We start from the raw sequence: 72,089 nt of genomic DNA, 5'->3' as shown, positions 1-72,089 counted from the left end.
ATTGGCGACTTCGCTGGGGAAGGAACTTTGTTTTAGTCATTTTGTTTGAGCTTGCATCATTGTTTACTTCATAGACTCAACGGCAACAATCGAACTGCTTTGCAAAGTAGAATGTTGTTGCTTTGATCCTTTACTGGGTTTTTTGTCTATGATCTTAACAATGGACTCATAAATGACTTGATGATCCTTTGTGATAGTCTTTAGTACCCTTTCAAAGTATCCCTCTGTTTATACCTTGCTTGTGTTTCTGATTTGGCCTGAAACAGTTGATTTTTGAGCATTTTATGACCCGGAAACCAAGAGAGACGAGAGTTTCTCCTTTCAGCGCAGGCACTGTGAAGGCAGTCTGCATTTCAACGCAGGTCCTGTGAAGGCTACCTGCGCTGAATGTCAAACTGACAGTGTTACACTTGCGCTGAACCAGTGTGGCCTTGTGCAGCTGGGGTTCCTTGCTGTCTTTTGCCCTGTTTTGATCTCTGTTTTTGCAGCCTTTAACCAGCATAGGTACCACATCTGTAATCCCTTTTCTTTGCTTGTATTCAGCCTCATTTTTGTACAAAAAGACTGTAAGTGTTTTTATGTGTTTGTGGCGTCATTTACAGTTTTCCTTTGCATGAGCAAAATAGTCATCCTGTAGCCTTGATTCAGATCTGATTGAGTGATTGATTGTGATCTTAGAAGAGAGTTCATTGGTTGTTTGCAGTTTGATCTATCGTTTGCTTTTGCTTATTGGTTTGAATTTGTCATTTTTAAGTGTCGAAACAAGTATTTCTTTCGAAAAATCGCAAAGTGATTGTAATCTCTTCTACCCTTGCTGATTTTGGAAAAAGTAAACTTGTTTATTTTCAGTCATTTAAAAGCAAATTCGAAGTTGTGCAAAAAGCTTTCTTTGTAGGCATTTATACTAAGAAAGTGAAAACAAACACCTGCATTGTCCATTTTGCATTTTGATAAGTTTGCATGTTGGATTTAGGAAGAGTGCATTAGAGTGTGTTGATTGCTCTTTGAGAAAAGATAGTCGCTCTCTTTTCCCTTAGTAGCTAGGATTTTCAAAGTTGAAAGATCATAAAGCTTGCTTATCATCTTAGATTGCATTTAGGAATTTGTACCAATACATCTCGTGGTGATCCTGAAAGACAAACTTAAAAAAATATCAACTTAAAATATATTGAATGAACCTAACAACGCTTTGCAACATAACGCTCACAGTAGAGGTCTAGGTAGAGACGTGTTCCGGCGTCGTTAAACGTAGTGACTGTCGATCTCTAAGAAGGTGGGTGATTCCTCCTGAGGGACGATTGCACTAATACGGACTTGTGCTCCCACGTACCGTCGCGTATATATTGGGAGACCCCTATAGGCATATATCCTTTATCCTTAGGAAGCCATGTCGGCCGCCCTACTAATCGCAATGTAGTGAACACAGCATTCACGAAGATCGACCACCCGTACCGTAAAACGTATTCTATGGTTTTGCGAAAAGTTTGGCACACCCTCTGCCTAGATCTCCAGAGCAGTTTCTTTCGGCCTTTTTCAGACTCTATAACAGAAAAAGTCTCGAAGGAGACTAGAGTCATCTTTAGCTTTTTCTCGACTCTTTAAAACTGAAAAAGCAAGTTGTGTCTAAAAGCGTCATTAAAAATTTATTTTAAACGGAACAATCACCCTTATTCCCGCGTTGATCTTTAGGTTGAAAAGATGGAGCACACCAACCAAGGAGTTCCCCTTGGAGGGAATCCTAGTCCCTTCTCCTCTTGGGGAGATGTTGGTGTGCCCCACATGGCCACATTGTCGCTTCCAGGATTGACAATTGGCCTACCTGTTTGGCTCTTTTCAACCAATGTCGTTTAGAATGCCACCATTCCTGAGCAGTCGAGTCAACAGTTAGATTAGACAAGAGTTGCCTCCCAGCCTTCTACTTCATCTTCCTCTCCTCCTTCCTCTTCGCTTGACGGAACTGGTCGGTCAAAGAACCGAGTTCCTAAGGAGAAAAAGGAGAAGAAGAAGAAAGAAAAGAAGCAGAAGGAGCCTAAGGCGACTGGGGGCAAACAATTGTCATCTAACAAAAATCCACACACCGCACTCGTAAGGCCTAAATTGCCATGCGTCATATGCAGGGGAGACCACTTCCATAGAGATTGTCCATGTATCCCTCGGATACTAAGAGACTGGTCCCCCCATCTGCACAATTCGGTAGCATCGACCTCTGATAGCCATGTCGATTGTTCACCGTCAACTAGTGGGAGTGAAGCTCCAGGACAGAGCGGGAAAGCTAAATTTCCCTGCAGACTGTGTGAAGGCGATCATGCCATCCACCGTTGTCCCTTCTTAGATGAGGCAAAAAGAGTTCTGGAAGATCGCCCGATATTACGAGCAAATCTTCCTCCTGGATATCAAAAACTCTTGCCATGTCCCTCGCTAGTTGAGAATCCGGTTGACCCGCCTAGGTGGTCAACCGAAGCACCTGTCATTGAAGATGAACCGTCTGGATCCATGCCTGATGAAAGTCAAAAGGTTGATACGGCAGTTGACCCGGTTTTGCCTTCAAAGGCTCCATCTTCGAATGACACCATCACAGAGGAGAATCAAGACGACACCGTCCAGATTCTCTTCATCAGCACTGACTCTGATGATCAAGGGGGCAATGCCACCATTCCTTCATCGCAGGAAGGAAGTTCATCAGAGCGCTATCCAGCCGTTCACTCGGTCCCACCACCAAGCAACCTGGTTGTGTCCTTTGATTGGAACCAACTAGGCAGACCCCGGTTGCCAGCCAGTGTACCATTCAGAATTATTTGTCAAATATACAGAATGGTAATGGCTGGCACTATCATTGATGAGGGGGCATCTGTGAGTATCCTTTCCTCTATTGCTTGGAAAGCGCTTGGTTCGCCTGCGCTTTTGCCTGAGATGAGAAATCTATCAGGCTTTGATAAAGGAACCAGTCGCCCTTTAGGAATCCTCCCCAATGTGCCAATAACAATGAAGGGGAAGATCGTTCAAATGAACGTGATGGTCGTTCAAGGACCCTTGGATTATAACCTACTCCTTGGACGAGACTATATATATTGCATAGGAGCAGTAGTCTCCTCACTCTTTAGAGTAATGTGTTTTCCACATGGAGGAAGAATGGTCAAGCTCGTGGACCAACTTTCGTTTCCTGGATCACACATCGCAAATAGTCGCTTACCATCCCTAAATGGTCTATTCATGCAAGAAGTGTCTCAACCCACGGTCCGTCCTCCTGATGAGCGCGAGTAATTCGAGAGGACATGACTGGAACCCAGGGGGCATGTGTCCTGGTCTGCTTCGGCAGAGAACTTTGGGTATAAGGTAGGATTTCCGCGAAAGAATATGACTAGTCCGTACCCCGTCCATGAAGGAAAGAGGGTTGTTCTAGAATAGGATTCTTTTGTCAAGGTACTTGGGAGAGACGGGACCCGTCTCCCATCTTTGTCTATTTCGGTAGGCATTGCCGAGGAAGTGTCTTATTTGACGAAACAATCTTTAGGTAACCTGAAAAAGGTAGGCCAAGGAGGGGTTTTATCTAACGAGACAATCTTTGGGTAACCAGAAAGAGGTAAGCCTCCCTCAATAACACCAACGTTTTGTCTTTGAGTAGTGTTCTTCTCTTGCAATCTTGCGAAAAATCTATTAAAAGTCAGGCTAACGAGAAGACAAGTATCGTATAGACCCGTTAAAATTAACGAGAAGACAAGTATCGTTAAACTGAACTAGCAAGATGACAAGTAGCTGTGAACACCCAAAGAAAAAACAGAAGTGAGAAGGAGGAGGAGCAACCTTGAAATCATATTTTATACCTGGGGGCATGCAAACCCTTTTGGAGTGCAAGAAAAGAGCGGCTATTTACCTGCTTTTTGGGTTAGCTATGTCGGAATCGGTTATTTATCTGTTTTTGGGGTTAGCCGTTTCCGAACTTGCATAACAGAAGGGTGCAGAGCAAAGCGTAGTGAGATGAAGCTCCATAAAAAATAGAGATCTCACAATGAGACAATCTTATCATATGACTGGTATTTCGAGCAGTTTTAGCAGCATAGTTCATGCTCGTTAAAAAATAAACATAAGCTTTCGAGCAGTTTTAGTAGCATAGTTCATGCTCGTTAAAAAATAAACATAAGCTTTCGAGCAGTTTTAGTAGCATAGTTCATGCTCGTTAAAAAATAAACATAAGCTTTCGAGCAGTTTTAGCAGCATAGTTCATGCTCGTTAAAAAATAAACATAAGCTTTGAGCAAGTTTAAGCTCGTTAAAAAATGAACTTCCCGGTAAATAACCATTAAGAATGTAACCTGATCAACCATAAAAAGACCTTGGTCGTGTTTTGTGCACCTTCACCTCCACCGTTCATTTGGCCAATCGTTTACCTCCATATGATCGTTTACCCATTTTGAGGAACAGCTGTGAAGAGTGATTTCACCTAGCCATCCTTGTGACACTGCCGTGATTGGAAAATTCCAACCTGTACCTGGAATCTGCTGCTATCCCTGTTCATCACTCATTCCTCAAAAGACGAGTCTTCTTTAAGATTTATTCAATTGACTCGTAAAATATGAAAAGATTGCCGAGTTTTGGCCTTCCAGCTCGTTAAAGGACAGGAAGAGCTATCCCTCCTCTAGATTTTAATCTTTTTGGACCTGAGGGATTATTGCACAAAAAGATCGAGCGCTTGTTTTGTTCGGCTCGTTAAAAGTACCGAAAACTCATCCCTTCTGTATTGTTTTATACTTTTTTGGACTTAAGGGATTAGATGACGAAAAAGGAATTTTGGAGTTGACTTTATGTACCTTTTCAGACTCTCTAAAAATGAAAAGGGCCGAGTTTTCCTTGTCGTTAGACTCGTTAAAATCATTAAATAGCGACAAACTTGTCTTTAGACGAGAACGAGTTTCCCTATCGCTAAGCTCGTTAAAACATAGCGATAGGCTTGCCCGAAGGGCAGGTTATAGAACAAGCATATGTTATCCTCCTCAAGCTTGACAAAAATAAAGAGGTACTGGTCAGAAATGACTGGGGAAAAATTGGGAAAAAATCGAGAAGTCTTTGATGGTAGCAGGTCGCTCTTGAACATGACACTTTTCCTCCGTATCACATCGGGTTGGGTTGTTTCATTCACCGGTCACATCACCATGGTCTTTGCCACACCATCCATATTTGGGGTAATGCTACCGATCCATCACATCAGTGTTGCCATATGTTCAAGAGAAGTCGTTCAGAAAGAGTCAACCAGGTCCCATCGACTGCCATACATTATCCTTCATCCATTCATGACTGCCACCCTGAATCATATATCACAGATTGTTTTCACCTCCACTAAAATCATTAGCTCCGTTCCATGTCACTGATGTGGGATTCATCAAGGCCCTCCTTTGACGGATCGCTTCTTGTCGACATCAGCTCATTATCCAAGAAGTTGATCTAGGAACAACCCCTTCAGTACTTTGAAGCTTGCATGCCTTAAGGGCAAGTTTCTCACTTCTGGCGACAGGTATACATCAATGACCTTCGACCAGAAGATTTTGCGTGGTGTTCGACGCCAAGTCCTTTATTCACACCACGTGAATTGTACTACAGTACCTTGAGGGTCATTATCATTATCGGTGACTCCTCTCGCGCTTGTTAACGGTTTACATCATTGACCGGTAATCAAGCAATGTCTTTCCATGTTCGACTTCAGTGCAATTCTCACATGGATCGACTTGTACTTAGAGTGAAGATCGAACGAGTTTGAAGACCCCGGATCTAGTTTCATCCATCCGGGCTGCGATAATATATTCAGGAAAATAAAGACATTTGTTATGTACATCATTGCAGCAGATGATCATCCTCCTCAAAGGATGATAGTTTCGCCAGAACTATCAGTCTACCATCAGACAATCGTCTGTTCTATGTACCAAAATGTATTTATAAAGCTGAGCATGGGAATGCCCACCTTAGCTAGATCATGAAAGCAAAATGAATCATAATGTATTGTATTGTATCTTATTACAGGTCTCCTCCCAGCAAATGGATGAACTTCGGAATCCCCTGGATAAAGCATTTCACCCGATAAACGGCCTCATACTTTAGGGGGCAACTGTTATAGACATTTTTGTGCCTTGCATCACTGAGCATGAAATGTCAATAATTAAGGGATCCAAAGTCCCTAAAACATGTTGTTCCTACCCCTAGAGGAACAAGGCCAGCAAACCACAGCAGTTTATAAAAGTTCTCCACCTGAAAACACTCAAAAACAAGCAATTTCTGGATCATGTCAACTTCTCCACTGAGCATCTACGCTGAATGTCAAGTGCTCCACTCTGTACTTGCGCTGAATGTTAACTGCAAAGAAGGCCACCTGCGCTAAGCGTACTTGGACAAGTGGCAGACTCATTCCTCAAGGTGTCAATGCCTAGGAAGCTTCCAAAATGACACTTGGATCAAGGAATTCGACTGGTGATGAGTAAAAGGTTCCAAATCTCCAAGTGGAAGTAAGAATCTCCAAGTGGACTCAAGAACTAAAGTGGGAGAGGACACTAGTTAGCTTCATGCAAGCCTCAAGCTGACTCATCCTTTCTCCAAAACTCCTATATATAGAGCTCTCTCATGAGGTCTAGGGAGGCTGGATTGTATTGCAAAGAATTGTTGTTGGATTGTGGTTGGATCATTGGGTGTTTATGCTTTTGAAAGGGGCTGAAGAAGGAATTCCTTGCTGCTGGGAAGGAGATGCTGGGTTGGAACCCTATGGGTTGTATCTCTTCCTGAACCTTGTTTATCAATCAATAAAGCTTCTTGGTTCTTTCCTATATGCTGATGTTTATTGTATGATTTGCATTAGTGTATTTGATTTACTTCTAATCCTGAATCATTTATGAATATGTATATTTGCCTTTGTATTGTGTCCTTCTCTTGTTGCATGTAGCTGCTCTCTTGTCACAGGTAGCTGTTCTCTTGTGATCTTGTGGGTGCAAAAGCGAGGAGGCAAGTAGCTGTGGACACACAAAGCGGAGAGGATCTAGATCGAGGGACAACCGAAAGATAACGGTAAGTCTACCAATCTCCTCTCTTTCATATTTCATAAAGGAAGAAACCGAAGTAGCTGCATTCGTTTGTTGCTAAGGCACTATCACGCCTTAGGTGGATAGGATCGTCCTGCATAGGCATTTTTCCCCACAACACTAGGTCCCTCATGGTGTATAAATGTTAAGGCCTCAGCCTTCATGAGGGACTTTTGGAAACCATTGCATATTTTGCACTATAGTGCTGTTAGCTCTACTTTGTTCTCTTGTAGCCATTTTGGGCATAACTCTTGACTTATGACTATTTTTTGATAATGAGAAGCAGTCCGATTTTATATCAACTCTGAGTTTTCTATAGGAGCCATAGCTCTCAAGGTTGGGCCCAACCTGAGAGCCTAGGGCTTCCTTTTTGTACTGTTACCTTTCCTTTATGCATCATTGTTCTCCTTTTATGCATTTGAAACGTATTTCTGTTGGGCAGATTTAGTTGTGTTGGTTAAATAGGTCACTGTTTATGAATAGAATTGCTTCAGATGTGTAAAATGGATTGGTAGGATAATAACAGGAAGAAGCTCCAAAAAATGGTTAACAACACTCTCTGTTTCGCCTCATCCTTATTGGATCAGGGGCTGGAACCGAAGAAACAGTGCTGCCCCAACAAAAACACTAGTTTTCTTGACCATGCAATCCTTAGTGTACTGTTTTCATTTGCAGAAGTTAGTTATGGGTTCATATCTCTGAAATGTTTCTTTGCGTGATTGATGTACATGGTTTTCTTTCCAAATAAAGCTGTTGTTCATTTGTTTTATTGACAGTCAAATTAGATTAGCTAGGACTTTGATTATTTGTAAGACGTTGTTGATTCGGTTAAAGGTACATTGTGTAGGGCATCTCTACCACTCTTTCATCTGCCTAAGCTTCATCAGAGCCAGCTGTTCCATCTCCTAGCTAGGTTCCTCGTCTCTCATCTGTCCTCTTGCCCACGTAACCCTACCTTTTTGTGCAATCATTGTTTCAGCCTTATTTGAGCCAATTTAGCCATCTACACCTTCTCACCACTCCATCCACCAGTCCCTGGGCCACTCCAGACCCCTATCCTACCTCCATATCCATTCATGCATCTTCCCTCACTCACCCATCCTCCAAAATCCAATTTCTTAAACATCCTGTAGAAATTTCTGAACATCCTGTAGAAATTCCTGAACATCCTGTAGAACCCCTGCAAACTTCCTGTAGAAGCTCACAAATGAGGTTTCTTGATAGCCAAACTTTGTGAAACTCTCTGGAAGGTTGTTAGGGACTCCTTAGACCCTCTCTGAACCTTCCCGGCCTCTTCCAAGCATTTCTCCTCCTTTATCCACCCCTACACAGTCAAAGAACAGTGAAAGCATATGCATGATGAAACTAACGACTTAATCAAAAATACAAAAAGATGTTTTCTTCAAATAGAGGTAGTCTAGACACATGTATTTTACCTTCATAGAAGTAATGGCATCTCTTCCAGTAGTTTGCATTCTCTCCTTTGCATCAGTAGGACTAGCTAGTAGAATTAGGGTTTGCTAGGGTTTGCGTTACTTTTTGGCTGTCAGTTCTTTTCGCAAGTAAATTAGCTTCCTTTGAGTTAGCTTTCGTCCATCAGTTAAAAAGATTCTTCTAAGAGCTCATAGAAGTTGGCTTATGTTAGAAAATTATATATTACGGAGCAATGGAACACATAAAATATTGCAGAAATATAAACACAGAAAATGCACAAAACAAGAGAGACACATATATACGTGGTTCACCCAGTTTGGGCTACGTCCACCCCAAACAGCCAGTCCTTCCTTTCTATTATCCAGCAAAATGAAGAGACACAACGTACAGCAAATCCGCTGTAATATCCTCTGTTTTCTCTCACAGTCTCACCTCTCTGTTTCTCGCTCACAGAATACACATCTATCTCACAGCCTCAAATACAATACCCTCATACAAAGAGAGGGGTTGCCTTCTAGGGAAAAAAAAACCCTAAACTAAACATAAGTTCTACCGTCAGATCATCTGCCTAATGAATGGCCCAGATTGACTAGAAATTACTATACTTTTACAAGGCAATTTTACAGCTGTTTTTAGCTTCGGGGGCGCCGCCCCCGAAACCCCCCACCAGGGGGGGGGGCTCCCAAAGGTCGCAGCCGTCCCCCCCTAGACCCCCCCTGCAGCGAATATTTTACGGGCGGCGTTGCCGCCCCCATTTCGAACTGGGGTCCTATGTGGCGATACCTTTGAATATAGAAAATAATCAGGCTCCACACCCAACAATCTCCCACTTGGAGACTGATTGTAGCAACTCCACCGCTGCTCCATTTGCTGGACAATGACTCCTCTTTGGACCTAGCTGTTTCTCATCTTCATCGTCATCCTTGAAGACCAACTGAAACTGAGCATATTCTCAGTTTCTCCCTGGTTACCACTTTTGTTAGCATATCTGCAGGATTCTGGCTAGTGTGTATCTTTTCCAGCTTCAACTCTCCATCTTCCAACACTGATCGTATGAAATGGTACTTGAGCTGTATGTGTTTAGTCCTGGAATGAAATGCTGAGTTCTTTGGAAGATGAATGGCACTTTGGCTATCACTGTATAACGTGCCCATATCATGCTCCTTACCCAATTCACCCATAAACCTTTGTAACCAAATCATTTCTTTACTAGCCTCTGTAGCAGCAACATACTCTGCTTCTATTGTTGAAAGTGCAACAACACTTTGGATTTTTGAAACCCAACTGACAGCTGTTCCTCCAACAGTAAATACATATCCTATAGTGCTCCTCCTGTTATCTCTGTCACCTGCCATATCTGCATCAACATATCCTTGTAGGGAGATGTTTGAACCACCAAAGCATAATGCTTGATTTGTGGTACCTTTCAAATATCTGAGAATCCATTTCACTGCCATCCAATGTTCCTTTCTTGGATTGTTCATGTACCTGCTTACAACTCCCACTGCATGTGCAATATCTGGCCTTGTGCAGACCATTGCATACATTAAGCTTCCAACTGCTGATGCATATGGAACTTTAGACATATAATCCATGTCTTCTTGAGTCTTTGGGCACATTTCCTTGCTAAGTTTGAAATGGCTAGCAAAAGATGTACTAACTGGTTTTGCATTGTGCATGTTAAATCTTTTCAACACCTTTTGTATGTACTCATTCTGAGTCAATGTTAATTTACGATTTTTCCTGTCTCTAGTTATTCTCATACGAAGGATTTGTTTTGCAGCTCCCAAATCCTTCATTGCAAATGAATTTGCCAATTTTCTTTTGAGCACATTTATTTCCTGCATGTTAGATCCTGCAACAAGCATGTCATCTACATACAGTAACAATATAATATAGCTGCCATAATTTTGCTTTTTCAAATAAACACAATGATCAGAGTGACATCTAGTATAACCTTGTTCAGACAAAAACTTGTCAAATTTTAGATACCACTGCCTTGGAGCCTGTTTTAAGCCATACAAGCTCTTCTTCAACCTGCACACTAGTTTCTCCTTCCCTTTCACCTCATATCCTTGTGGCTACTGCATATATATCTCTTCCTCCAAATCCCCATGGAGAAAGGCTGTCTTTACATCTAACTGCTCAAGATGCAAATCTTCAGCTGCTACAGGACTTAAAATAGTTCTGATTGAAGTCATTTTAACAACAGGAGAAAATATTTCATCAAAATCAATACCTTTCTTCTGTGCAAACCCCTTCACCACAAGTCTAGCTTTATACCTCTGTTTTCCTCCATCTTCTTCCTTTAGCCTGTAAACCCATTTATTCTTCAATGTAGTTTTTCCTACATGCAACCTAACTAAATCCCAAGTTTGATTATGCATTAAGGATTCCATCTCTTCTTCCATGGCTACCTCCCACTTCTTCCTGCTTTCAACCTGCATTGCTTCTTCATAACATTCGGGTTCACCGGAATCAGTCAACAATAAATAATATAATGAAGGAGAGTATCGTTCAGGGGGTCTACCTATCCTGGTAGATCTTCTAACACCACTTTCAGGTGTTTGGGGTGCTTGTTGTTGTTGTGATGGTTGCTGTTGTTGTGGTTGTTGATTATTATTATTTTCAGGCACCTATACTTTTTCAGTGATTTCATCAAGAACTGCGTATTCCTTGTTTTCCTTTTCCTGTTTCTTTTCCTGCAACTAATTCTTATACAAGACCTTTTCATTGAATATTACATCTCTGATCCTAATGATTTTGTGATTTTCGTAATCATATAAGCGATAACCAAAATCATTAACACCATATCCAATAAAGGTACATTTCTTTGACTTTGCCTCAAGCTTTGTTCTATTTTCTTTATCAATATGGACAAAGGCCTCACAACCAAAAGGCTTTAAAATAGAGTAGTTTACCTTTGTACTTGTCCATGCTTCCTCTGGAACGCCACCATCCAAGGAACTTGAAGGCCCTCTGTTTATCAGATAAACAGCAGTATCTACTGCATCTGCCCAAAACTGTAAAGGCAATCCTGCATGCAATCTCATGCACCTTGCACGCTCCATGATTGTTCTGTTCATCCTTTCTGACACACCATTTTCTTGTGGTTTTCTTGGAACTGTCTTCTCTCTGCGAATTCCATGCTCTGAACAGTACCTATCAAACTCTTTGCTGCAATATTCACCTCCATTGTCTGATCTAAGACACTTCAATTTCTTTCCTGTCTCAATCTCAACCAAAGCTTTCCATTTCTTGAAAGTATCAAATACATCAGATTTATTCTTAATAAAATAAATCCAAGTTTTTCTAGTTGCATCATCAATAAAAGTAACATAATAACGAGAGCCACCGAGCGATGATACCTCAGCAGGTCCCCATACATCTGTATGCACAAGCTCTAATTTTTCATTCTTCTTTTCTTTCCCAACTCTGAGAAATCTGACTCTCTTCTGTTTTCCATAGATGCAATTCTCATAGAAGTCCAAATCAACATTCTTCAAACCTGGCAACAAATTACTTGAGTGAAGAATCTTCATCCCCTTTTCACTCATGTGTCCGAGCCTATGATGCCATAATGTTGCATCTGCTCCTTTGGAAGTTAAAGCATTAACAGAGTTAGAAATACCATTGCCTAAATACAATGTACCAACCTTTTCACCTTTTGCTATTACCACGGCTCCTTTGGTGACCTTCCAAGCTTTATCTGTGAAAGTTGTCACACAACCTTCACCGCCTAACTGCCCTGTTGAAATCAGATTTTTCTTTAGATCTGGAACATGCCTTACCTCCTTTAGTAGCCATTGGTTTCCATTCTGCTGTTTTACAACAACCTTACCCATTCCAACGATTTTACAGGGTTTATCATCACCCAGACGAACTTGTCCAAAATCTCCTTGAACATAGTCATGAAAGTATTTCTTATCAGGTGTGGCATGGAATGAAGCCCCTGAATCTGCCACCCAGGAATCAGTAATATTTTCAAAAGAAAGAATCAGAGCATCTTGTAACACCTCACCTGTCACATTTGCTTCATGATTGTTTTCTTGCTGTGCATCTCCTTCTTTTCCCTTCCGAGATCTACAGTCTTTCTTTAGGTGTCCTTTCTTTCCACATTTCTAGCACACTATCCCCGATCTGGACTTGGATCTGCCTTTCCTTGATTTACTGCGATATCCTGAGCTCTTTCCTCTTTCCATTTTTCTTCCTCTAGACTCTGCACTCAAAGCATTTCCCGATGTCTCACCGGAGCTTTTCTGTCGCATTTCCTTGCTAAGGATAGCACCGACAACATCATCAAACTTTAAAGTACTAGATCCAGAAACAGAGTTACTAATGGCCATTACCAAACCATTCCAACTTTCTGGTAATGAGCACAAGAATAAAAGAGCTCTAACTTCATCATCAAAGTTTACCCCTACAGAACTTAACTGACTTGTAACTGTATTAAAATCATTTAAATGGTTTGCAACAGATCCACCTTCCGACATATTCATATGAAATAACCGTTTCATAAGAAATACCTTGTTTGAGGCCGAGGGTTTTTCATATAGTTTCGACAACGTCTGCATCAAACCCTCTGTCGTGGTTTCCTTCGAAATGTTGAAGGCGACTGGCGTAGCAAGGCACAACCGTATTGTTCCGAGTGCCTTTCTATCGAGAAGGTTCCATTCTTCGTCTTTCATACCCGTCGGCATCTTTGTTTTTCCGCCCAATGGTAGGTATAGATCTTTCTGATACAGATAATCTTCCATCTGCATCTTCTACAGCGAGAATTTTGGCCGTTAAATTTCTCGACCCTAAACTTACCATCTTCCGCCATTGCTCCCACTCGAACCAGGAACCCTTCTTTCCTGTGAGTTTATTAGCCAAATAGACCTTCGTCTCTGATACCAGTTGTTAGAAAATTATATATTACGGAGCAATGGAACACATAAAATATTGCAGAAATATAAACACAGAAAACGCACAAAACAAGAGAGACACATATATACGTGGTTCACCCAGTTTGGGCTACATCCACCCCGAACAGCCAGTCCTTCCTTTCTATTATCTAGCAAAATGAAGAGACACAACCTACAACAAATCCATTGTAATATCCTCTATTTTCTCTCACAGTCTCACCTCTCTGTTTCTCGCTCACAGAATACACATCTATCTCACAGCCTCAAATACAATACCCTCATACAAAGAGAGGGGTTGCCTTCTAGGGCAAAAAAAAAACCCTAAACTAAACATAAGTTCTACCGTCAGATCATCCGCCTAATGAACGGCCCAGATTGACTAGAATTTACTATACTTTTACAAGGCAATTTTACAGCTGTTTTTAGCTTCGGGGGCGCTGCCCCCGAAACTCCCCGCCAAGGGGGGGCTCCCAAAGGTCACAGCCGCCCCCCCTTGGACCCCCCCTGCAGCGAATATTTTATGGGTGGCGTTGCCGCCCCCATTTCGAACTGGGGTCCTATGTGGCGATACCTTTGAATATAGAAGACAATCAGGCTCCACACCCAACAGCTTAAGCCCCTAGCGGACTTGTTCCAGCTGACCAAGTGACAGCTGCGGCAAGAGCTAGTACTTTTGCATACAGCGCCGTCGCTTCCAAGTTTGTTACGAACTACAGGGTTGATAAAAGCAAAGAAGGGAGTCCCAGGAGTTGCAGCAGTATTGCTGCAATATTGGAGCCCACCATCTTTTTGGCAATGTTGCCGGGGATGCGTCAGAGTATTTGTGATTGCTGCTTTTCTTCTATTTTCCTGCTCTCGCCTTCTGCTCAATAGTTTATTTCATTTCCATTCTACAATTTCATTTCTGCAAAAGTAAAGTAGACACTTCCTGCTTTCATAGATTAGACTTTCAATTCTACATGCGTAACATAGAATTTAATTCTACAAGCGTAAAATGGAATTTCAATTTTGCAAGCGTAGTCTAGTATCTCTTTCTCGCAATTTGATTTCAGCAGAGTAGATTAGTCCTTTCCTGCTTTCATTTCAATTCCACATTTTCATTCCCGCAAGATAGATTCTAGTTAGTTGCAATTCCATCTGTTTTAGGTTTGCAGGTACAAGCATAGAAAAAGCAAAAACAACCAAAAATCCTTTCATGCCTCATAAGAACAGAGATAATACTGGAAAATTCCTACCCAACACCCCCACCACTTCACTGAGTCACCCTTCTCTCTTCTTTGGTGGCTGTGATCCAGAAGAACCTATAGGTGAACCTCCTGAGATATACGAAGATCCTATAATAGAAGAAGAGCAAGAAAGCATTCCTATTGAAACCATGGCTAACAATAGAAATGGTGGAAACGATGACGAGAGAATAGAAGGTACTTTCCCCATCCGAGAGACTAACAAGGACATGAAAATGAAGAACATAAGTCCCTCGGCCTTACCTCATTTCCACAGATTGACCACTGAAGACCCTGATACCTTCCTGTTTGAGTTTTTTGTCCTTTGTTGAACCTATGATTATACAGAAGATGAGCAAAAATTGAAACTCTTTCCCTCTACCCTCAAGGATGCAGCATTATGCTGGTTCATGGGGTTACCTGGAAATAGTATCACCACTTGGGCTCATATGCAGCAAACTTTCAATACCAAATACCGGGACTACTGTAGGTCCAAGGAAACCAAGGGAGAAATCTTTCGGCTGACCATGGGAAGCGATGAGTCTTTAGAAGATTACGAGGAAAGGTTCCAACTTAGCTATAAACGGGCCAGGTGCACACTTGACCCTGAATCCCTAAAGCTAGCTCTGCTCCGAGGAGTCCCTGAAGACCTTCTAGATAACCTTCACATGCTAGCTGGGGGAGACATCCGCCAACTGCCTTATGAGGACATAAAGACTGTGTTTAGAAACCACTCTAGGGCAACCCGAAAAAGAGGTAGGGGAAACCCACTTTCAGCTAGTGCCACCTTCTCCAAGCATGAGTTTGCTAACCAGATGGAAGACCTCAAGAGTGAGATGAGACAGACTATTGCCATGCAACTTGATACCTTCCGAATTCAGCAAAAGAAAGAGGAAGCTGAGAGGGCTTTGGCCATCTTCTATCCCAGGTGTACGAGGAAGCACCCGAAGAACGAGTGTCCATTGCACTCGGTAGAGGTATGTTTCATTTGTGAGGAGGACCACCCCACAAACCAATTCCCAGCCCTACTAGGATTTAAAGCCATATACCAAGGCACTGAGGCACCCACTGAACCTCTCTACTTCCTCAACCAAAGGAGGCCACATGGACCTAGACCTTACCAGCAGGGGATGCAAGGGACATCCCAAGCTTATTATAACCCCAACCAGTCTACTCACATGCCTTCATGGGGTCCCCCTGCTCATCCTGCCTGGTCTGCACCTACTCCATGGTCTTATCCCCCTCAATACCATGCTCAACCCACTGCTCATTCGTTTCACTCAAATGTCCAGCACAGCCTCAATGGAATGCACCTCAACCGGGGTGGAGGCCCCAGTACAACACTCCTCCCGCCATTCTGCCTCCACCACTGGCTCAACCACAACCATTACCTCCTACTCCTCCAAGACAACCCCAAATGCCTGCTCAACCGAACCCGAACCCCAACAACCGACAGGCCCAACAGGTATATACTGGGGAGACAACATGTCCTATCTATGCGGTGGAGATCCAGGAGATCAACCTGCGATCTGGGAAGACTCTTCCAGATCGCCAACCTCCTCCCCTAGAGGACGAGGAAGGCAAACAGGAAATTGAACCCAAAGCCATTCCACCCTTTCCTGAGAGACTAACAGTAACCACACAACCAAACCCGGAGGAGACTGAACTTCTAGGGGAACTGAAACAATTGTGTGCGAAAATACCACTTCTCTAGGCCATCAAAGATGTACCGATATACAACAAATTGGTTAAGGAAAAGTGTTTCAGGCACCCAGGCAGGCGAAAGAGAGATGCCTCAACTATCAATGTCATAGGACAACTGTCCGATCTTATGTTGGGGTAAGTAATCTGTCCAAAGTATTTGGATCCTGGGAGTCCTGTAGTTGATGTCCACATCAATGGCACCATTATCCCCCATACCTTGGTTGATCTATGGGCTGCCATTAATGTGATGACCAGGGACACCATGCTTAAACTCAACCTTTAGAGTTCCTTAAGGAAGACCTCGACAGTCTTGTAGTTGGCAGATCGCTCCACCGTGACTCCCGAAGGGATTGTGGAGGATGTCTTGGTCTCTGTTGACTCTTGGGAGTATCCTGCGGACTTCTTGGTCCTTCAGCCCAAGGCAAAGCTTACTGGATACCCCCTCATTTTGGGAAGGCCTTGGTTAGCGACTGCGGATGCTTACATAAGCTTCCGAGCAGGAAACATGACCATAAAAAATGGTCCTATGTCCAAGCAGCTAGTCCTATACCCTCCTGCCCAACCTCTGTTAGAGCATGACTTACCACTTTGGTTGGAAGAAGGAGACGAGGATGAGGTCTACTCTGCACCCTTGTGCACGATAGAAACCACTAGGGGAGGTCCTCAAACCGAGGATGATTTGATTGAGACGTTGATTCAAAATCCACCTCCCAGTGCTCTCTCCTTAGAAGAATTGGTGGAAGATACCCAAGCCAGCACCTTAGTGGACCTCTGTGTGACTGATCCAACCTCTCCCAGAGTTAAGAATGTGGAGTTTGGTCCCGAAAGAACTCTAAAGATCAGCTCCTCCCTATCTCCTTCCCAAGAGAAGGAGCTGCGTAGCTTACTAAACAATCACTTAGATGCTTTCGCTTGGAGCTATAAGAAGATGAAAGGAGTCCATCCTTCGGTCTATACCCATCACATCTATATCAAAGATGCTTGTAAACTAGTCAGGCAGTCCCAGAGGAGAATGAATCTAGCCCTTAAAGACATTGTCAAAGAAGAATTGCAAAAATTATTGGATGCAGGATTCATCTACCCTATCTCCGATAGTGAGTGGGTTTCACCTCTAGTGCTTGTGCCCAAGAAGAACAGGAAGTGGAGAATCTGTGTAGATTACTGAGAACTTAATAAAGCCACCAAGAAAGACCATTTCCCTTTTCCTTTCATAGATCAAGTGTTGGATGGACTGGCAGGAAAGAAGTTTTTCTCTTTCCTAGATGGGTTCAGCGGGTATAATCAGATCCAAATCAGCCCGGAGGACCAGGATAAGACCACCTTCACTTGTCCATGGGGTACCTTTGCCTACCAAGCCCTTCCCTTTGGGCTATGCAATGCCCCTGCCACTTTCCAGAGAGCTGTATTGAGCATCTTTGCCGAGTTGGTTCATGATTCGGTGGAAATCTATATGGACGACTTTACTCCTTATGGGTCCTACTTCCAAGAAGCATTGACTAATCTGGGAAAAGTTTTAAGCAAATGCATCGAGATGAACCTGTCCCTCAGCCCTGAAAAATGTGAATTCCTGATGACTGAAGGGACTATGTTAGGTCATACCATTTCTCGCCAAGGATTACAGGTGGATCCTAACAAAATTTCTCTCATCAAAAAGGTTCCACCTCCTTAGAAGGTAAGAGATGTTCAGAGTTTCTTAGGCTTAGAGGGATATTATAGAAGATTCATTAAAGACTTCAGTAAGCTAGCCTCGCCATTGTTTGGCCTCTTAGCAAAAGATGTTGAGTTTAAATGGACTGACGACTGTCAGAGGGCTCTGAATGAATTAAAGGATAAGTTGGTGTCCACCCCGATCTTAAGAGGTCCAAATTGGGCCCTACCTTTCCACATCCACACTGATGCCTCGAACAAAGCCATAGGGGCAGCCTTAGGACAAGTCGAGGAAAAACTTCCATATGCCATATACTTTGTCAGCAAAAACTTATCCAAGGCAGAATTGAATTATACTGTAACTGAGAAGGAGTTCCTGGCCGTGGTCCATTCCCTGAACAAGTTCCGACACTACATCACTGGCTATCAAACATTTGTACATACTGATCATGCTGCAATTAGATATTTAATGAATAAACCTGATGTGAATGCTCGTATTATTAGATGGTTACTTTTGTTGCAACAGTTTGATTTGACCATCGTTGACAAACCAGGTAAAGAAAATGTTGTTGCTGACTTCTTGTCTAGATTGGATTTACCTGCAGGTGAAGAAGGAACAGTGGATGACCAGATGCTAAATGAACATCTGTTTGTTATCTCAGTACTCTCTCCCTAGTTTGCTGATATAGCAAACTACCTGGTCTCAGCACAGTTTCCTCCGCATCTATCCTCAAAGGAGAAGAGAAAAATCGTGAGGAAGAGTGCCTCATTCACTTGGATCGGGGGCAACCTATTCAAACTTGGCCCCGATCAGATCTTAAGGCATTGTGTAAGGGAGGAGGAAGTCTTTGACATCCTCCTAACCTGTCACGATGGGTTGTGTGGAGGACATTTTGGAGCCAAGAGGACTGCCTTCAAAATTCTACAGGCAGGCTACTATTGGCCCACTCTTCATCAAGATGTCAGAAGATATATCAGCCAATGTGACCGATGCCAAAGGATGGGGAAACCGACTCCAAGGGATGAAATGCCTCTCCAACCTCAAGTGACTCTTGAGCCATTTGAGAAGTGGGGTATGGATTTTGTGGGTCCTATCAACCCTCCTTCAAGGCAAAGGTCTTACATCATTGTGTGCATAGACTATCTGACAAAGTGGGCGGGAACCAAGGCAATCAAAGCAGCAACAGAAGAAAAGGTGTTGGAATTTTTAAGAGAAAACATCTTCTACAAATTTGGCTACCCAAGAGAGTTAGTCACCGATTAAGGAAGCCAGTTCACCTCCAACTTAATTGAAGACTTGCTCGCTCATCACAAGATCAAGCATCAGACTTCCACCCCATATCATCCTCAAGAAAATGGGCAAGTGGAAGTCACCAATAGAGCATTAGAAGGGATTTTGACTAAGGTGGTGAGCAGCAGAAAAAAGGATTGGGCAGATCGCCTGGTTGAGGCCACTTGGGCCTACAACACCACTTGGAAGACCACAACCAGTTTCACACCTTATGAGCTAGTCTATGGGAAGAGAGCTTTGCTGTTAATCAAGTTTGAGTACAACACATTGAGGATGGCAGCTTGGCTGGACCTAGATCTTAGCCATGCTCAACAAGAAAGGTTATTGCAGCTGAATGGGTTAGATGAACACCGAATGCAGGCCCTCCTCCACTCAGAAGTGGTTCAGCTTTAGAGGAAGATATGGCATGACCGACACCTCAATGACAAACAATTCCAGCTGGGAGATTGGGCGCTGTTGTATGATTCCAGACATAAGGATTTCAAGGGGAAGCTGAGGACAAGATGGTTAGGACCATATGTAGTGGAGAAGTGTAATGACAATGGTTCTGTCCTTATCCGAACCATTGATGAAGAAGCCCTCCCCATGCTCGTCAATGGGCATCGACTAAAGATCTATTGGAAACCTCTTTCGAGGCAAGAGTTCATCAAAACTGTGGAAAAATCAGTGCTGGTCATAGAGAAGGGTTCTGCCTCTGTTTTGGGCACACCCTGAGCATCATTATACATATATATAAAAAAAAAAAAGGAAAAGAAAAATGTAATAAAAAGGATCCTTGGGTGAAAACCTTTCTGAGGTGCCCAAGGCAGATGGTAGGGGTGAAAACCTCATTGAGGCGCCCCTGCTGTCTCTCTGAAAAAGAATTGGAATAAAAAGATCCTTGGGTGAAAACCTCTCTGAGGCGCCCAAGGCAGATAGTAGGGGTGAAAACCTCATTGAGGTGCCCCTACTGTCTCTTCAAAAAGAAAAAAAGAAAAAGAGAGGAAAAGAACAAAGAAGAAGGAAGAAATAGAAAAAAAAAACAAGTTTAATCTCTGGAAATTGTTGCAGGTTGCAGGAACACAATGCAAAAAGGAGGCCTCTCAACTCAAGGACAAGGGTCCCTACCAAGCTAAAAGGCAACCTCACATAGACCCCCTCCATGAACACTTATTTTTTCCAAGGTCTGGACACAATCTGGTCATGGTTCAGCCTTCTACAGGAAGCTACAGGACTTTCTACAGGAAGTTCTGTATTTCTACAGGAAACATCCTGTAGAGCCTTTGGGCAGGCCAGGACCAATTATGAAGAAGAATTTTAAGCTTGAAGCCCATTGAGGAGGCATGAAACCACTCTTTGCTTCCATCCTCCACTTGTTTCACCTCCTTTCACCACCTTTGCTGCCATATGGTCGAATATACCTGCACAGTCATACCAGAACTTTGTTTCCTCAGATAATTTTTTTTTTTTAAGGAGGAAATAAAGCGTGCAGAGGCTTGCACGCTTTACCTGTCAAGGCAATCTCAGGACCCTGCACTTATGAACGTGACTCGATGATCTCGGCATGCACCCCAGGAGGAGAAATAACTACAAGATGTCCTACAGGAATCCTGTAGCAGCTGATCCGGCTAAAGCACATACCATGGAGACACCAGCAGCTCATGAAGCCGGTGCATGCAGCATACACCACCAGGAAATCGGGTCTCAAGGTCTCATAGCCAGCAGCAGCCAATGAAGAGGAGCTCCAGCACCCATACACGAAGCAGCAGCAAGCAAATCTAGCATTCCTTGTCCCGAAGACTGAAAAAAACCCACGTCCACGGCCGCACAGGTAAGTGCCTAACCTTATTTCATCAAATTACATAAGCTATACTCTAAATGTACATGACTCTGAGAATGAATGGATTGAACAAGTCGGGTAACCATTCAACTGGCCACCACAACCAGTCCAACGGCCTTGTAGGATCCGAATGGGCTTGGTTATGTCGAAAAGACGGGCAAGTGACACGTGGGAAGCGTCCACTCGGAGAGAAGCGGCAGTGTAACAGGAATGGTGGCGGTGAATGCAGAGGGAAGAATTCGGTGGTCAGGGACATGCCGAGGAATGATGGTTGTGACGTCGGCCAACGGATCGACTGGGACAGCTCACCCCCGCGCCATGAATTCCGCAGCAATTCAAAATCGGCCGACTGAATCACTTATGATGCACTGCAGTCATTTACTCACAACCGTTTTGCAGTCGAGTACGCGTCCTCAATCCTCTGCAAGTTGTTAGCCCAAGTTCTCGGCCTGTTCCAACGTCCTGTTGCTGCTCAGAAAGTCCAAAATCACTGTAACGTTCTCCAGAAGCCGTGCATGATTTCTACAGGAAGTTGCGCTACAGGGAGCCCGACATTACGGAGAAGCTTGGACTATTCACGTTGAGGGTGGCAATTCTTAGTGAGGTAGGCCTGAACATAACTTTCCCATGCAAATAATTCAAAAGGTGGTGAATTCAACGTGTTGAGAGGGTAGGGAAAATGTGAATAAAGTATATCTATGAATTCAAAAGCCGTTTTCTTATCGCTGCATGAAATTGTCTTCGTAGTCTGCATGCGAGATTTTCTCCAGGGTTTTGAATTAAAATCCCTCCTGTAGAAAAAATTGAGACCCTGTCAAGGCTCACCGATGGAAAATTGTGAATTTTATATGACTATGTGCATAACGGAGATGTAGCTCTGCGCTCTGTATAGCAAAATCTCGAAGCTCTCCTTCTGTACACGAGCAGGCAAGTTCAGAACAACAAAAACAGTTTTTTACCATGCCGGGAGGGTTCATTAGAAAAGAGTGTTCGGACTCCAAGAAATTACGGGAAACCCTTGAGGTGGTGGACTTGTTTTCCTGTGCACATTGGATGTCATTCTGTGACAAGCTGCAAGGTCACGATGACGAAATTACAAAAGAATTCCTAAGGTCCTTGAAGCCGAAGTCAAAGACATTGGCAGTTGTCAACTTCAGAGATTGACCTTCAAACTCACTCCATAGCTCATTAGCAGAGTAACTGATCTACCGATGGGGGTACCCTGGGATAAGGAGGAGAGAAAATTGGGTCAGAAAGCTAAAAAAGAGTTCTTCTTGCCAGAGGAACAATTTTCAGAGGACAAGAATGAAGTTCGAAGAACTAGCCTACAACCGTTTTGGAGTGAAGTCAACCTCCAAATTATGAAGTATATTACATGTGAGGGGCGATTTAGCATCGTGTATGGCTATCATTTCCCGTTGCTCACAGAACTCAGGCACCAAATGGACCTACCCTCCGAACAAAAATTGAGCATTCCTTACTTCCTCCTGCAATCCATGATTGAGTGTGCCACCAAACTAAGAGAAGGGACACCAGACCAGCTAGCCCATCATGGGATTATCAAGCTCCTCGTGGAAGATGCACTCCACACTTACACTGTCCCTCTCTCTTGGGAAATTTTTCGGAATATGTCTAAAGATGATGACATCTGAATTTTGGCCGAGGAGCTCACTTCCTCCAGCAGCGAGGAGAAGGAGCACACTCAGGCATAGAAGAAAACTAAAGGACAAGAAACCCCAGGCAAAACACCAAAGAAAGAATAGAGAGGAACGCAAGAAAAAGGCCAAACTGCCAAGACAGGGGGTGGTAAAATTACACCAACACCCAGGGAGAAGAGACTACAGAGCAGGGTAGAAAGGACTGAGAAAGTCCAAGCTAGTGAGGGCATCCCTAAGGCAGCCTCAGCCAAGCTAAAGGAAAAAGCACCCTCAGCCATGCAGGCTAAAACGGTGCCATCCGCTTCTACAGGAAACCAGAAGGCTATTTCTACAGGAAGTTTAAAAACAGCTTCTACAGGAAGCCAGAAACCAACCACTACATGAATTTCTACAAGAAGTCCGAAAAAAAGACAGCAGAAGGAGAAATTGGCCGAAATTTTAGCTAGGGAGGCAGCAGCTGTGCTGGCCACCATAGGTACCTCTCCCAAGCCAAAGGAAAAACGAAAGAGGGAGATTCCTTTGTATTTTAAAGCAAGGAGTGTGAGAATTAAGACTGGCAGACCCCAGCCTCCATCAAAAGAGCCGATCACAATTGTGGATACCCCTACCACACCAAGGGATAGGTCCCCCTCCAAGACATCCATTACTTATGAGTGGGGAAGCCCGAAAACATCCTCATGGAGGGAAAGGATGGAGAAATTGAACCCGGAAGCCTCTCTATAGGATGCCGAAGCGGTTCTACAGGAAACTTTGGCTAGGCTGAAGGAAACTGAGCAGATGGAGGAAAGAGCAGCTAAGTCACCACAGGAGGAGGAGCAGACCGAGGTCATTGTTGAACCAAGCCCCCAGCCCAGCCTGGGCTCTTATTATAACTTCTTGGAGGCCGGCAAAATTATTCCTCAAAAATTCACAGTGTCACTGTTTCTAGCACTAGAGGAAGAAAGAGTACGAACCCACACTTGGATGAGGATCGCTAAATCCAAGGGGGTAGCAGATATAGGGCCTCTAGAGGAAAGGCTCAAGGAAACACAAATGGAGTTGGCAAGAGTACGGCATGTGGAAAGCTCCCAACAGGCCAAGTTAAGAGAAGAGAATGAGCTGCTTAGACAACAGCTACAGCTACAGGGACAGAGGAGAGAAGAGGACACAACAGCCAAGGACACCACAACAGAAACTCAAGAAGAAGAAGGAATGCAAGCTGATCTTGAGGACACAAACTGACAACTACAGGAAAGGGAATTGTAGGCAGGCATAGAGATACAATCTCTAAAACAACACATGCAAGAAAAGGAGGCACAACTGGCCTGCATGGCCAGTTGGGCAATGGACGCTCTGCAATGTAGGCAGCCAGCCAAACCCTATGGCCTATACCTAACGGATCGGTGGCTCCAATTCCAAATTAACACATTGGCACAGAGGGGTATCTCCCAAATCTAAAACCCCCAGTAGCTCATGGATTTATGTAACAGCAGTTCATTAGAAGACAAGGCCAAGCTATCAGAGTTCTACCTTCATAATTTGGCCCTTCCAAATGTAACCTCATGGGACCCCAACATAGCAGTAGGGGATATGCAGCTGATGGCAATGACCTCATGGTTAAACCACAAAGAAAAGAGAGGGGCAGAGGTTAGAAATGTCATGAACTGAGAACTACATGAACCACTGCTGATTCGAGCAGAGCCAGGGGACCCCACAGCATTGATATCAGCCCACCAGCACCTAGCAACCAACTCTCAGGCTTTATTAGAGTACATGGATCGGCAGGCTCAAGCCATAGCGCACTTCGAGGATATAAAGCGATTATTAGGGGACAATTGTGCTCATGCATGCACCCGTAGGTGGAACACATTGTCCCACAGCCTCAAAATCAGGGAATATCACACTCCAACTAGAATGAGGGAGGCCTTGGCACAAGTGCCTCTCTACAAGAAGTCTATGCAGAACCTCCAAGCCAGCTGGATTGGCCTCAAGCTAAGTCCACCTTTGCTTTTGGGATGGTTAGAAGGAAGCACAGAAGAAGAAGAGAATAAGCAGTGAGAAGAGGTGGAAAGGAAGGTCGGATTCCATGACATTGAGGACGATACTACTTCAGAAGCCTGGGATGTGAGGGTGGCGATTAAAGCAATGAAAGACTAGGAGCTGGACTAGTTTCTCAGAGGATGAGCAACCCTTTTAGCAAGGGGGTGATGATGAGCCCCAAATTTGGTAACTTGCTGGGCTCATTTGGCCTAATTATCCTTATTCAATCCTTCATTTTTTATAGCTTATGCATTATTTTTCAGTATGTTTATGTCATTTGTACGAATAAGGGTAGTCACTCTTCCTAGGTGGCTAACACGTGCTCATATCAGGTTTTTTTGACACATGTTGGAGCAAACCGAGCAATCATGGGCTAGAAGACAGCCAAGCTTGGGGTGAGGATTCGTAGGGGGGGTTGTCTATGGCATTAAATAGCCTTCCTCGGGATCTTCACCCCCAACTCCAAGCTCCAAAGGCCACCAAAACTAGATCTAGAAGGCAGCCAAGCAGATTTTGGAAGGAGCTGTCTACTCACAGTTTGGGCAGCCAAGTCCCATAGATTTACGAGGCCAGCTAGGGCCCTCATGGTGTATAAATGTTAAGGCCTCAGCCTTCGTGAGGGACTTTTGGAAACCATTGCATATTTTTCACTACAGTGTTGTTAGCTCTAATTTGTTCTCTTGTAGCCATTTTGGGCATAACTCTTGACTTATGACTATTTTTTGATAATGAGAAGCAGTCTGATTTTATATCAACTCTGAGTTTTCTATAGGAGCCATAGCTCTCAGGGTTGGGCCCAACATGAGAGCCTAGGGCTTCCTTTTTGTACTGTTACCTTTCCTTTATGCATCATTGTTCTCCTTTTATGCATTTGAAACATATTTCTGTTGGGTAGATTTAGTTGTGTTGGTTAAATAGGTCACTGTTTATGAATAGAATTGCTTCAAATGTGTAAAATGGATTGATAGCATAATAACAGGAAGAAGCTCCAAAAAAGGTTCAACAACACTCTCTGTTTCACCTCATCCTTATTGGATCTGGGGCTGGAACTGAAGAAACAGTGCTGCCCCAACAAAAACACTAGTTTGCTTGACCATGCAATCCTTAGTGTACTGTTTTCATTTGCAGAATTTAGTTATGGGTTCAGATCTCTGAAATGTTTCTTTGCATGATTGATGTACATGGTTTTATTTCCAAATGAAGCTGTTGTTCATTCGTTTTATTGACAGTCAGATTAGATTAGCTAGGACTTTGATTATTCATAAGACGTTGTTGATTCGGTTAAAGTTACATTGTGCAGGGAATCTCTACCACTCTCTCATCTGCCTAAGCTTCATTAGAGCTAGCTGTTCCATCTCCTAGCTAGGTTCCTCATCTCTCATCTGTCCTCTTGCCCACGTAACCCTACCTTTTTTTGCAATCATTGTTTCAGCCTTCTTTGAGCCAATTTAGCCATCTACACCTTCTCACCACTCCATCCACCAGTCCCTGGGCCCATCCAGACCCCTATCCTACCTCCATATCTATTCATGCATCTTCCCTCACTCACCCATCCTCCAAAATCCAATTTCTTAAACATCCTGTAGAAATTTCTGAACATCCTGTAGAAATTCCTGAACATCCTATAGAACCCCTGCAGACTTCCTGTAGAAGCTCACAAATGAGATTTCTTGATAGCCAAACTTTGTGAAACTCTCTGGAAGGTTGTTAGGGACTCCTTAGAACCTCTCTGAACCTTCCCAGCCTCTTCCAAGCATTTCTCCTCCTTGATCCACCCCTGCACAGTCAAAGAACAGTGAAAGCATATGCATGATGAAACTGACAACTTAATCAAAAATACAAAAAGATGTTTTCTTCAAATAGAGGTAGTCTAGACACATGTATTTTACCTTCATAGAAGTAATGGCATCTCTTCCAGTAGTTTGCATTCTCTCCTTTGCATCAGTAGGACTAGCTGGTAGAATTAGGGTTTGCAAGGGTTTGCGTTACTTTTTGGTTGTCAGTTCTTTCCGCAAGTAGATTAGCTTCCTTTGAGTTAGCTTTCGTCCATCAGTTAAAAAGCTTCTTCTAAGAGCTCATAGAAGTTGGCTTAAGCCCCTAGTAGACTTGTGCCAGCTGACCAAGTGACAGCTGCGGCAAGAGCTAGTACTTGTGCATACAGCACCATCACTTCCAAGTTTGTTACGAACTACCGGGTTGATAAAAGTAAAGAAGGGAGTCCCAGGAGTTGCAGCATTATTGCTGCAATACTAGAGCCCACGATAAGGTCTGCACCTTTATGAGGCAACTTCATTATCCTTTGGATGAACATGTCGGTTATTGGAATGGGCTGCCCAAGCCACAGACACCCATCGTGTACCAGTGCGAGGAGCTGGCGCACACAAACCTAATTGATAACTGAGTGATGATAGTGGGACACTAAGAGCATATTCAACAGCCCCGCCTGCTCAACACTACGAACCCACTTCATGGGCTCCAACTACGTAATCCTCATTTCTTCATAATATACTGTTGGGCATGGAATCCCCCCAAGGCATGTTTTGAGGCTCAAAGCCCAAGTTTTGACCGAATCTTGTTGTAAAACTCCACGAGTTGCGGGCGTGGGGCATGAAAGTATGATAGAGTCACAGGGTTGTCTACCCTAGTTTTGTAATATAATATCGGCTGGATAGACCTACCCATGGTCTGCAGACCATGGGATTGTATAAATAGAGCGAGGCTCTAAGTGTAAAAGAGGTAGAGAAAACAAGTCTAAGTGACTGAGTCGTAAGTTGAAGTGTGTCTTTGGGTCATAGAGTAAGAGAAGGCTCTGCAACTAAGTGCATAGAGGCCTAGTAGTCTGCAGTTGAGTATGCAGGGCGAGTCGAGTTTGTAACCAAGGAAGGAACTAATAAAGAGACGTTTTGTCATAATTATGTGTATCTATTCTTGGGTTAATGCATGTTTGTTATTATTTTCAAAGATACTGTTTATTTACTGCGCGCACTTATATGAATGGTTTATGTTGTTAAGTATAACTTAAAGCATGCAAGTAGGCTAAGATAATTAACTCACATTGGAATACCAGTAAGGTCTTGGGTAATAACGTAGAGCGCAACATTCAGCCCTGGGCAGGCCTATGCAAAGACAGTATATCAGGTTGCGAGGTATGGGAAAGTGCGCGAAGAAACCTATGTCTAGGGTCAAACTGCGGACCAGTTGAACTCATCAGACATCTCCAAGGTGCAGAAACCTAGTTCTAGCACCCTCCCATACTACCTCGGGTGAGACCTCAGTCCGCGCTCCATGGACTATTGCCAAAAGGGCTAGTAGTACCGGGATTTTTTTGGCTAACTTAACTCTGAACCTGGGTCAGGCCCCAATAAGCCAACAAATGGTTCCATTTCTGGGACTGGGATCTGCATAGAGATTTCTAATGTCATATCACTAGAATCCGACAAAGAAAGGAATTGAAGAGTGGTTGGAGAGAAAGATTCACGAGTTCGCGTGCAAGAAAACTAGAATCCACAATTATCAAAGGAAGAGTGGTTATATTGCTACTTATATACAGAAATCCATGAAATTTTCTTTGCATCCTTCCCCTCTGAGTTGTACGAGTGGATTGCGAAGCTAGCAGATAGTCAGGGAAGGTGTAAGCTCGACAAACCTATTGTGTGGACTCCAGAGTTGGTGCGTAGACTAGAAGCATTAGAAGATAAGATCGCACATGTTGTGGATCACTGGCTTGATCGAATTATAGGAGGATTTATCACCGAGTTCATGGTAGATACTTCAGTCAGCTATAGCAAGGTGGAACGATGCTTCCTCAAAGGACCGCAAGGTAAGTACATTAAATCTTTTAACACTTGGATTAAAATGCTATTATGTGAAAAGAGGGTTACGCGAATAAATTGATGTTTGGGGCTATGTGAAGTGGGAGGATCTACAGAAATGAAGGTAGCACAGAACTGGAACTAGCCCCTTGATTTCACCTCCACGAGAAAGCGAGGAAGTGCTCGCGAAGGTTTCACCAAGAAGTGTGATCAGTTTGATAAAGCACAAATTCCACGCATACCACCCCCACCTACACCACCACCAGTTTCACCATATTCACCCCTGTCTCCATCCACACCACCTTCGCCACCACCACAGTTCAGTATGGCAAGCGTGATAAAGTTGCCGGTGTCCAAAGGAGTAGGGAATGAATACCCGAACGAGTTTTGGTTCGTGGTAAGGGCTGTATGGGAAGCACAGGGAATCACAGATGAAAATATAAAGAAAGCAACATTGGTCAGCGCTCTGAAGGATCGTGCACTGACTTGGTACATTAAGCATTCCAATGATAATCCGAATGCAGGAATCACAGATATCCAAGCTGCGCTAAACAAGGAATTCAACAGGCCAAAATTAGAGAAACAAATGATCATTAGATTTAAAGAAATTGTGATGCTTCTAGGAGAGAACCCCTAGGAGCTGGATCAGAGACTGAAGTGTACAATTCATGAAGCCAATATGACCTTGACAGATGGGCAACACCGCGCATGGTTTGTAGCATTGCTAACACTGCATCTAAGGAACGTGTTGTCACAGTAGTAGCTAACCACTCAGGGAGACCTTGGAGATTGCAATGAGACTGCATGAGAGCCCAATACAAGATCCTAACCTGGGAGTTCAACAAATCCACACACAGTTGAAAAACTTGTGCCTTGAGATGCAAAGTTTGAAACAAGACAGGACGACTCACCCAGAAGCGCATGAGGAGGTATGGTGTGTAAAGTGCAAAGGCCAGGGACATGACAAGGACCATTGTCCAGTCTTCGCGAACTACTTGGCAGGAGCAAAACCAATGCCATTAAGACCAGAGGCACAAGCAGGACTGAGTGTGGCACTTGCATTATGGTGTGCGATTTGTCAGATAGGAGGGAAGCATGCTACAAATAGCTACCATCTATTACAGAAGTATATGCAGAATTCCCAGAAGTTGTTTTGTAATTTCTACAGGTCAGTAGGCCACGATGAGCGCACCTGTAGAAGTTATGAAATGATGATGGATCAAACTCCTACCTATAGAGTTCGGACCAAAACATGGGCCCTCGATCAAAATACAGGGATGGCGAGCACTGGATTTTAGGGGCGCGGACGAGGTCGAGGTGGAATGGGACCAGGAAGAGGTTGTAGCCAGCTGATATGTTACAATTGCGGAGGGCCAAGGCATTATGCCCGCGATTGTACAAATTTGATGAGATCATCATGCTTATATTGTACCTAGATTGATCATGAGATGGAGGACTGTCCCATGCTGATAGTAAGGTTGCGCGATAAAGGAGCACTCCAACCTCGCCCGAATTAGAACCTGCAAATGAAGAGGTCTGAGCCACGTGAGGAAGACACATATGTAAATATCATGCTCCGAAGTGGTATCACGATAGGAGAAGATAAAGGCAAGTAGCTCAAAGAGAGTGCATGGGTTTGCAAGGCTCCAACAAAGGAACAAGAATTTGATTTAGAGTGCGCTAAAGAGACATTCATGGAAGCTAAGAAGAACTTCGCGGATGCCTCCACTTCAAGAAGTAAAGAAAAACTGGAACCGGAAATGGACCCATCAGTGCTCACTACATTTTTGGAGACATGCATGAAGCTACTGCGTGATAGCAAAGCTATGAAGGGAATACAAGAACTCATCACTAGATGTGTTGGAACCATGCCAGGAGAACCCTGCATGGTATGGAAGCTCAGGAAGCACACAATGCGAACAGGGAGAGAGATGAGATTGACCACGTAGATCGGGGAATATGAAATGGATCAAGTGATTTTCTATCTAGGATCGGATGCGGACGTCCTGCCAAAGCAAACATGGGAGCGCATGGGCAAGCCTGCGCTGCAATGGTCTCCTATTCAATTGCGAATGGCAAACCAGCAAAAGATCCTACCTATGGGAAGATTGCAGGGAATAACAGTAGATATCGAAGGTGTGAACACTCTTGCAGATTTTGAAGTGATAAAGATTATTGATGACAACAATCCCTATCCTGCACTACTGGGAATAGATTGGGTCACTAACATGAATGGAGTGATAATTATAAAGAAGCGCAAGATGATTTTTGAGAAAATGTCACTGCGCGTAGTGGTACCTTTAGACCCTGCAGAAGGATTGCGGTACACAGATCCAGTGCACGACTGTGATAGAAATGATGATCTAGACTGTATCTACAAGATAACCACGAGGGAGTAGGACTGGGTGAATCCAACAGCGGATGGCAGACTCTCGTGGGAGCGCAAAAGCTCCTGCACATCATATTTGGACAAGGAAATAAAATGATGGCAGAACTGGTTACACGAGGTAACCACGCTCAACTGTAACATGGTGATAAGGTCATTGCACTGCGCAGCAACGGAAACAAGAGACCTACCTACATATGATGGGTTAAGCGAGGTAGAGGAGTTCCTGAGTCAATTTGAAAAATAAGTGTCGAAACAATAGCGGTTCGATGCTTTGAAATCAGTATTGTGCTCTACGCCCGCAAGGTGGTGGGGTATGCACCAACAGAATTTTGAGGACTGGCGTGAATGCAGAAGGATGATTCACCTATGATTTGGGAGCCCTTAGATGTGGATAAAAGCCAAGTATGCCGGAAAAAATGGCCTGCGCGCCCACCTTTCCAGATGGATACACGCATATGGTGCACTGCACGAAGGCACATTGTTTGCAATGTAGGAAACACGATCAGCAAGCAGGAGCGAGCAAGACAATGGCCCGAACAACCCTTTCGTTTAGGACCAGGAGGTATGATAAGACCAAGTGTGCAGAAGATTATCCATGTGGAAGCCTTTGACAAAGTGTGCGAAGTACTGAACAGGGTCCACAATGTGAAATGAACTGACTGGGACCTGCGTGTACCAGCGGTTCTATGGGCATATAGGACCATGTGCAAGAACCTGACCACGCAAGCACTGCTAAGGCTAGAATATGAGACGAATGTTGTAAGCCCTCTAGTACTTGAAAAGACTAATCTAGCACTGGTAGGGATGGCATTTCGCGAAACCTTGGAAGCCGAAATCCAACAGGGAAACCTTAGACTCAAAGAACTTGAAGAAGAAAGGGTACGATTAAGAAAGAAAAGCGCTCTGGTGGATGTGGAAGTCAAGAAGCTGGAGGATGAGATAAAGGAAGATTTTCTCACCGAAAAAACTAGGGTGGTAAGGAAAGGTACGTACGATCATGTTGACAAGTTTTAGAACTATCGTCGTGAATTGATTAGTTTGATTCCTTGGCTTGGACTGCATATTACTAAGCATAGTGACCAGGGTAGCGCGTTGCAAATGGTGAACTGCACGATGCCGACCGTAACAATAAAAGGTGGGGATTCTCCAGGAACCATGACAAAGGATAGGATGGAACTCTACACGGGTGGTGCGGCCACCTGACTACCTGAAGGAAATACAGTCTTAGCACTCCAAGTAGTTGAAAGGAAGCATGGGACTATAAACTACTCTGCCTAGAAGCTACACGAGGTTAGAGCTACACGCAAAAAAAAAAGTCACAAGGTCCGTGACCACACACGGGGGGTTGCACTACCACGCGGTTTGGTCAAAAAGGGATCATTGAATTCACTATTCATGATGGGATGCTCAACTTGAGGCCAAATGGAGCGGGAAGCAGGCATTTAAGACACAATTTATGGGCAAGATTTGGGAAAATTTGCCGCCAAGAAAGCATTAATGAATCGAAATTGGGGGGAATGGTCGAATTCAAATTCAAAAAGAATTATAAAATACAAAGGGCTCCCTAACAAATAACACTTAGCCATTTTCGAATTGAGTGATTGAGCAGAGCCCTGAGTGTTGTGAGCTGAGTGTTGATTGAGCCCATGAATTCGTGAGTAAAAGATTGTAGCACAGATACAATGGCAACAGCTAAGGACATCATAGAGATAGCAGAAGTGATCGCTGAGGAGGCCGCGCAGGCCCTAACTATGGGGGATTTTCCAAAAGGTGTTGGGATTGTGGTAGAAATCCCAAAATCACCGCACACGCAAAGGCCCAAGAAGGACAAACAAGCAATGGCTCTTGTACACGTGTCCCTGCGGAACCTGCTGCGTAGCAAACTGTCGATGGAGGAGAAGGGGAAAGCTGTCACTATAGAAACAGACGAAGAAGAAGAATATTTGCAGGAGCTTATCATCACAAAAGAAGAAGATGAAGCCATGGAGGTGGATACTCAGCCTACGCACTCTGTGACAAAACTACTCACCTATGTTCCCCCATGAAAAGGGAAGGCCAAAGTGCCCAAGGACTTGGACAAGACCAAGAACTTGCTCTAGACGCTGCTCCTCCTAGATGGCATTATGTTTGAAGGCATGCACCTGGGCATGTGCCGAGCATGAAATTCGAAGATTGGGACCTCACTGACCACGAGAATTTCCCTCACCTTGAGACCAAAAACCTCATGAAGCAGAACACCGCGGGGGTGGTGATAGCATTAGAGCCGCAGAAGTGGTTGTGCAAAGTGGAAAAGGCCAGGCTGCTGAACCTACTCTGGGTGCCGCATTTCCACCGCACCCAAATAACCATTTTCATCATCAAGCAGCTACTCTGCCTGGTGCATGATGGGTGTTTATGGTTGGAGGAGCCCATCCACATCACGGCAGACTTGATTCATCACATCTCCCAGCTTCCATATAAAGGAGAGGACCCCGCGGCCATATCGGAAGGGAAGGGCAATGATTTTTCCATCATGGAGGCCATGAAGAAGAAGTACAAGCTGAAAAATAAGAAGAGGGGCTACGCCATCTCTAACATCAAGGACAAAGTAGTACGTGTGGCAACCCAAATCCTCACAGGAAAAGTTATGCGCAAGTGTCGCGCAGATGAGGTACCTGCGCCACTAGTCACACTGGTCGAGCAGTGCATGGAGGGGGTCCATTTTAATTGGTACGAATTCCTCTGCACGAAATTTTTAGAGAATCACCGCAAAGCCCAGGAACATGGAAAAATTTTCCACTATGCATGGCTATTGCCGTCCATAGTGCTCGTAGCTAGGGAATTGCCGGAGGATAGTTAATATCCCATAATTGACATAGATTTGCCAAAGGTCGTAAAGTACGCTTCACTCTGGGCTGCGAAGGATGCTAAAAGGATACGCGACCACAAGATCTTCCAGGTGCTCATGGAGATGAACATCCAAATGTGGATCAACCATAAGCCACGGTTGTCATCCACGGTTTACAATAGTCTGCAAAGTTTTGCAGAATTTAAGGCATACATGCATAACATATATATCAGGGCATGCAAGGACCTAACTAAATAGTGGACAAAGCTACCCTTTGTAGCCACTGATGATGCCATTATCAATGTCCTAGAGGCATGGCCGCCGGAATGGTGCGCCCCAGACATTGCAGAAATCGAGAAGTTGGTAGTGCAAAAGAAGAAAGACAATGTCAAGCTACGCATCACACAGTTGGCCGAAAAAAAAAGGAAGGAAACAGTAGCAGTAGGAGTGTGGGCAGTGTGGGATGTGGCACAGAAAGAAATCGAGTAGGAAAAGGTCATAGCAGCCGCAGGACAGGCAGCAGCCGTGAAGGCGAGCAAGGGCCAAAAAATGCCTTCATAAGGGCAAGAAGCAGAGGAAGTAGAAATAGAAGGAGGAGGCACGGACCCATGAACCATGTCCACATAGCTAAAGTGCCAATACCTAGCAGAGCGGGCAGGGTCACGGAAGAAGGTCAAGGCCTCGAAATTGTCCATTGACCCGATCACCCTAACTGAGGGTGATCTGCATGACATCAGTGAGACAGTCTGCGATGTCACCAATGAGGCTCTCCAAGATTTCATGCAAGAGAACCATATTGTGTTAGGGGCCCTCAGAGCACAGTTGTAGGAATTACAGGCGTGCCCCCCTTTGGTTGGTACCCTTTCGACCAAGCTCGCAGTCATATCCACGGTAGCAGAGCAGATGTTGCACGCATGGATGACAAACACAATAGTGATACCAAAAGGGGCACTAGTGACATCAAATGAGGTCGACAGGCCTTTGGTTAGCACACTGAAAGGTCTTGGTGTTAATCTAACTACCCTTCCACACGAGACATTATATGTGTTTCAGGATGGGATAACTGCCAAGCTGTGAACTAGGGAGATCCGCACACTCCAAGTCCTTAGTGAGCAAAAGATAAGTATGGAACAACTAAGCTTGTTGCGCAACAAATTGGTGTTGCAAAATCACCAATTGGTGCAGGTGATAGATGACGCTTGCCGAAGCGTCCCGGAGCTAGCCATCCCAAAAGATATACTAGTGGCCCCAATAAGCCAACATATATCTTGGTCATATATTTATGAGTCACTAAATGCGGGAAATTTTCATGGTCCACGAGGTCCCAGTCCTCCATTTTCGATACTGGAATGTGCCCTAATCTAGGACCTTCAAATTCGACTTGCTCGGGTAGCAAGGGAGTCAACACCAAAAACTTTCTGGAATCTGGGTCCTTGGTCACTTTAGTTTTTTCCTTCCGCGGAGGGATATACTTAGGAAGCCTTGAGATAAGCTTGATGTCCTTTACATCTACCTCTTCGACACCTTGGTACTCTTCTTCTTCTAAATCCACAACTTGCTCCAGCTGTTTTTCTTTTTTCTCCTTCTGCCACACCTCTAGATTCTTCCTTGGAGACATTCTCACTGGCACCAACTTCTTCTGCTTCTCCTTTGCAACTAGTTGCTTCTCTCTTGTAGCTGGTTGCTTCTCTCTTGTAGTTGGTTGCTTCTCTTTTGTGGTGGGTTGTTTCTCTTTTACGGTGGACTATTGTGGCCTAGGCGACCTCGACGTGGTAGGCACAGGGGTGGAATCTTCAATACTTGAAATCTAAGGTCTAGACGAGTCAGAAAAAAAAACTTCAGAACTCATGACTTCGGCGGGGTTGATGGCAATCATCTACTGTAGAATGGCCTACTGGTTCCACGCAAGTAAGGCAACAAATGTTGGGCTTGCCACAAAATCCTCCCTGAATGGACGACTCAAAATTTGGACAGAAAATAACCCAGACAAGTCTCAGAATGCAAAGTGTTCTTCGTTGGTCCAACATGCAAGATTATAGGGAGTTTTAAATTCAAATCCGACCGTTCTCCCCAAATTCTGATAATAAATGCCCCTTTGGTGGCATCTCTTCAAAGATTTTCACCCTAAATAGTGCCTACCCGCTCCTCTTAACTGATGTTTGGCCATCAAATCATGAATAGTAACCTCAACAGATATATTTTGACCCATCTATCACACCCCATGTCATTCGTCACGTAGCCTTTATACCATGTTCATCACCTTGTCGCGTAGCCTTTCTACCATTTTCATCACCTTATCGAGCAATTACAACTGCTTAGATTACTGAGACTGTCCTGCTGCCATATAGTCATCGTGCAGGGGCAGGATAACTTGTGTATAGATTTAGCTAACTTCTGTTCACTTTTCCCCAGAATGGTTTCCCATTTAGCTTCTCGATCTAAACTATGCCACCATCCGTGATCTCCCTAATAAAATGCAGCCCCAACCAGTGCATTTGAAATTTTCCTAGAAACTTTGTGAACTTGCTATCATATAACAACACAAAATCATCCACCTTGAACGTGCACAACTTAATGTGTCGATCATGCCATGCTTTCTCGCGTTCCTTTTGTACTTGCTGATGAAATCCTACAAGGAAGCGGTCTTCTTCTAAATCCATGATCTGCGCGAGCCATTCTTCCAAGGTCTTGTGGTCCTCCATCTCATTTAAGGCTACAATTATTAAGCTAGGCACAATATACTCCATCGACATGACTGCTTCAATTCCATAGACCAGCCTGAATGGTGTTTTTCTTGTCAATTTCTTGCAGGTCATCCTATAAGCCCATAACACAGCAGGTATGCACATGTCCCAGTCATTCCTCTATGCATTGCATACCTTTGTCAATGCATGCTCCAAGATCTTATTAAAAGCTTCCATCGTGTCATTCGCTTATGGGTGATAGGGCATGCTTTTCTGATGATATACCTGAAATTATTCCAACATCGCGCTAATCGTTTCATTCAAAAAATGTGTACCTCTATCACTCATCAAAATCTTTGGGCATCCAAACCTTGTTAAGACATACTCAAAGAGAAACTTCATAGCAGTGGCAGCTGTACAATCCCTCACTAGTTGCGCTTCCAGCCATTTGGTTAAATACTCTGTCACAATATAATATACTACGCGCTCGTCTTCTTTCCTGGTGGTTGTATGGGACATATAAAATCAATGGCCGATTTCTCAAATACCTGCTACAAAACTTGGGGATTTAAAGGTAATTTATCCCTTCGTGAAGTTTTACCCGTCCTTTGGTAGCCATCGCATGCCTTGCAATATGCCTTAAACTCCTTGTGTAACGTTGGCCACCATAACCTAGCACACAAGATCTTCTTTAACGTTGCTTTCCCTGCATAGTGACCTCTTGCCACCCCACCATGAACATCAGCTAGGATACTAGCGTGTTCAAATTCTAGAACATACCTATGCATTATCTCATTCGACACCATCTCATACAAATGACCCAAAATTACTGAAAAATCTGCAGCGCGGACTACTAACTCCTTTTGTTGAGCGGAATAGCCTTTCGAAGTTGTTCCCAGCGTTAAAAACTGAGGTCGGAAAAATGGTCATCCGTGACGCACACCGCAAAGAGTTGCACATCCGATAGTCCTTCCCCCAAACTACTTGGTTCCTCACCTATTTCAATCCTTGGCAGATGGTTCAGGCCTGCATTCAACCTTCCAAGCTTCAAAATCACCTCAAAGTCATATTCCTGGAATAATAGCAACCATCGGCATATCTTCCCCCCCAACACAGGCTTATTGACCAGGTACTTTAGCGTGGAGTGATCAATATACATATTAAAGTTTTCACCCAACAAATAATGCCTGAATTTCTTCAGCACATAGACAATTGCCAACCCCTCACGCTCTGTAGTGGAGTAATTCTTCTCAACTTTGGATAACTTTCTGCTTGCGAAATCTATCGGGTGATCAATCTGTCCCTCTCCTGCTTGTGTTAATACTGCTCCTAGCGTAATGCAGGAAGCATCAACATGCACATGAAACTCCTTTTTCCAATCGGGAAACACCAAGATAGGCGTTGTCACCATTTTCTCCTTCAAGACATCCAAGCTGCGCTGACAGTCTTCATCCCAGCAAAACATTGCGTCCTTCTTTAACAACTTTTCCATCGGCGCAGTTATCTGGGCATACGCCTTGATGAACTTCCTATAGTACCCAGTGTGTCCTAATGTCGCACACAGCTATTTCACGTTCCGAGGGGGTTCCAAATTCACAATGACAGTGATCTTCGCAAGGTCCACCATCAATCCCTGCTTACATACAACGTTAATGAGAAAAATCCCAAAAGGCACATAGAATATACACTTCTTCAAGTTTAGAATGATCTGATATCTTTGACACGTATCCATCATTAGTCGTAGACTCGCAACATATCATTTTACCAACCCAAACATAGTCCAGTCATCAAAATATACTTCTAGGAAGTTATCAATAAATTCTTTAAACATCGTGATCACTACTCCACTCTATCATTCTTCAATCCGAATGGCATGACCATATATTGGAAGCAACCCCACTCCATCGCGAAGGTTGTTTTTCTTCGATCCTCCGACATGACCTTTATTTGATGATAATCTGAAAATCCATCAATGAATGAATACACTTCCTGTCCGCCAACATTCTCTAATACTTCATTAGTAAATGGTGTCAGAAATGGGTCATGCACACAGACATCATTTAACTTCCGCAGATCTACACATGTGGATTTTTCCCTTCTTTTTCTTTTCTTAGACCACCATTGGGCTTACCTAATCAGATTCTTCTATAGGCTCAATTATTCCAACTTCCAGGATCTTATCCAGCTCTAGGCACACCTTTTCCTTATACTTTGGAATCAATCGATAAGATCATTGCTTAATAGTATTCACATCTGGTTTCAACGTAATCTTCATAACGCCTAAATCTCTGACAATCCCTTTAAAATATGAAAGCTTTGTGGGGAATAAATCCTGGCACTCACGCAGCAGCTCAGCTACGTTATCAACCGTATCTTCGTCCCAATAATCTCCAATCTTCACAAACTTAGGTTCTTCTTCAGATCCAATGTTTACCTGTTGAGTTTTCAAAGGTTCTAATATATCTGGGTCTGCCACCTTCAATCCTTCAACTACACGCTGCCCTTCAGATTTAGGAATGGTAATATTCTACGGATCATCCTCTTCTTTAGCAGTCACATTATAGCATTCTAGCGCATGGCGCAGATGTATACTCCAATCTGGCTGGGTCCATTCAACCGGTTCCTTCAATGTTATGAATATAGCTTCTTTTATTTCTTGTAGCGCTTCATCAATGATATCAAACCCATCCTCGAAGCTGAACATTAATATAACACTCTCCCTTAAAACATCCCATTTAGTTGTTCCACAGTGAAGCTCCGTCTCAAAATACCAGTTCATTGGGATTGTATCTAGTGTATGACATAATATATGCACCCATTCTAGTTGTGGTTTTGTTCCCCATGCCTTAGTCCATCGTGCTAAATGATCGTGCAGATCATCCTTCCCATTATATTTTTCTGTCATTCTAGTATTAGCATAGCCAAACCTTAACTTCATCATTCTATGGTATTCTCTCCATCCAACAAATCTTTCCTTGTGCGTACCCCACCAACAGGCAGGCGTAGCATGCAACGCCAATTCCAGTGCTTGGAACTGATGCTCTTCTGATACTTCCCATTCAAATTCATATAAAAACAATTCCACATCAGTCAACCCATTATAATGCGGAAGGTTTCTTACCTTAGTCGAAACACACCTTAGCGACTTGGTCATCATATTGCAGCAGAGCATAGATACTTCATGCAACCTATTGTGTTATTCCCAGTTCCTCATTTGAATATGAGGCGTAGGAGCTATCCCTGTCCCACAAAATTCGTCCATCGGCTATAAGATTGATCCAATCCTCATCACACATTGTTATCTTGTATATCTGATCGAGATCATCATTACTTTCTATATAGTCGCGCACAGTTTCAGTGTAACACATTCCTTTTGCAGGGTCTAATGGCACTACGACCCTGAGTGACTTTTTCTCAAATGAAATATTTTTCTTCTTCAAGTTGATTACTCCGTTCATATCAATAGCCCAGTCAATTCCTAACAACGTGGGGTATGGGTTACTATCATCCACTATCTCAATGACCTCAAAGTCAGCCAGTGCACTCGCTCCCTCAATATCCACCATTACACCATATTTGCACCCCATTGGAATAATCTTCTGCTGATTTTCCATGCACAACTGAATAGGAAAACACTTCAATGCAAGCCTCCCCATCCTCTCCCATGTTTTCTTAGGAAATACATTCGCATCAGACCCCAGATCCAAGATTACCTGGTCCATTTCGTATTCACCTATCTACGCGGTTAACCTCATCTCACACCCCATTCCTGCCTTATGCTGACCAATCTTTCTAACTGTGTGATGCTCCGTAGGAGCCTTTTCCTTATTAGTGCACTTTTCTATTAAGTGTTGCAACCCCTCGACTTATTTTTTATCACACAGAAGCTTAATACAAGTCTTCAGGAAGGTAGCTAGGATTAAAGGATCTACTTCTTGAGTCGCATTAGTCTCAAGCATTTTCTCTTGACTTCTTGAGGTGGAGACCTCAGGGAAGTTCTTATTTGCTTCGAAGAATGTTTCTTTAGCATGATTCAAATCAAAATCAACTTCCTTCTTAGCAACCTTGCGTACCCATCCCTCTTCCTCAAGCTGCTTACCCTTATCTGTGCCAGTTTTTATACCACTTCTCAATATAATATTTATATTATGATCCTCTTCGCAGGGCTCAGCCCTCATCATTTGAATTTTCTGTGTAGGTTGTTGGGGCTGTGCCTTCTTTTCTTGCATATTTTCCATAAGGACTAGAAATTCATTTATGACATGATCAATCTGTCGACAATACTAACATGAGGGATGCATGGGATTTGGACAATTGCGCACAAAGTGCCCTGCTTCACCACAATTATAGAAAATTACTTACCCACGCCCTCGCCCTTACCCTCACCCAACACCTCTTCCTCTTCCTCAGCCTTGGAATCCCCCCATATGTTGCTCCCACGCCTTGATCCCGAGGCCAAATTTCTTCTTGCATTATATAGGTAGGGGTTCTATCCATCATCAACTCATAACTTCTATAATGGCACTCATCATGCCCTGTGGACTTACAAAATTTGAAAAATAATTGTTGAGGGGTTAGTACAAACTTCTGCAATGGATGGAAGTTACTCATACCATGTTGTCTTATAACCTGACAAATAGCATACCATAGCACAACTCCCATGCTCCTCCCAACATTGCTCTCTAGTTTCAGGGTAACATGCCCCCCCCCTATGATATAGTTCCTAAAGATCGGGCAATGATCCTTATCATTTCCATGGATTTTACATTTTAGACACCAGATCTCAGTGTGCACCTCCGACTTCCCTTCCCTTCCCTTTTTCAAGCTCTACAACTCCAAGTGTAGTCTCTCCAACTACAAATGAATCTATTGCACCCCAAGGTTCTTATCCTGAATAGATGATGCGTGTAGCCTCATCGCGATTTCCAAGGCTTCTGCTTGCATTGCTATCTTCTGCTGTGACAGAGGTATTCTTAAATGTGACAAAAGTGATGCTATAACTAATCACGATGATGAGTATCTGAGATTTTCATATTAACCTGCTTGATCTGACACTTCAACCTCTGATCAAAGTCCCAAGGAATCTCATCAAATTTCATTCGGATCTCCTTAAATTCAATTACTAATTGCGCCTCTGACTTAGGCTGACTGAACTCCTTGTTCAAAGCTAGCTCGGTATCTACCAATGACACGTTGGGGTTATCGGTGCAATGCTTGATATGCCATGTCAATACGCAGTCTTGTAAGGTTGTAACCAACTTCTCTTTCTTAATATTGTCATCAGTAATCTGCTGCGATGTCCACACAACTCTTGCAACAAACCAAAATTGTTCTAGATCTTCATCGCCCATCCCTTTAAAAATTGGCATCTTCATCGTGTTCACCATGTTGAATGGTGGAAGTGGAGGTGGAGGAGGTGAAGGCGTAGGTGTATGAGGTGGAGGTGGAGACAGAGGTGGAGTGGATGGATGAGATATCCTTAGAATACCTTGAGTTATTAACTAAACAACACTTCATGACATAGTCAGCACCGCCCCTTTGTCGTCTCTTGAAGGGGGTTCAATGAGCAGACTATATTATGGGCTAGATCCTTCTTTTATTCTAAATAATCTCCCACATCGCTTATGTATAACCCTCTTTTCACATAACAACATTTTAATCAAAGTGTTTAGTGAGTTCAAATACTTACCTCGCAGTCCTTTAAAGATCATTCGCTCTGCTTCACTATAGTTGATATTCCTGTCAATTGCGAAATAAGTCACAAAACTTACCAATGTGCGGTCAACCCAGTGATCCACCACCCGCACAATATTGCTTCCTGATGCTTATAGGCATCATACCAATTTAGGAGTCCACACTATAGGGCATTTAAGTCTCCACATCCCTTGACTGTCAGCTTATTTGGACAACCACTTGTAAAGTTCTTCAAGGAAGAAACAGAAGAACGTGTCGGTCTCGTCCATGTACAAAAATCTCTACAACCACTGCTCCTTGGATAATTTAGGACTCCTTTTCTCTTGAGCATCGAACGTGTGTGATTTCCAATCAACCCACTTATCAAGCTCTTTATTCATCGGAAACCATTTACCACACATCTCTTAGACATATTTCGGTCTTGACAACAGAATCAGTTGTTGATTTAAGGGGGCTTGACCCAGGTTTAGAGTTGTTTGCGCCAACCAACAAAACCCTCAACTGTTGGCCCTTTCGACAACAACCTATGTGATGCAGGTTGTAGTCTCACCCAAAGCCATATTGGGTGATGCTAGAACCATGTTTTTGCATCCAAGGATATGTGATAAGCAATTTCTAAGTCTGTACAAATTCATATCTGCCTTCGCATAGGTAGGTTTATTCCTAGGGCTCGTCACTATAACTAAGTTAAAATGGCTTCTAGACCTTCGTGAAGGTCTATGATCAGTCTTTGCGGACCTTAACCAGGCGACCCATCTATTTTCACGCATTAATAAACAACCCTAGATCCGAGTTCACATAGATCTATCCAATTCGTCAGAAAACATAGAAAAATTAACTATTATATTCGTGAAACAAGATAACTACTTAAATTATGAATTAATAAGATAGATCTAGTGACTTTGCACAAAATTCATTCATTATTTCATAAAACATATCATTAAGCGACAGAATATAACATAAATAGATTGAACAAAATTGCACAGTAATTCTCCAAAATCAGTCTTTATTGATCTTCAGTGTTCAGATTACAGACTCTTCTACCCTGCGCACTCAACTACAAGGGTCCACACACTCATCTGCAGACTTACCAAGGCCTCCTATGCTCTCAGCTACAGGAGCCTTCCCCTTCTCGCCTAAGTACAAGAAGCAGAGCGTTCCTGCCTTAGGACTTTCCCAAACAGTTCCTATCTTGATTCTTCGCTATCTTATTCTTTCTTCTAAACTTGTTATGACTCGAATATATAGACTTTTCAATGCAATACCATGGTCCATGGACCATTGGTGAGTCTCAAAACCGACTTGACTATCTATCCAAACAAGGGGCTAAGACCCCTTTGACACCTATCTATCTGCGCACTTCGAACCCACATATCGCGAAGACTTTACACCTTTTATAGCAACATATACAAAATTTGGGTTAACTAACCCCAAAACTAACCCTAAGGACCCCATCCCAACACATATTGGTGACACGACTCCAGCATTTGGTAGCATTTGACTCAACATAGGATCAAAGGTCATGGTCACAATAGGATATAATTGGATGAGAGACAAATGTATTCCCAAAACCCAATAAGGCAAGTGATGAAGTGAGGATAACCCAAACTCGACGCGCGATATAGACAACTGTCTTGTTCAAGAGATACATGTTGTCTTTATACAAAATGAAAGATATATGTTTACTTCCATTTTCTCCACTATTTCTAGTGAGTACCTCATTATTTTTAATCTCAAGCCTAAATAGGATACCATATTCTTGTCGTATAAGTTCATCCTTTGGATGAATCCATCCTAGTATTTATAACGAGCCCTAGGAAGGAGTATCTCGGTCTCGTCATGGTGACTAGTCCTTTGTCATTTTAGTTTTACAAGTCTGACAGAGGGGTAACTTAACATATCTTTCATGTTTAGAGAGTTTGAAAAAGAGGCGGAAAAGAAAACTCCATATGTCCCTTTTCATAGATATTCTCTTAAGTCCGAAAAGGTAGAAAACAATATCCAAGATAACCTCTTAGCCATGTTTCACTAAGGTATTCCTTTTTCGTAGCTAGTCTATCTCAGTCTGGGAAAGGGTTAAACTTATACTGAGTAGATGTATTTTCATTTACTTTAACGAGCTTGAAAAGACAAGTGCTCGACGATATTTTCATATATTTGGATTTTGAAAAGAGCTAAAAGAGGACTCCACCTAGAGGAATGAGTGGTATAAAAGGATAGCAACTAGTTCCAATCATGAAGGAACTTCTCAAAACATGTAAAGGTCAAGAGGCTTGCTAATAAGACCACTCATCACAGAGGTTCCTCAGGTAAGGGTAAAGCAACCAAGTGAAAGTGTATGATTGGCCAAAGAGATGGTGATGATGGAATGAAGAAACCAAGGCTCATCTATCAAAAATAGGCTGATAAAAATGGAAATCATGAGAGGTAGGATGAGAATGGTTTAATTTTACACAAGATTGAAATGGAGACAAACTATGCTTGAGATTGGTTTCATTTTTACACAAGCTTGAAATAAAGAAAACTATGCTTGGATTTGGTTTCATTTTTACACAGGCTTGAAATAGAGAAAAACTATGCTTGAGATTGGTTTGCATGCCCCTAGAATAATGATTGAATTCAACATATATGCCCCCCAAGCTTCATTTCATTCACCTAAGTGGACTATTGCTTACTAACAGGTGGATGCAACGAAGGTTCACTTACAAGATCAAGTGAAGGACTCGACTGAGAATTTACAAGATCTAATCAAAGACTTGAATTGGAAGGGGATTTGTTTCATTTTTCAACGAGCTTGACACATGAAAAGAACCATGATCATGAAACCTTGTTTCATTTTTTAATGAGATTGACACAAGTAAAGGAACTCTGCTCTGACAACCTTGATTCATTTTTTAAGGAGCTTGACACAAGACAAAGAAATCTACTCTGACAACCTTGATTCATTTTTTAAGGAGCTTGACACAAGAAAAGGAACTGTGCTCCATGACACCTTGATCATGGATCATAAGAGGCGATGGCTTCCAAGAGGTTCTCATCAGATGGGAGAACAACACTCTGGAATGGATACCTATGAAGGGATCTAATGGAAATATCAGGCTCCAGTGCCCCCAATACATGATGCACTATATCACTGATTAGATCATCAGTAGATGCGGGCATGGAACAAGTGGCCACATAATTAACCTGTGGCCAACATGATATCACCTACATACAAGGACCATTTAGGGAGGATGGTTGATTGGAAGTCAAATTATGACCAATGAATGAAAGATGATCAATGGTCACAATACTTCCTTCATGTGGGAAACACATTACTTGAAAGAGAGAAGAGACAAGAGCTCTTGTGACATAAACATAGTCACGAGTGACGAGTAAATTTTTCCTCCTTGATATAGATGATATTTCCTCCCAAAGTAATAGGAAACTTAGAAAGGATCCCTAATGGTTAACTAGTTCCTCTGTTAAAAGCCAACAAATTCTGGGTAACAGGCATAAGCTACAGAGAACCTAAAGCTTGCCAAGTAGTTGAGTACAGAATACTAATAAATGTGCCTTCATCTATGATTGTGCCAAGTACGATATATTATAAGCTTGTACTTTGATCTAAAAGGGAACATAAGAAGGAAGATGATATCCTGCTAGTCGACTCTAATCAAAGGAAGTGACCATACTACTTGGAGGGGGTGCCATGGGAATGGGAGAACCACCCCCTTGCATTATGGGAATGGGACAATTTCCCCCTATACCATGGGAATGAGAATATTTCCCACCAATTCATTAGAATTTGAAGAAACAAAAAGAACCTAAGTGGTATGAAGTTCACTCTCTATGGGAAAGGTACGATCAACTGAAGGTGGAATTGAATCAACCAATTGTTGGCGGGAATGGGCTCATAGAATTCACATTCAAAGAGAGTGGGATTTACCAGAGATGAATTATAATCAATCACTTGATCAACTAGTGGAGGATCAGGGGAAATATTTCAATAACCAGTCGGAAGATGAGGCTGAGAAGTTGTAAGGTTTTCCAACACTTTTGAGGCTTCATCCATACAAGGAAAAAGGTGAATAGGATGATTTCCTTCACATAACCTACAAGGAAATTTGACTTTACTCTTTCTCCCATGGTCCTTGCTATCACCAGTTGAGGGTTTATCACCAACATGATCTCCAGATATGATATTATTCTATTAGGGTACGATCGATAATGAAATAAATAGAGTCATTTCAATGTATGAATCCTGGCTGATGACAAAGGTTGGTGTGGGCTTGTGGAACACACTTTTAATACCTTGGGGATACCAACACAATCTCTAAGAAGGTGGCCACCCTTACAAATCATGTAAGGGAATTCACTTTGTGGGGCAGATTGGAAGGTTTTTCCATATTAGTTGCATCCATAACAATGACTGCTTGGTTGTCCCCTTGCTTATTTTTCTTCTTCTTAATATTCCTTTTCTTCTTCTTCTTATCCACCTAGTTACTAAATTGGAGGCTTTCACGAGACGAAGAGGAAGAATAGGAAGAAGACCAAACAAGCACAGAAGGAAAAGAGTCAACTTTAGGATCAACTGCAGGTTGATATTTTTCAAGTGGAGGAGAACCCAGTTGAGAAGCAGTTTAGACATTCAGGACCATAGGGATCGAAAATAACCAAATTTGCAAACCAATGGTAAATCCAGGAAGGGACAATGTTACCATATAAGGAGCACTAATATTTCCAAAAGAAGGAAAAGGAATAGGATTCTCGTAAAATAGGTTTCCTTGATTGGTGGACTCAGGGACTTTTTCCATTAGTATCAACCTAATATCTACTAAGGAGTATTTCCACAGGAAGGATGTTATTTTGTAGTCATTTAATTTTATAACTTAACAAAAAAAATCAAAAAAGGGTAACTAGCCATAACGGTTTACCAAGAAACCATGAATTGCAATATACACCTTGGAGAACCAAGGACTTAACATACGACAACCAATATCCCCAAATGTTGTGATCAGTGTATCATGGTATACAAGGCAATAGAATCAGTTACCTATGGATGGATAGCAACCTATAGGGGACTCCCAAAATATACTCGACGGTACGTGGCAGTGTAGTCCATAGTAGTCCTATCTAATGCGTAACCATTCGATGAGAGTGTTCCCATATACTTACCATGTGTGGAGCGTCTTCTACATACCTAAAATTACTAGAGAATGGTCCTATACACTTCTATTCGTGGAACATGATTTCACCCCTGTAATGCAACATTGGAAAACAACGACAACTCCTACATTTAATGACATTGGAACACATCTCTAGCCTAGACCTCTAGATGTTTTCCTTAATGTTCCAAATGCTCCTTTGGTTAATTGAGATAAATTTTAGAGCTGATCTTGATGATGTTTCGGTTTCAATGCTCAAAAATCTATGTCATCTAAACAAACCTATCATGCAAATATGTTGGGATGGGGTTCCCTGGGTCAGTTTTGGGGTTGAAAACCCAAGTTTTGATGTAATTTTTGTAAAAGATGTAAAGACTTTGTGACTTTTGGATGTGGAGCACATAGGTGATTAGGAGTAAAAGTGGTTTTAGCCCCTTGGTTATGTAAATATGAGTCAGCTTTGAGATCCACCCATGGTTCGTGGACGATGGGATTGTATAAATAGGCATGTCTTAGAGAGTCTAAGGAAAATTATGTATGTAATGGATCAATAGAAGATAGTGCCGAGAAGTGGATCAAATAGGAGAGAAAGGTTCTACAACTGAGTGCGTAGAGGACTAGATAGAGTCTATAGCTGAGTGCGTAGAACCCTGCAGCCGAGTGCACAGGGTAGTTTTGACTTTGTAAATCCTAACTGAAGATCAATAAAGAAGATTATTGAAGAATTGATGTGTTTATATGTTTATTTATAATTGCAATATATGTTGTGGATGAATAATGTGTTTATGAAATATTGATCTAATGATGCGCGAATCTATGGAATAAGTCTTAATAATTGTACGCACTATATGCTAAGTACTTTCACGAAGATTGTGATACATTCTACTGTGTTTATTAAAATACTTATGTAGGTCTGCGTGAGCTCAGATCTAAGGTTACTTTCTGATGCACATAAGTGAATGATTCGACTATTAAGGGTCCACAAAGACCAATCATAGACCTTCAAGAAGGTCTAGAGACTATTTAAAGGGAATTGCAGTATCGATCCCTAGGGGCTCATAGATCTGCGCAAAGGTAGATCTAGGGCACTAAAAGACATCACATTGATCTTTGGATGCAGAAACTTGGTTCCAGCATCCCCCCATACTACTTCAGGTGACACTGCAGCCTACACTATGCAGGTTGCTTCTGAAAGGGCCAGTAGTGTAGGGTTTTGTTGGTTGGCATAACTAAATCTGAACCTGGGTCAGGACCCCCTAAGCCAACAACTAGTTCCGACATTGTCGCGACTAGGATCTGCTTGAAGGAGATATGTGATGTTACATCACTGGAATCCAACCAAGAAGGAAATTGAAAAGTGGTTGGATAGAAAAATTCACGAATTTTCGGCATGGGAAAACAGGAATCCGCGCCTGTCAAAGGAGTAGTGGTTGGATAGATATTTGTATACGAAAATACATGAAATTTTCTTTTGCACCTTCCCGTTCGAATTATACGAGTGGTTAACTAAGTTGGCAGACGGGCAAGGATGGTGGAAACTTGACAGTCCAATAGTGTGGACCCAAGAATTGGTAAATGATTAGAAGCCTCTGAAGACAAAATCATGCAGGTTGTTGATCACTGGCTTGATCGAATTATAGGAGGATTCCTTATAGAATTCACGATTGATACCTCAATCAACTACAGTGAAGCAGAGCGACAATTTTTCAAGGGGTCACGAGGTAAGTATCTAAGATATTTGAATACTTAGATTAAGATGATGTTATGTGAAAAACATGTTATGCCACTACCTTGATGTTTGGAGCTACACGAAGTCGGAAACTCTTCAGAGGTCGAGAAAGAACAGGTCCTGAATATAGCCCGTTGATTGGACCTCCTTCAAGCGATGACGAGGGAGCTGTACAGGCCTCACCGCAAAGTGTTGTCCAGCTGATAAGGTAGGGTTTTCCACAAACACATCATCCATCCACTCCACCTCCACCTCCACCTCCACCGCATACACCTTCGCCCACACCTCCACCACCACCGTCGTTCAACATGTCGAACACAATGAAGTTGCAAATTTTCAAAGGTGTCGGGAGTGACGATATACATCAGTTCTGGTTTGGTGCAAATGTTGTGTGGACAATGCATCAAATTACTGATGAAAACATAAATAAGTCACAATTAGTTACTTCTTTGCAGGATCACGCGTTGACGTGGTATATTAAGTATTGTTCTGATCATCTTGTGGCAACGCTAGTAGAGACTAAGGCTGCTTTAAACAAAGAGTTTAGTAAGCCTAAATCTGACTCACAATCAGTAGTTGGATTTAAGGAGATCACGATGAGGGTTGATGAGACACCTTGGGAGTTAGATCAAAGGCTGAAGTGTGTGATCCGCGAAGCTCACATGGAGCTCACAGATGGTCGGCATCGCGAGTGGTTTGTAGCCTCACTTCTACCCTACCTGAGGATTGATTTTTCGCAACAGAAGATAGGAACTTAGGTGGAATCCCTGGAATTTGTGATGAGTTTGCATATGCAATGCCTATGCAGGATGTGACCTTGGGGGTACAACAAATCCGTTCTCAGTTACAAAGCTTATGCTTAGAATTGCAGAGGTTGAAGAAAGATAAGGAGGCTAAGCCAGAGGTTTGCATTGAAGTATAGTGTTTGAAATGTAAGAGCCAGGGGCATGATAAAGACCATTGTCCCGTATTTGCGAACTATATCACAGGAGGGGAGCCAATTCCCCTGAGGCCAGAAGCTCCAGCAGGATCGAGCATGGGGGATGTGCTATGGTGTGCTATTTGTCAAGTAGATGGAAAACACACAACGGATAATTGTCATTTGCTTCAAAATTTCGTTCAAACACCACAACAGTTGTTTTGTGACTTCTGCAAATCAGTGGGCCATGATGAGCGCCACTGTCGCAGCTATGAGCTGATGATGGAAAGAACACCTACCTACAGAATTCAAGCAGAAACGTGGCCTCCAGAGCAAGGTTCTGGAGGAGCGCATGGAGGATATTAGGGACAAGGATGAGGCCGAGGAGGAGGAGGGCCTGGTAGATCTTAGGGTGAGGTTATTTGTTACAACTGCGAAACACCAGGGCACTACGCGTGGAAATGTTAGAATCAGACACGATCGTCATGTCAATATTGCAGCTAGTTTGACTACAATATAGAGGAATGCCAGGTGTTGATAGCTAAGATGCAGGAGAAAAAGGTGCAGCCTCAGCAACATACGTAGAACTTATAGATGATGAGAGCTGAGCCCTGGGAGGAGGACTAGATTGTTAACATAGTGCTGAAAAGCGGGATAACAATTTCTTGTGATAAAGGAAAAAAACCTAAAGAGGATGAATGGGTCTACAAGGACCCAAAAAAAGAAGTTGGTTTTGATTTGGCACGTGCTAAAGAAACTCTTATGGAAGCCAAGAAACACTTCGCTAAGGCCTCTACCTCAGGAAGCCAGAACAAAGTATCAGAAACCAGCGCTCCTGTAGAGATTGATCCCTCTGTGCTTACCACATTCTTAGAGACCTGCATGGAACTGTTGTGTGATAGAAAAGTTGTGAAAGGCTTGTGGGAGTTAATAAACAAATGCGCCAGAAAAGAAAATGCCCCTGATGAACACCGCGTAGTTAGAAAAATTGGAAAACATAAGGCAAGAACAGGGCACGAGATGAGGCTCACCACGCAGATAGGAGATTATGAGATGGACCAGGTTATCTTGGATCTGAGGTCGGATGTGAACATTTTTCCAAAAAAAACCTAGGAGAGAATGGGGACACCCGTGCTACAGTGGTCTCCGATCCAGCTTAAAATGGAAAACCAGCAGAAGATCATCCCAATGGGACGAATACATGAAGTAACAGTGGATATAGAAGGTGCGAATGCACTGACTGATTTTGAAGTAATAGAGATTGTTGATGACAGTAATCCATACCCCACGCTCCTTGGAATTGACTGGGCCATTGATATGAATGGATTCATCAACTTGAAGAAGAGGACAATGTCATTTGAAAAGAAATCGCTTCGAGTTGTAATGTCATTGGACCCTGCAGAAGGGGCGCGCTACACTGAAATAGTCCGCGATTATGAAGAAAGTGAGGATGACTTAGATCAAATCTACAAAATAACAACATGAGATCAAGACTGGATCAATCCAATAGTATATGGATGGATTGTGTGGGACATGGAGAGTTCCTGCACCTTTGATTCAGATGAAGATTGGGAGCAATGGCAGAATCAACTACATGAAGTATACACACTGTGCTACAACACAATGACTAAATCACTGCGAGGTGTTTCGTCGGAGGTAAGGAATTTACCTTATTATGATGGTTTAACTAACGTGGATAAATATTTGTATGCGTTTGAGCGTGAAGTCCCTGAGCATCGCCACTTTCAAGTGTTAGACTTGGCACTACGCGATATGCCCGCACAATGGTGGGGTATGCACAAGGATAGCTTTGATGGATGGCGGGTTTATAGAAGAATGATGAGGTTGGGGTTTGGTTGACCTAACCTTCAATTGACTGAGAAATATTATGGGAGGGATGATCTACATGATCACCTAAAGAAGTGGACTAAAACGTATGGAACAAAGCTGCAGCCAGAGTGGGTACGCTTGTTTTGCCATACTTTAGACACAATCCCCATGAACTGGTACTTGGAGATAGAGCTCCGCCATGGCACCGCAAAGTGGGATATATTGAGGGAAGGATTCTTAATGAACTTCATTTTTGAAGATGGGTTTGAGAGCATTGACGAAGCTCTACAGAAGATTAATGCAGTGATCTTCAGAATACCGCAAGAGCCTCTAGAATGTGTCCAACCATATTGGAGTGCCCAGCTGCGCCATGCGCTAGAATGTTATAATGTGACTGCTAATGAGGAGGATGAAGACACAAGAAATATTAATATTCTAGAGGGTGAAGGGCATCACAAAGTCGAGGGCCCACAAATAGACAACCCAGACATCATCGCGCCATTGAAAACTAAGAAAGTGAACATTGGGACTAAAGCAGAACTAAAGTTTGCAAAAATTGGGAATTTTTTGGATGACACTACTATGGATAAGGCTACTTAGTTACTCCGAGAATATCAATATATGTTCCCTACTAAGTTTTCAAACTTTAAGGGCATAATAGGAGACTTGGGTGTTATGAAAATCACAACTTTGAAGCCCGACGTGAAGCCTGTTAAGAAGAGGTCGTATCACCTGAATCCTAAGTACAAGGAAAAGGTTCGCTTAGATTTGGATAAGATGTTGGAAGTAGGCATCATAGAGCTAGTGGAAGAGTCTAATTGGGTAAGCCCAATGGTGGTTCAGGAGAAGAAGCAGAAGGGTGAGATAAGGATTTTCGTAGATCTGAGAAAGCTCAATGATGCCTGTGTCCATGATCCATTTCCGACACCGTTTATTGATGAGGTATTAGACAATGTTGGAGGGTAGGAAGCCTACTTGTTCATAGATGGGTTTTTGGGGTACCATCAGATTAAGATTGCGCCTGAGGATAGGAGCAAAATGAACTTTGTGACGGAGTGGGGTTGTTTTCAATACATCGTGATTCCTTTTGGACTCAAGAATGCACCTGCGATATTCTCTCACATAGTCATTGTGGAATTAAAGGACTTTATTCATAAGTTCTTGGAAGTGTACTTTGATGACTGGATAGTGTTCGAACTAGTAAAGCACCATGTAGCAAGTTTGCGCTTGATGTTGGATACGTGTCGCAAATACCAGATCGCACTGATTCTGAAAAATGCATATTTTGTGTTCCCTTTTCAATCATGTTGGGTCATGTGGTGTGCAAACAAGGGTTGATGGTGGACCTAGCCAAGATTGTGGTGATAGTGAATCTGGAGGCCCCGAGGAACGTAAAACAGTTGCACGCTACGTTGGGACATACAGGATATTACAGGAAGTTCATCAAGGCTAATGCTTAGATTACCATGCCCATGGAGAAGTTTTTGAAGGACGCCATATTATGTTGGAATGAAGAATGCCAACGTAGTTTGGATGTATTGAAAGAGAAGATGGTCATCGTGACGATATTGGTCATCCTCTATTGGAAGAAGGAATTCCATGTACATGTTGATGCCTTGTACATTGCGTTGGAAGCATTGTTAAGATAGGTCGGTGAGGGGGAAATGGACCATCCTATATCCTTCACAAGTAGGAAATTATCGAAGGCTAAAAAGAACTACTCAACGACTGAACACGAAGGATTGGCCATGGTGTACATGCTATAGAAGTCCCGAAAATGGACCTAGTTGTTGGCTTAGGAGGTCCTGACCTAGGTTCATAGTTAGTTGTGCCAACCAACAAAACCCTACACTACTAACCCTTTCAGCAAAAAAATGCGTAGCGTAGGCTATAGTCTCACCTGAATCAGTATACAGGGATGCTGGAACCAAGTTTCCACATCCATAGATCAGTGTGATGTCTTTTAGTGCCCTATATCTACCTTCATGCAGATCTATAAGCCCCTAGGGCTCGGCACTGTAACTCCCTTTAAATAGTCTCTAGACCTTCGCAAAGGTCTATGATTGGTCTTTGCTGACCCTTAACAGTTGAATCATTCACTTATGTGCATCAGAAAGTAACCCTATATCTGAGCTCGCGCAGACCTATGTAAGTATTTTAATAAACACAACATAATGTATCACAATCTTCGCGGAAGTACTTAGCATGTGGTGCGTACAGTTATTAAGACTTATTCCATAGAGTCGCACATCATTAAATCAATATTTAATAAATACATTATTCATCCACAACATATATCACAATTATAAATAAACATAAGTAAATAGATAAACACAGGAATTCTTCGATAATCTTCTTTATTGATCTTCAGTTAGGATTTACAGACTCAAAACTACCCTGCGCAACCAACTGTAGGGGTCCATGCACTCCGTTGCGGACTCTATCTAGGCCTTTGCACACTCAGCTACGGAGCCTTTCTCGCCTATCTGACCCACTTCTCGACGCTATCTTCTATTAACCCATTACATACATTATCTTCCTTAGACTCTCTAACACATGCCTATTTATACAATCCCATGGTCCATGGACCATGGGTGGATCTCAAAGCCGACTCATATTTACCTAACCAAGGGGCTAAAACCCCTTTTACTCCTAATCACCTATGTGCTCCACATCCACAAGTCGTGGAGACTTTACATATTTTACAAAAATTACATCAAAACTTGGGTTTTCAACCCCAAAAATAACCCATGGGACCCATCCCAATAATGGATTAGTGTATTACTATGTTTGTTGTCATTAATGATTTTCCTCAGCAAATAGATGCATTTCTGTAATAAATATCCAACTTACAAATGTTTTTTCATGTTTAGATAGATACATGATGGATTTGGCTAAACTGATAAAGAATCTTGGCACAGTAATGAAAGAGATTTACACTGATGATTGACCTCATCAGTGGAGAGGAACTTGTTGTAATAAAATATTGAAAAACTAAAATTTGTCTTTCTTATCTTCTTGATGGTGAATACTATATAGGATATACAAATATAGTTCATCGTCCAACTATTTTTTTGGCATTGTTTCCATTTGTGTTAGATATGAAGTGCCTTTCCCTATTTATTGCTTGATGCAAAACCAAACTTGTATGCAGTTTTTTTCCTTCAACAATGGCCTCAATTCATTACTGCATCTCTTCATTGGTTGCTGCTACTTATCACAGTTGAGGTAATCCATCTCAAGAATTGTAAAATCTCTCTAGTGACAACATTTTAAACCAAGGGCTGAATTCCTTGTGTCTGGTGTCAAGGAATGAATATGCATTATGTAGGTCCATGTAAGAGATATGAAATGCAAATCTTTGCACATAGGTTGGTTTGTTTGACAATTTATCATTTCATTAATTTTTTTGGGAATTATATGGAGAATTTTGTCCTTGCACTGTTAAGGTTCCATGTGAAATTTTGAAGTTGCAGTTGTTTAGTGAAAGCTTTAGAAATTTTGATGTATCTTGTAAATTTTTAATTCAGTTGGAAAAACAACATTTAAGTTATATCCTAGAAGCACCACTTGAACTGAAAAATGTTAGCAACATCAGGTTCAAATGGGCATGCCATACCAATAATGCAGTGGGGTTTTTATCAACTACTAAATGGCCACACATTTGTGATTTGTTAATGGCCTTCCATAATCTCCATGTAGAAATAGAGGACTTTTTTAATTAACTAAACACAAAGTTTATTAACTTCAAACATGCTTATTTGACTGAAATATTCTCTTACCAGCAACAAATGCTAGGGCCTGAGGAGGACTCATTTTAGAATGAGCGACCTCAATTATCTACTAGTAGTTTGGGACTTTAGAAAGGTATGTGGTTTAAGATTTATTTGAGACGATTTAAGAGGATCCATGAAGGAAAAAAAAGAATTTTGGATTTAAAACTACTGCCAAATTTTTGTGATGCTTGTTTTCTTGAAGTAGATCCTGATCAAGAGTGTGATTTGTTGTTTTTTTTAAAGAGAGTGTAATTAAAATCTCACATTTGAGAACTTAACAGAAAACATTGAAGCATTTTCAAATAAAATATTACACATTTTTTATCAGTGGACTTTTGTGTCTAGAAGATATTGTCTTCAGTTGTGAGAGTTTGCATTCCACATAACCATTTCAAGAAGATGACCGATATCTTTGATGTTTTCATTTAGGTTATTTTTTCTTAGAATTTTAAGCTTGAAGGTTTGTAGGATTCCATTGCTAAGGAAGTGGATTTGAAATTCGATGAAAGCTTGGACAATGATTTGTGGAAGATGGCATTGTTCACATATTTTGAGAGGAAACAAAAAGAAGAATAAGAAAATAATCTCAGAGGTGATGAAAATAGGTTTAGAAAAAATTGACAATCATGAACTGAAACAATTTTTGTGGGACTTGTAGTTCAATACTACTGTAATCCACTAGGAAATTCTTCTACAACATTTGGAAATGAAGTGTTGACTTCATGTGTTGTGAATATTGGTGCTAAAGTTGCATATGTTTTGTGTATTGAGGATGGAGTCGCTATGCCAGCAATAGGTGTGACTCTCCCATCTGGTGGGGAAGATATATCAAGGCGTCTCCCTGATCGCAATTCTCTAATGATGACCCTCAAGCAGGTCTGGTGTTATTTCTTATGTTGTTGGTGAAATAATCAATGACCCACATTGTCATGTGCCAAAAACATATAGTGTGTTGTATTTGATAAAACAAGTACCCTCACAAAAACAAAACCCTTTGTTACTAGTGCTAAAGTTCTATCATATATCCAACTGAGAGAATTTCTCAAAATAATTGATCCTTGGTGTAATATTTAACAATAGAATCTTAACCTTGCCCATGCAATTATGACCTTATTGCAATATTCTAACTTCATCTTCCCATTCTAAAACTCTAGGTATTACTAAATTCCCACCAATTATAGCCATGAATCCACAGTCATTGTCAATAGAATTGAAGCACCAAAAACATGTAGGTTTTAACAGCATACAGAAATTAACTGCATACGAATTCTAAAAACAGAAAATAAACAATAGCGAGAGCATAACACATAAAACAAATATACATAGAGATTTTCCCATGGATCCCAAAACCAGGACTACCAGATTGATCTTTCATTATTTTCCTTTCAATGCTACAAGACATATATATACACGTTGAAGCATCCAATACCATGGACCAAAAACCATCACGCCCAAAACCATGTCCGAAAACCATGCAAAAAACCATAGGTAGGTTTGCCCACCTAATATAGGGTCCAAAAAAAATTCCCCGGGGCGCTGCCCCAAACCCCATAGAGCGGGGCTAACTGACCCCCTCAAACCCCCTATGACACCCCCACTGCACAATCATGGAAATAATATAACACAACCCAACATTCTCCCAATTGTTGTTTTCTTTTTGCAGGAGATCTTAGTCATTTATCCATCCTTGCAATGCCCATTGTTTCTCTACACCAAGAGAACTTCTCAGAGCTCACAAATTCTGTCAATGCATCTGTAGTATTCTTCAAAGTGTCCACCTTTACCAGCAACACATTTTTTTCTTCTATCATATCTCTCACAAAGTGATACTGAACATTAATGTGCTTTGTCTTTGAATGATAAGCAGGGTTCTTTGCCAAGAAAATTGCACTTTGGTTGTCACAGTCTATCCTTATAGCTCCCTGTACTAACCTCATACTTGAACACAATATCTGCAACCAAAATGATTCCTTGCTTGCATGAGTGGCTGCCATGTATTCTTCCTTTGTAGTTGATAGTGCCACTATAGATTGTTTCTTACTCATCCAACTGACTGCACCTCCAAATAGGTTAAACACATACCCACTTGTAGATCTTCTATGATCTAGATCTCCAGCCCAGTCTGCATCAACAAAGCCACAAATATCCAACACTCTATCCAATCCTAGTCTTCCTTGGTAGCACAAACCATAATCACTAGTGCCACGCAAATACCTGAAAACCTGCTTCACTGCTATCCAATGATCCTTTCCTGGTTTTCACATAAACCTTCTCAATACTCCCACTGCATGTGCAATGTCTGGTTTGGTACAGACCATCACATACATCAAGCTATCGACTGCACTTGCATATGGAACATGGGACATGTCCTCTTCCTCTTCTTATGTCTTGGGACATTGTTCAACAGATAACTTTACACCTATAGGAATAGGAACCTTCACTAGTTTACTATCCTACATATTAAACCTCTACAATATTGTCTTGACATACTTCCTCTGGTTTAACTAGAGCTTCCTCTTTACCTAATCTCTTTTAGTTTCCATGCCCAAAATATGGTTTTCAGCACCAATATATTTCATGTCAAATTTGGCAGACAATTGGGTCTTCAAATCTTGGATAATTGCTTTGCCATTTCCAACCAACAACATATCACCCACATACAAGACCAGATAAATAACACAGTCACAAATTAATTTAAAATACACACAATGATTTGCTTTTCTTCTGGTGAAGCCAAGTCCCCATATAAATGTATCAAATTTCTGATACCACATCCTTGGTGACTGTTTTAACCCATACAGAGACTTTTTTAACTTGCATACTAGTTCATTCTCACCCTTCGCCGCAAAGCCTCCAGGTTGCTTCATGTAGATCTCCTCTTCCAGGTCCCCGTTAAGAAATGTTGTCTTCACATCCATCTGTTCTACCTCAAAATCAAAAGTAGCAGTAATAGATAAAAGTAATCTAATAGAAGCTACCTTGGCAACAGGAGAAAAAATATCACCAAAATCAATTCTCGGCACCTGGAAATAACCTTTTTGTACTAACCGAGCTTTGTATTTCTCCACCATTCCTTCTGCATTTGTCTTCTTCTTGAACACCCATTTGCTACCAATGGGTTTCCTTCTAGCTGGCAACTCAACTAGATCCCAAGCCTCATTTTTGTGCAAAGATGCCATTTCATAAACCATGGTCTCTTTCCAGAGTTTTCCATCCTCTGAATCTACTGCTTCCTTCACAGTTCTGGGATCACCATCAGGAATAAATAAAGGAAAATTTAAATAGAAAGCAAATGAGCTATACCTTTCTAGCTACCTTCTTTCTCGAACTAATCTTCTCACAACCAGAGTTTGTGGCTCTTCATCTTCTGATTCCTCTTATGCTGTAGAGTCTGATTCTTCCTCCTTTAGCTCAAACTCTATCTTCTCAGGTTCCTTTGGTTGGAATTCATTTTTAATGACATATTTCACCTCTCTAAACACCACATCTCGGTTGTACACAACCTTCCTTGTTTCTGGATTCCAAAGTTTATAACCCTTTAAACCATCCTTATACCCAATAAAGATGCACCTTTTAGATTTACTATCCAACTTAGTTCTTTTCTCCTTTGGAACATGTACATATGCATCACATCCAAATACCCTCAGATGTGAAAAAGAGGGGTCTCTTACCAGTCCATACCTCTTATGGAGTCCTATCCTCCAATGCTGATGAAGGTGATTTTTTGACCAGGTAACATGCAGTCTCCAACGCCTCTGCCCAGAATTCTTGTCCTAATCTTGCACCACTAAGCATGCTTCTTGCCCTTTCCATCAACGCCTTGTTCATTCTTTCTGCAACTCCATTTTTCTCAGGTGTGTATGGAGTAGTCTTCTACCATGCTGTATCATACTTCTTATAGAATTCTTTAAATTCCTTCTTGCAAAACTCTCCACCATTATATGTCCTCTGTTAGCACTCAGGTTGTTCCCTTTGACTCCTAAGGGAATACGGCGAGGTAACCACAAACCAATCTTTGGATCACAGGTTCTAGCCTACCTGCAATCAGAGAGGGCTCTCTCTTTAGAATTTAGCTTCGTTTAGTAATGTTTTAGGCTAGTTATAATGCACTGAATTTTGTTTAAAGTTTTGGTTGAATGACATCTTCTAACGGCTAAAATGGAATGTTCAGGGGTTTCAGTCCATTGGGCATTGGAGTCTGTGATTATGTGTTGCTTGAGGTATTTAGTGAGGATGATGATACTGCAGGGCCAGATGAGCACTCATGAAACAATCTTCGAATTTGGGAATATGGACTGTTACCAGTTAGTGAGAGGCAACTAAGAATCTTTCACTATGCTGGTGATATGGAGAAATGAAATATTACTCAGGAGCAACTCAGAATTCCCGAACAGTATTTACTATGAAAGATTCAGTGTAAATGTGAGCAATTAAGAATTTCACATTCATAACTAATTCTGAAGAGGACATAAATAACAGCAGAGATTGAGTTTAGGGTGTTCAATGAACAAATCCTGAAATATTAATTTTCTCTAATTCTAAGCCTAAGAAACATGTAGCATAAGCGGATTATGAAAGAGATGAAAACATGATAACACGGTTCAGAAAAACTTATTGTGACATGAAATAACGCAGGAATCCTGCAGTAGCAAGCAAGCTCAACACAACACTTCAAACAACGCAGAACTTCAGAAATTCCATCAGCTTCTTGTATTAAAAGTCTGACATTACAGTATAGCTCTTTAGGAGAGAAATCAACAACCCCAACAAGTTTACGCGTGGGGATATATATACAACTGTTTTACAAAAATATCTTAATGATGAGTCATTTGCTCAATAACTCTCTTTACCAACTCTCAAAAATAGTAGATGCAATAGTTATTGCTACTCTAAATGAACAATGAATGACTGTTCACTTCTGTCAGAAATCCTTTGACTTTTGGAGGCAACCGGGTCGGTTGAGTGCTTTCCATTGATTTTGAGGAATCTGCTTTTTTCTGCCTTGTCATGGTGCGGCTGCCTCAACCCCATCATCTGCATCTGTAGGTCCTGCTTTGGTTGTCAAATTTGATTGCTGAGTTGGCCCTTTCCACTCCTTTCCCAGTCAGAGCAAATATATTAATATTATGAAAATGCTGACTTGTGATCGATACACAAAACCCTGGTGAGTAAACCTGTTTCTTCACAGCAATGTTTGTATCATGCCCATCCACCATTCCTGTGTAGGCAATTGGTGTCTCAGGAATTTTCCTAAGGTCTCATCTGCCTCAGTGTATTTGTAATAGTTTGTAAGCACTTCAAAAAGATGTCTAATCTCATTCATAATAAAGAATAAATTCTCTAGTTTGTCATAAAGACTCTGCCCAGAAGGAGGCCCTGTTTCCTCTGGGGCACTTGCTGATGCAGTGATCTAGTTTGTGGCATATGTATTGACTCTTTTGGCATAGTTTTCATGAGATAGTAACCTTCCTGCACTGGTTACCAAGCTGGGAAGACCTCTGTTGTGCAATGCTGTGATTTTTTCAATAAATTTGTTCACATCTGCCTGCATTTCCTGACACCTTTTGTCCAATGTCTGTATATGATTTCTCAAGGTAAGCACTCTCTTTACTAACAAAATGGTATCAGTTCTGCTGGTGATACCCATTGCTGCCAGCTGGGGGCCAGTGCGATTGTTAAGGACATTGATCATCCTGTTGGCTATTTCAGGCATATTGCCTAGAGATGCCCTAGCTCTCTGATTTTCTAATTGGGCCCTGCCTATGAGATCCCTATGCTCATGGATAGTTTCAATATACTGCCACTGGTCTGTAATAGATTGACCAATGTTGGCCCATAGAATTTTCTTAATTTCAACTACAACTTTGTCAAGAGAAAGCTCTTTTTCCAGTTCCTTTATTCTTTTTTCAAGAGCCCTTACCTCTCTTGTTCTTTCAGCTATGCTCTACTTTGATTTATCATATTTTTCTTCAATAGCAGCCAATTTATCTTTGGTCTCTTTTAGTTCAGCCATCTGTGCTTCTAGTGATTCAAGCTCCTTCATCATATTTTGCATGCTGAGGCTGGGTCCCTGCTCTGATGCTGTTGTTGGTGCTAATACTCCTGTAGCTGGTGCTGAGCCTGAAGGGCCTGCCTCTGATGTTTGTCCGGTGGGAGGACCTGCTGCAGATGTCTATGCTAGCTCCATTGGTACTTCACCTTGTCTTGTTTTCAATGCTACCTCCAATGCACTCTCTGTTTCCATCAATCTCTTATATAGACTCAGGAGTAAAGAAACCACATCCTGATCCTTCTTTCGCTCTGCCACATCTCCAGTCTGAGGGTGAAGGGTAGCTGGCAGCTTGATATGCTTTCTCATAGTTGCTATATCTTCATCTCTTTTCTTTAATAATGCCTGTACACCCCTAGGGTCTTTTGGATCATGACCCAGCTCTATAATGATCTCTTCCAAGGACTTGATTCTGTTGTCCTTGGCTTGAGATGATGCCTTTTCTAATTCAAGCTGAGCAGTAGTATTGTGTAAGGAATTTTGTAATTGGTGTGCCAGTAGGGTTTTATCAGCTAATGTGGAATAGAGCATCTCCCCTGTTTGCCGGTGTAGCTCGATTTGGTCCATGGGGTGGATGTCTTTGGCGAAAATCTCCAAATTAGTTCTGATATAATCAACAGCTGTTTGAGGTTGCTGCATAATAGGTCTAAAATGACTAAGAGTCATTTTTTGTTCTTGAATATCATAAGCAGACATTAGCCTCTACTGATTAGTTGGTGCCATTTTCAAAAGTTGATTGTAGATCTGGTACTTGAGAGGCTCATTTCTTTTCTTGATATCTATGAACTGCTGCTTGATGCTAGAGTCCGCCTTGGATCGCTGCCTTGAAGAACTCACCTCTGCTCCATGTGGCATGTCTTGTCCTTACTGCAGGGAGCTAGCCGATGTTTCAATGCTAGGAGGGAGCATAGTATCTGTTGGTCTCTCTGGAAATTCCTCCTCTTAAAAGGGATTTAGCCTCTGTCTTTTTTCACCTTGCTGGTCCGTTGAAGTAGTAGGAGGAGTGTCCTCTTGCCTATCCCTTTTCCTTGTTCTTTCCTCATTAGCAGGTGTTTGTAAAACTGAAGATTCAACTGTTACCTCTTGCCTTGGAGGGATTTGCTCTTGTGTTTGTTGTTCTGTGGAGGCAGGAGCCTTAGCTATGCCTTCTTGCTGTTCTACTTGTTGTTCCACATTAGGAGGTGACTCCTCTTATTGTACTGTTTTGCCTTTGGCCATGTTTGCTGCTTGATCAGTTGTTTTAGAAGGATGCTAGGGAATAGTGGACAAAGAGGCAGCTTCTCCAAGATGCCGAGGGGCTGAAGACCAAACCTGTCCAAAATATTCCAAGTCAACTGCCTTTTCTAAAGTTTTAATGGCTTTTTCTGCTAATTCCTCTTCAGAATAATCCTCCACTAATGTGCCTTCTCTCCACTCTAGTTGGTTAGCATGTTTTTCAATTTCTGGAATGCTAAAATGATCATAGGTGGCAAGCCTATACTTGATTCTTCTGAGGCTTATGAAATGGTTAGGGTCATAGGGTGCCCAATAGAAGCTTGTCTTGAGGAGGAGGCCCTTTAGCATTTTGTCTGCCTCTTCCCAAGCTTCTTCCCTCTTGTTAAAGATAAATGGACCCAACTGATGCTTAATTTTGAGCTTTGCTTTCTTGCTTCTGCTATGAAAGTGGATCATATCTGCATTGCCGAACTGTCAGAAGTATTCTAATGCAAAAAGTCTCATGGAAACATACTTTGGTAATCTGTATGGTGCTAGCTCATAGCCATATATTCTGATCACTGTGTGGTCTTGGTAGAAGTACCAATCTCCAATGCTATAGTTCTTAGAGAGCTGGAGGATTTTCTGCATATCATCAGTGAGTCTAGGAGGAGGGGAACTCTGCAGCAGGGACAAGGCTGGGTGAATGAAGAGGTCAATAAACTCACAATAGTTGTATGGTGAGTAATGAATATGATGGCAGACTAATGTCCAGAACATTAAAGATCTTCTGTTTCCCTTTGCATCTAGTTTCTTGAGGAAAACAGGAAAGCTATCAGGCTGATTGTACAATAGCAGATGATATATATAGGAGGTGTACATGAATACCCTCTCTCTCTCCAAGTTCATGAATTGTTCATGAATTTTGTTGGCTATAAATGTAGCATAGTCATACTGGACAACAGGGGGTTGTCCTGGGGTGAAAATGGATAGCACTACCAATGTTGTCTCATCCACAAACTCACTGGTTTTAAACCCTAGGATGGAGGATATCATGTCTACTAGCAGTCTCCCTATGTCATTGAACCAGACATGTAGATAAGGGGGAGGCTGTCGGGGCTGGTAATCTGGAAGCATAAACAATTGGCCAATTCTTGTAATTTGTGAGTTGGAGAGCTTGGCACCTTGCTCTAGTAAAAGCTGCATAATAAGAGGAGCCAGCGGCTTTGTAGGTTGAAACTGTAGCATTTGGTTGATGGCTTCAGGAGTGATATGGAATAAGACAGAGCCTGAAGGACTCAGAACAGCCCTTTGATTGGGGTCATAGTTTGTGCAACATAGGTGAATCAAATCAGGGAACTCATTGACCTAAGGGAGATAATAGATTGGCAAATGGGATTTCCAGATTCCCAGGAGGTCTGTACCATCTCTGTGTTTCTTCTTTAACTCACAGACTGTTTCTATGTGGTATTTGTTACACAGCTCTACAGTTTCTCTCATTTGATAATCTCTGTCAGCAAGGGCCAACCATTCTAGGTCCTTATGTGGGGCATTCAAAGGTGCAATATTTAATGCCACGGGGGTCTCCATTGTTAACTGTTATTTGGAGTTGTATTTGAACTTGAATTTCTGGAAAAAGCAATACAGGGTAGTGAATTTCAATGAGCACTGCAATTTGCAGAGAGGAAACAGGTGAATTGGGGAGAAAGAGAGTTGAAATGCTCCTGAGAGAGGTTTGAAGAGCAAATGTTGGGACTGAGTATTGTTTTTACAGTGAATTTTGTTTGGAAATGGCTTTGAGTCGCAAATGCGCAATAAGCTGTGGAATTTTGGTAATTTTGAGCAATGGGGGTCCTCTACAGGTGAATTTGGGGATTACAGTGGGGGATGGAAGTTCTCTCTGCTCAGGATTTCTAGCAATTCTTATGTTTTCCTCTTTTCTTGTTTGATTTAGTGAATTTTGCAAGGACCAAGGTATGCAGAGGGAAATTAATAAGTACCTGGGAACAGTATGACGACGGTGTTGAAGGTCGGGTGAACACATGGCGCTAGCAGCGAGGGAGCAAGCTTTGGAGTTGGCGGACAAGCGACGTAACCAGTCATGCAGGAATACAGTGCGTATATGGCGAAAAAATGGGAAAAAATGATTTTTGCGCAATAATATAGAAAATTTGGTATTTGGCGCCTTTTTAGTGGATGACGTCAGCATGACATCATTGGTCCGGTCGGGTACGGAGGAGTGACGTGGAGGATGGTGATTGGGAGTGACGTGGATGAGCCATGTGGCGGACAGGTCGGAGGAATGGCGGAAGGTGGGGTGAAGTAATGCTGATGTGGAGATGACGTGGGGCGGGAGCGGGACAGCGGTAATGAAAAGTGGTTAGCGGTATTATCAGACCGCTTAGTGTACGGGCCCGGTAATGGTCAGAGGTCGCCCGCTCCAGTAACAGATGGGCATGCATCCCGGCCTACGTCACCCTCTGACAGATTTCGGGCGGTAAAGGACGGGCGGAGAGGGTGGTCCGAAATCGCTGCGGGCCGTCTGATGGGAGGGCCCGGATCCGACGGACGACGGGCTGCAGACGTGTGAACGAGATACGACGGGACCCAGCGGATTATTTTTTAATGTTTTTTGTTTTTGGTGGGGCACACCGAAATATAGACTTTGGGAAAGTGGCTTATAAGTGGATTTTTTACAAAGTTTATACAATGAGCGAGGATAATGCAATATTGTGGTTTCATAAGGTGGATAAGGGTTATTGAACCAACCAAATTTTAATTCAATCGTCAACTATAAAACGAACCAAATACAAGAAAACCTTTGATTCTGTAACCTTTGCCGAACTTTGAATATATGGCTATAATGCCCAAGGGGGGGTATTTTACATTTTTTTATTTTTTTTTCGCAATAGTGCTATAGTAGTAGGGGAAAAGGAGCACTTAGGGAGTTAGGTAATAGTGTTAGAAGTCAGTGTGAATTGGGGATGTGAAGGATTGAAAGTGAGGAATAAAGAACTAAGTTTAGTGAGTAAACTTAGATTTAGGAGTAGATGGGGAATGATTTTACACAAGAAATGTGGCTTCTTTTTGGAGAAGAAGGTGAAAACTTGTCATGAATTTTTCAAGGAGAAATACAAGGAGGACTAGTTAGGGAGGTCCTAAAGTCCTCAATGGGATGTTAGAAAGGGAGTCTTTGGGGGAAAACAGGGGAAGTTAGACATGCTCCTATATTTTGTCTTCAAAATGCTGCATAGATACCTCTGCAACTGCTGACATGTGCCTTCCTGATCAAGGCCAAAACTGAATAGGATCAGGCTTCTGCAACTTCTGGCTACCTACCCAACTTAGTACCTAGCATTTTTTGTTACTTCAGGGAGGGTGCACTTAGACTTGCAAACCCTCATATGCTCTTTTCTTTTTGCTGCCCTCCTATCTAAATCTACCCTTATATCTTCCAAGGGCCCAGATTAAGCTGATGGGCCCCTTCCTTTCTCTATCCAGCTAGTCATCTGTCAAGCTTGAACTGTTTGAACAGGTACTCATTCCCTAGTCTAAAACAGGCAATTTAAAACATGGCATGGCCCAGTTTGAACTGTTGAGCCATCCATCAAGATAGCAGTGGCATTTGGATTGGCCACTTTCCTGGTCTTTCTTTGGGGTTCATTTCAATTATTTTTTTGACCAATTCATTTTCTTGCCCTTTGATTATTCTTTTAAGGCATACCCTCTTTACATGTTTTAATTCTTTGCTTCATTTACATAAAATGGAACCTTTGTATCATCAAAGATGAACATTTTTGGCATTTCCACTGTCAATCATGAAAAATGAAACCCTATTGGTATAGGAGGCTAACAGTGGCTCCACTTGGGGATGACTTTTCCAGATGAAAAGTCAAGATCAGCAGGTCAGATTGCCTTCTTTTTTCACTCTTTTTGTAGTCTGAAACTTTCCATTTGTTAAAGACTGTCAATCTGAATCTAAGAAATTTGTATGAAATACTCATTAAGCTGATCTATTGTGAAATTACAGCACTGTTCTTACCTTGCTTCTCTGAGTGTTTCTCATCTCCTAGATAGTTTCCAAGTACCTTCTCTTACTTTCCCATGACAAGGTGAATAATATACATCAAAAGAATGCAGCACCTTAGTCTTTCTCAAAATCTACTTTATTTGGACCTTCATCTATCCGCTGTAAATAAACATACTGAAAATACAAATTTATGTACAATATACAATTGAGTAGTGCTTGATTAGAGGGGGTCAAAATAATGCTTGAGCATCCTCCCATTGACTGGGCCTTCCTCAGTGTTTGAGCCATCCAAACTCTTTAGAAAATAGGTGTTATTACCTTGTACAACATAAATTACATAAGGTCCCTTCCACAAGAAGTCAAATTTACCATGTTTTCCTTTGTCCTCCCTCCTGGAATCCCATCTCAGCACTTTGTTTCCTATAAAGAAGTCTTCAGCTTTGGTTCTTTTGTCAAATATTCTTTTGAGCTTTTCTTGCAGTACTTGGGTTCTTTCATAGACTTCCTCTCTTGTTTGCTGTAGGTGAATTGTCTAATTGATCCTTCTTTGAATGTCATTGGGCTCAGCTTGTATTTCTTGCAGCAACTTGATTAGAGGAACACCTAAAGATGAAGGAAACCTTGCTTCCATTCCATAAACTAGTTCATATGGACTTGTACCAATGGATCTCTTGGTGGTCAATCTATCTGCCCATAGTGCATTCACCAACTTCTTATGCCAATTCTTTTTGTTTTCCTCCAAAACTTTCTTGATGATGTTGATGAGGCTTTTATTGGAAGACTCAGCTAGGCCATTACCTTGAGGATAGTAAGCAGTGGAATGACCCAAGGTCATATGATATTTGTGACAAAAGTTGATCATTTTTTTGGACTTGAAAGCGGCAGCATTGTCTGTGATAATTTTGTCTGGACAGCCAAACCTGGACAAGATGTTGGTTTCTAGAAATTGTATGATAATGGAGTCATTGGCCTGCCTACAGGGGAGAGCTTCTATCCATTTGGTGAAATAGTCTGTAGCAGTCAGAATCCACCTATGTTGGCCAGAGGATGGGGGGTGAATTTCACCAATAAAGTATAAACCCCATTGTTGGAATGGTCTCTCAGTTGAAACAGGTTTAAGTGGTAAAGGCAGCAGCTTTCTCTTGCCTTCAAAAATTTGACATTTGTGACAAGACATTACAAATTTCTTTACATCAGTGAACAAGGAAGGCCAATAAAATCCAGCCCTTAGGATTTTATCAGCTGTGGATTTCCAGTATAAGTGTCCTCCACAGTCACCTGCATGAAATTCTTTGAGGACATTGCTAGTTTCATCCAATGTTAAGCAATTAAGTAAGATTCCTTCATGATTTCTCCAAAACAAAACACTGTCTATAATACAAAATTTTGATGCTTTCATTTTCAAGAACCTTTTCTTAGTTCTGGACAACCCTGGAGGAGCTTGCAGGTTTAACAATACAAAACATATATCAGTATACCAGGGAGATTGCATAAAGGCTTGGTTGATCTATGGAGTCGCCATCTCCTGATCGTTGTCCAGTTCATTAATGTCAAGGGCTTGGAAATTGGTTTTAGCCATCAGCTTGGCTAGAACTTGTCCTTTTATCAGTTTGGTAGTCTTGATTTCCATGTCATACTCTAAGATTTTGGCAATCCATTTGCCCCTCCTACCTTCGATTCCTTCTTGGGTTAAAATGTCTTTAACCACTGCATTTGGGACATAGGAAATGACATGAGAATAGAGGATATAGATTCTAAAGTCTTTGATTGCCTTTACCAATGCATAGGCTTGTTTTTCCATAATCTGATACTTCAAGGGGGCATCTCTAAGGGCTTTGCTAAAAAATGCAATAGGTTTTTCACAGCCTTGGTCATCTTTTTGTAATAGAACAACAATAATTGTATGCTCAGATGCAAAAGAAAAAATGATGAAATCTTTATCAAACCTAGGGCTTGTTAGGACTGGTGTGTTTGTCAATGCTCTTTTGATATCCTCAAAGGCTTGTTTAGCTTCCATGGTCCATTTGACCTTGGAATCCTTTTTCAGCATATTGTTTAACAGTCTTGTGAGCTCAACCAAATTAGGAATGAACCTTCTCAAGAAGTTGATTTTTCCTAGAAAGCTTTGTAGTTCTTTGATGTTTCTCGGATGAGGTCTTGCAAGATGGCTTGAATTCTGTCTGGATCGATCCTATTACCATCTTTTGAGATTATATGCCCTAGGAGTTTACCTTCCTCCAGACCAAACAATGATTTCTTTGGGTTTAAAAATATGCCATATTTTCTACAAATTGTGAGAACCTGCCTCAAGTGTTCTAAGTGTTCTTGGTCTGATTTTGAAAAGGCAGTAAGATCATCTAGGTAGACCACCAGAAAATCATGAATTTCCTTGGCAAAGGCTATATCCATTGCTCTTTGGAAGGTGGCCCCTGCATTCTTAAGCCCAAAAGGCATTTTGACATATTTGAAAGTTCCCAAAGGTGTTGTGAAGGCAGTTTTGTCTTGATCATCCGGGTGTACTAGAATCTGATTGAATCCAGAGAATCCATCTAATAATGAGATCCTAGAGGCTCCCACTACCCTTTGTAGGATATGATCCATTTTTGGTAAGGGGTAATGGTCTTTGAGAGACACTTTATTCAAATTTCTTAGGTCAACACACAGTCTGATTTCTCCTGTCTTTTTCCTAGTAGGCACTAGGTTTGAAATCCATTCTGAGAACCTAATTGGAGCAATGATTCCTGCTTCATACATACGTTTCACTTCCTTTTCAATGAGGGGAAGGAGCACAGGGTTCACTCTTCTAAGTTTTTGTTTAAAAGGCTTTTGGTTTTCTTTTAAAGGTATGGTGTGCTGGATGACTGAGGCATCATAGGATTTGAGGTCCTCATAGCTCCAGGCAAAGACATCTTGGAACTCTTTAAACAACTCAATGTATTTCAATTTCTGATCAGGTGGTAATGCTTTAGATAGTTTTATCATTTTGGGATTTTCTGTAGTTCCAATGTTACAATCTTCAATTTCAGCATTCAGCGGTTGCATTTTTGGTTTTCTTGAGATATCATTTGAATCAAACAGATCCTCCAAAGGGGTTACACCTGTGGGCAGAAAATTATCTTTTAGCTCAATTACCTCTGCTTCTATTTCAGCCAGTTCATCTCCATCTATTTGCTTCAACTTTTGTATAGTTTCGTTGTTAAAGGTGGTAGGATGTAAAACTAGATTAGCTGTTTCAACTGATATATTCTGTGTAATTATGTGTGCCTGTTGTTGATCATCTCTAGTGGTTGAATCAATGTTAATGCCAGAAAATTCTTCTTTTAGAGTGAGGAAGTTATTTATCTATGTGTCATTCTCAAAGACTTGCCAATTCTTGATGTTGTCCGGAACTGCAGGTCTATGTTTGATTTCAGCAGTAAAAGTATGATTGGGTTTGAAAGGCAGCTTGCAAGTGCTGGCAAAGGTTGCCAAGCTATGAGCATGTAGATTGAGTTCTCTAGAAATTTTAGTCAACTGTGATTCTGAGAAGGTATCGAGTACCTGTATAGCTGCTCCTTTATATGCTCTCAACCTTAGATCATTTGTGGTAAAGTTTCCTTTCATTTGTTGTATGATCAGATCTGAATCTCCTAAGATTGAAACTTTGGTTGCACCCAAGTTTTTTATGAGTTTCAGTCCTAACAAAAGGGCCTCATACTCAGCCATATTGTTTGTGCAATGAAAGTTTAACCTCTATGCATGACCTTCAGCCTGGTCATTGTGCATATTGTGGATCCAGACTCCTGCCCCAGCTCCTAACTTGTTTACAGAGCCATCAAATTCTAAGTACCATAAGGTTTCATGATCAAGATTTGGATTGAGATCTTTAGAAAATTGTATCATGGGCAGATTGTTTTCTTGCAAGTTGCTTGATACATCATGCTCCTTCTTTATATCAATTATGCCTAAAGTGTTTTGGTGTTGGGGGGCAAATTGTTCATGTAATTCCTCTGTCTCTGTTGCCATTAATAGTTCAGGATAAGCTTTGTTGCAGATGTCAGCATTATAGAGAATAAATGAATCCATGTCAGAGTGTATTGAATAGATTGGGAAGTTTTGGGGCTTCTCTTGACTGCTTACCACATATTTCATCAACGTTTCACGGTATAATCTCTTTGGCTACCCAAAGACTGAAATGGTAGCATAGGACATGTCTAATTGCAAAGATCCTTGGAGCTTGGCCCCCGAGGATCTGGATAATAGCATACCATACTTAGGAGGTATGTCAGCTACTACTACGTCCATCAAAATTGTTTTGGTTGGGTATTGGACTAGGGAGACACATAAATCTTTAATCAATCCTAAGCACCTGACCTAGCTTGAATCAAATGAGAATAGATCTTTATAAGGTCTTGTGATATCTAAGTCGAGTTTTTCCATTACAGATTTGGGCATTAAGTTGTGTGAGGCCCTAGAATCAAACATTGCATTGTGTAGAACCTTATCATGAATGTTTAAACTGACATAGAAGGGTGGAACCCCTCCATTTTCTGTTTTTCCATTAACCTCAGGGCCAAATAGTAACTCTAGTTGATCGTCTAGGACATTTACCGCATCTTTATTGTCTGATATTTGGAGTGACCTGTTAATCTGCTGTCTGTACACTTGATGTTTGGCCAATTCAGAAAGAGGAATTGATATCTTTAGCTTACTTATTTCTGTTTCCAAGTTAAAGGGCTTTTCTATTTGAATCTTGGCATTAAGTGCAGCAGGTTTTTCTTTTTCAGCTAGGTTGTCAGTGGTCTTTTGTTCATAGTTGGCATGATTTTGAATGAAACTGGTACCATGTTTGTTTCCTGGGGTGGTATATGTCCTTGCCTTTGCAGGATGGAGTGGGGCTGGCTGGTTTTCAGGGGGCTGTTGTTCTGAGATATCCTCCACAGTGACTTCTGTGGTGTGTGGGTTTGAATTGCCAGCTGATTGTGGAAGAGCAGTCTTGTCATTGGTCTTTTTTGGGTGCTTACTGTCCCTTGGTTTAAGAGGTTCAGGTACATCTATCGTTCTAGTCCTTAGTTTATACTGTTTGTGTACCTCATAAACTGCTGCATCATAACCTTCTCTAAAATCGAATGATTCTCCTGACTTAGTGTGAAATTGATTGTCATTATAAACCTCTTGATCTTCTTGTGTTAAAAAGACCTAATATTCACTATCTAAACCCATTAGGTTGATGTGAGGTTCCTCAGTTGGTTCATTAGATGTTGAAGCCTCAGC

This window comes from Pinus tabuliformis, chromosome J (assembly GCF_031772625.1).
Source record: "Pinus tabuliformis cultivar Carrire ecotype Pingquan chromosome J, CPIR1, whole genome shotgun sequence".
Taxonomy (NCBI): domain Eukaryota; kingdom Viridiplantae; phylum Streptophyta; class Pinopsida; order Pinales; family Pinaceae; genus Pinus; species Pinus tabuliformis.
Note: the sequence above shows the minus strand (reverse complement) of the source record.